Source organism: Pygoscelis adeliae, unplaced genomic scaffold (assembly GCF_000699105.1).
Source record: "Pygoscelis adeliae isolate BGI_AS28 unplaced genomic scaffold, ASM69910v1 Scaffold75, whole genome shotgun sequence".
NCBI lineage: Eukaryota > Metazoa > Chordata > Aves > Sphenisciformes > Spheniscidae > Pygoscelis > Pygoscelis adeliae.
In genome coordinates this window covers 2,075,166-2,128,446 of record NW_008824772.1, presented here as the reverse complement: position 1 = coordinate 2,128,446, position 53,281 = coordinate 2,075,166, and the positions used below count along the sequence as shown (strand labels likewise).

The 53,281-nt window shown below is 39.4% G+C and overlaps 1 protein-coding gene across 4 annotated transcripts; it reads right to left on the bottom strand.

Annotated features, from left to right (window-relative positions):
* Positions 1 to 10,998: 10,998 nt before the first annotated feature.
* PECAM1 (platelet/endothelial cell adhesion molecule 1) lies at positions 10,999 to 45,120 on the bottom strand. 4 transcript variants are annotated; one of them, XM_009323680.1, is made up of 16 exons: positions 44,858 to 45,120; positions 44,691 to 44,717; positions 42,553 to 42,846; positions 41,302 to 41,601; positions 40,946 to 41,215; positions 40,296 to 40,556; positions 39,033 to 39,314; positions 35,134 to 35,415; positions 34,614 to 34,721; positions 33,713 to 33,740; positions 33,175 to 33,245; positions 32,422 to 32,478; positions 30,003 to 30,071; positions 24,824 to 24,880; positions 17,517 to 17,539; positions 10,999 to 12,574 (listed from the first exon to the last, which is right to left on the bottom strand). In XM_009323680.1, exons 1-16 carry the CDS (start codon positions 44,889 to 44,891, stop codon positions 12,545 to 12,547), a joined length of 2,193 nt encoding a protein of 730 aa, XP_009321955.1. In that variant the 5' UTR covers positions 44,892 to 45,120; the 3' UTR covers positions 10,999 to 12,544. The 4 variants fall into 4 exon arrangements, with proteins under 4 accessions (XP_009321955.1, XP_009321956.1, XP_009321957.1 ...); XM_009323681.1 differs by lacking the exon at positions 24,824 to 24,880; XM_009323682.1 differs by lacking the exon at positions 30,003 to 30,071.
* Positions 45,121 to 53,281: the final 8,161 nt, after the last annotated feature.

Here is a 53,281-nt window from a genome sequence, read left to right as displayed (position 1 = left end):
TATGAGCTACACTTTGGACCTGAATTCTCTAAGTTGCAAATCTGCCCATCTTGGCCTCCAACCCGCCACTTCTCCCCACCACTGATCCCAGCCCCTGAGCAGCAGTGCTGCTGCCTGGTTTCTCACTGGCACAAAGGAGCACAGCCAGGTTGTGCCCTCCTCGGAGAGCCTCCCCAGCCAGCTCTCTGAGCCTAGCTCCGACTCTGCTTCTAAAATCCCCCTGGGACCTGCAGAAGCTCTGAGCTTGAGCTCTGAGCTCTTGTTGCTTCCTGTGCTAAAGCACATTATTCTGTGGGGGTTTTTTGTATTGCTGCTTCATTTTTAAAGCTGAGCTGAGGATAGATCCTCTCCTCCTCATTTTTATTTCTTTATCTTTTCCTGATTGGCACCTGTGATGTTCCCTCTCTCTCTTTTTTTTTTTTTTAATTTATTAAAGGCTTCTAGATTACCAAGTATCTGTGGAGAAACAGCTCTGTACTACTCCTCACATCAAGTCCTTGCACACGCTCAGAGAAGACACACAGCCTGAGCCAGGGGAGGTTCTAACTTCCACCTATCTCCCTGCAGCCGTGGGCTGATGTACTGGTAGAAGGGCAACAGCACAGCCTCTCTCATGGCTGCCAGGAGGTCAAGTCGATTCACAGAACAGCCTAAAACAAGGTCAGCAGGGCGTGCAGAGCTAGAACTGTGCTGCCAAGGTGACACCCAGAGACAGACCTGTTCCCAGGGGAGGTGCTTTGCAATGCAGCCTAGGTCAACAGTTTGAATGCTGTGAATGTGCACTGGTGTCTCTCAGGCCTGAAAAACCTTGATGCTTCTCGCATCACGGGCTAATCTCACCCGTGACACTGAATCCAGATAGGGAAAATGGCTGGCACATACCTACAGCAGTGGTGCCATCCATCTCTGGGGAAGAGGTGAGTCCATGTGCCATGCAGAATAGCCACGTGTATGCTGCCAAAGTCACATGAAGGTTGCAAGAGCTGGTATCTGTATTTCAGTGTACCTGGCAAATGCACAAAACTCTAAAAGCCTGAAATTTGATCTGCATATGATGGAGAAGTCAATACTCCCCCCTCCACAGAGACCTTTGTGAGTTAGAATATATGCTGGCTGAGTGCTGGAGCACTTCAGAGTGCAACTGTGACAAAATACAAAGCTGGGGGAAGGTATGTGGGATACAGCGGCACTATTCTACATTTTGTCTGCGCAGGCATTACACCAGAAATCCTTGACAATAACATCAGATGCTACAGACAATTTTCTATTAATCAGGAAAAGCAAAGCACAAAATAAACAGCAAGTGTCCTGACCTTTTAGCTGCCAAATCATTCACCTATTTTAAATCTACAAGTAAATTTAGTGCTCCTGAAACAGAACAGCTGAAGCTACATATTTAAACCAGGCACATACATTGCAACTTTTCCACATGCACAGCTCTACCACAGGAACATTAACACCAGCCATCAGTACTCTTCTCCCCTTGCCTGGAGAGATGCTAAGGTTCAACTCTCATGTGCTTAGTATAAATGGTTAGTAAAGAAAAAAAGCATTGACTATAGACTAGAAACGAACAGCAACCTTCAGATCCAGAACTCCAAACCAACTGTCCAATATTCAGGAGGAGTTAGGTCCATAGTGTTTCGGGGGGTGGGGGTAGGTGGGAAGCAGAATGTACGGTCATGTCATCTATGATGATTTTATTGTCCCTTGTCTTCACAGGGAAAGTCAGAAAAATTAATCCGAATTAATGACAAGTGTGACTTGAAAGTGGTTACTGAAGTTACAGTGGAGTCCTGCATGAGTGCTGCTACTCAGAATTAAAGTGGCCTTCATTTGATTTAGGTTTCTTCAGTTTCAGAGTGAAGGACACTAAATCAGATTAATGCTACTTAATGCTGAATATGAATATCTGCATAGGGTTTATTAGAATTTAACTAATCTACCTTAAAAGATAATTCAGGTAAGGTTTCCTGAGTGTCCCCTTTGAGGAAAGACTCAGGTCAACAGACTTAATGGGAATTGTTCCTGGATCATGCTGGAGTGAGGTCAAAACATCAACACCATCGTAAAAATAGCATCATCTTGCTCAGGGGTCTTTGTTCTGAGAGCATTAACATCTGATCTGGGGCTGAATGTATACCTAGTAAAATGGAATCAGAAATTGCAGCATGAAATGAATTCTTAGTTACCAAAGAGGAGTAAAACACTGAAGAGACTTTGGTTTCTCCAGCTGAGATGGAGAACTGGCGTAGACGGACCCCTGGGCAGGGAGGGCATTTCCCATGTTCTGAAGGTGTTAACAACATGCATTGTTTTCATAAGGCTGATATTGTTTAGGCTGTTGTGCATATCTAGACAGTGCAATTTCAAACCTGAATGTTGCTAGAACCTTTATTTACATGAACTTTGCCAAGGTGTCAGGAACTGCAATCTCTGCGGCAGTGATTAGTAACCTTTAACTGAGCAGTAGAATCATTGTGGCCCATATTCACATATCATAGAATAAACCCAAATGTCTATGCCAGTCAGTCCAGCATTTTGGAATAAAATAGGGGCAAGGTCTTCTTTTAAATGGGGCAAGTCAGACGCTGAGCTTTGCTGAGGAGGCTGGGCTTAAACAATGAGAACACAAAGGTGCAGTTACACCCCGGAACAAACAAGAGCACAGCTTTGAAAGCAAACACAGGACTGATATTTTCCCATGTTAAAGAACTGCCTCTGACAGAGCATTCAGTACTTGTCCATTCATAGAAAATAATCACAGCCAAGATTCAATCCTTCCCTTCTCTCCCTACAACCAGACACCAGTGACAGCTCCGTCCTGGCCCATTTCTCTAACAGATTTGGACCCAGCCTCTGAAGCCAAACGTTCCCAGTGCCTCCACAACTGAATTCTTGTTCTGGACTTCGCGTTCTCCTTCTCTCCAATAATATTAATGGTACACCGCTTTAGGATGAAGACCTCAGCAGAGAGACATATTAAATAACATCTCACTGTGCTCAGGTGGCTAAATAGGGAATCTGTGCTCCTTAGACTACCTATTATAGGCAATGAAAAGGGACAGGCACCTCCAAAGGGCAGTTCAGAACAGGACTCTCAGTGACTACTAGAGAGCAGAGTAGCCTCCTAGCTCAGACATCCAAGGCAGATGTCTAATGCGAGGCACTGAGAACACTCTGCTCAGCTTCACTTTGTAATTTTAGTGACCTGGTGCAAAATCCTGCCTCCAAACCTGCCCAGCTGCCCTGACCCTTCTGCTCAGCTTCCACAGCCATCTTACATTGCTTCCTACTGCAAATAGCATCACACTGTGCAGCAACATCTGGCTCCATATGACCTTGGTTTGGTTTTTTTTTCATATAGAGGAGCTGTTCCCTGTTTGCAAGAGTGAGCCATGTCTTGTTCAGAGTATCATTAAATCTTTCAATTAAACATTGGTCAGTAATCTATCCAACCAGAATCCCCAACTCAAAATTTCAAGTGCTGATAGATAATGTAATATATTTTTCACATTAATCCGGTGAGATATACTAAGGAATCTGTAAGTACATGCACAGTCTGCTCTGGGGAAAAAAGTAAACTAAACACAGTCAAATCTTAAGCTTTAGAACGTCAAATCCAGATTCCAGACAATATTAAAACCTTCCAGATTTGAGTGAAACTCACCAGTCAGTGCTGCCTTCTACTGCATTTAGACAGAGAATTAATCTTGATATTCAAAGCCTTCCAAAATTTACATGTTTTAAAAATAGCAAAATGTATTTCTTTTGAAGTATGGGCTTGTTACAGCTATTTAGGAACCTCTTACTGAACTCAGATGGATCTTGAACCTCCCCTGGAGATGGTTTAGATGTCGGTGTTCATTCAGTAACAGATTGGAAACTGTCCAGGACAATATTGCAAGAAAACACACATTGTGTGTTTTCCCAAATAAAAAAAAAAAATCCCAAAACCAGGATTTTCTGTGCAGTTCTCTACAAATAAATCCAAGGTTAAATATGATGAGTAGGGCAAGGAAGGCAGAGAAATTCAACCCAGTATTAGCAATGCATACTGCTCACTGGTCAACAGGGTATTTCTCTTTAGTGGCAAGGGGAGCATATAGTAAAAACTTCACTTGGGCAGTGAGAGTCTCATCTCGCCCCAATTCCATCACATATTCCTGTTTCTCGCCACTGACAGTAAGTGTGCGAAGGTCTTGCTCTTCATCAGCACAGACACACGCTGAATATCTAATGCCATCCAGACGCAGGGTTCAGGCAAAAGCTTATGACACCAACAGGTTTAATGTTGCCTTTCATTGGGTGTTCTTTTGTATAAGAAACAAACAAGCTCTTGTACAGAAGCAGGCAGCTGAAACTGGAACGGCCACCCTAAGAAAGAAGGCAAAAGGGCAAACCTGGAGGAGAAGCTAACGTATTCAAGGTTTCTCCCGACTGAAATGTTGGGCGTTGAAGATGCAGGGAGGAGGGCAGTGCTTGGAGCAGCTGTGTGCTCCTATGGTCTGACAGGAGCAGCCTTCTCTCAAAAGCAGACAGAACCAGATAAACTCCACAAGAACGACCTTGAGAAAAAAAGCTGGTGGAGTGCTTCTGGATGAAGTGCTGGCTGAAAGGATTGAAATTGGGTACAGAGAAAGTGTCTCCTATTGTCTGATTCCTCTTCTGTCCAAGGAAACAGAATTTTGTACTTTCTTTGTAAATAAAAGGGCTTCATCAAAGTACCTGAGTGATCAATTCTGCCTGCTATTAGAAACAATCTGCTGGGCCTAAAACCATCTAAGTGCTTTGGTCAAAGACAGGGAATGAAAGCTCCATTCATTTCCTCATGGGGAGGCAACAACTTCATCCCTTTGACTGCAGCTGCACAGAGCTTGGAAAGTCAAGGATGCATGAAGCGTGATTGCTCTGACTTACGAAGTGCAGAACAGGGGACGTGCTGCGGGTGTGATGACTGCTGACACTCCTTTGCCCTCAACCTTGTCTTTCACTGACACACGTACAAAGTGGGTGTAAAGCAGTTACCAAGTCAAACTAGTGATTTTGCCCCAGTGGAAACGACTCCGGAAGACACAGCAATTAGGAGAATCAGTTGGTGTGAGCACACAGCCCTGTCCATGTTTGTATGCAATGAAGAAAACACAGATGTGACCTTTGTCAGCCAGTCAGTGCACTAATTAGTGTGTCAGAGATAATAACTGCTAAACATGAAAATCTGACCTATGTATGCTACAAAAGAGGAAAAGGCAGCAATTTACTTAAGTCTCTATTATACTATTAATGATTATAAGCTGAAAAACTAGACCATAATGCAGGAAACTTGTAATTAAAAAGCATCAATTATCATTTTCTCCTTGTAGGGGACATTAGTCAGGTCCGCTTTCCACAGTCCCATTCGGTATACAGATAGACACGTAGGACTGTGTGATTCATCCTGGAACAGTCAGAAAGAAATCAAGTCAGTGGGAAAAGATCAGCTTCAGGGGGAAAAAAAAGAAAACGAAAGGAAAAGGAAATAAAGACAGTTAAAGAAAAGCCTTTCAGTGTTTCTTGTTTGACAAAGCACAGGTGTGTGTCAGAGTTGTTTTCTAATAGGGCAGCCCTGCCTCCCTCCAGCAATGACTAAACTGGATTTACGCAGCGTACACAATGTTCTGAGGTTTCAGGGCTGAGCCAGCTAATACTTTCAGTCATGCTGAACATACCATCCTTCTGTAGAGATCAACTAGTCCCTGAGATCCCGGGGGGGAACATGAATCTCTCTTCATAAGTCTGCATATTTCTCCTCTCTGCTCCCTTAAGGTCTCTGACATCCAAGGGGGGCGGGGGGGGGGGGGGGGGGGGGGGGGAACAGATTGTCTGGAAGCTGCTACAGGCTCAGCACCCACAGGTGGAACCAGTTTTTCAAGAGTGCCAACGCATGCTGTAAGTACATTCAAATTTGTTCTTCCAGCCCTGAGGAATACCCTGAGTCAGGGCTGAGCGCTGTTCACCAAATTTGTCTGGAAATTGCAGCCAGGGAGGTAGTTCACGCCTGTTCTCTTTGTCTATATGCAGGCACTTCCAGGAGTCCAGGGCAGTGCAAAATGCTGAATTCTTATCTGGAGGCCACAGCTCAAGTGGCAGTGGCCACATGTGGTGACAGTTTTGGGAGTATCAGGCACAGCAGGTCCAACTTGCTTGTGAGAAGTGTTGTCATTAATGGCCAAAGTAATTGAAGCAATACAGGCCATCTAGCCCTGATCACCTGACCGGGTGATCTGGGCACAATCAGTGGCTAGAAAATTTGTTCTGGCATTTTGCATGCAAGGGCTGCTTTTAGACATACTTGGCTTTACCTGATTTGAGCTCTGCCATGGATCACACTGCTGAATCACAGCTCATCTCCAGCCACCTCTGAGCTTTTACCTCATAACAGTTTTTACAGCTTTTGGCATTTCTAAATAAGAATGTCATGCTCTTTAAAGCTCCTGTTCCTTTAATGATCATGAAGTTGAAACAAAAAATATAAAAAACAACTCAAACAGTAATAAAATCGAAACTAAGTTTTGCATTATGGAGACTTTGTGAGATTTTCATTATTACTGTGCTTTAAATAATTTAAAATTATTCAAAAGCAATCTATATTTCATATTGACAATCTCATGTTAATTTAATAACCTGCGTGGCTGTAATTTTCATTAATTGACTTACACTCTGACCGCATCTTAATACACTTGACAATTTTTCTTCCATTAGGCTCTCACAGTCTATTATCAAGCAGGGATGCCAAGTTCACCCCTTCCAATAATACCATGACTCAGCCCACTTAAGACAAAGCCTTCATCTCTGTCCCATTGATGTCAACCTCTCTGTCCCCTCCACTCCTGAGGACAGACCAGCAGCTCCCATTTTCACTGCCTTGGAAGCACTTATCCTCAAACAGAGCAGAGACTTCCCTAAGGAAAAGCTGGGGCTGGAAAGTGGTGATTGCATTTGGGGGAGGACACATTTCTGCAACTTACTGCTGGTTGGAGCCCGAACTACCCCAGAAGGTCCCACTAGGAAACAGCCTGGGTGGATGGTGAGAGCCACGGGGGAGTTCAGACATTTGGCATGGATTAGTTCCACAGTAGTCAGCCAGGGACATCGGTTCGGCAGCTCTGAACAAGAGACGAAGTTCACAGGCGAGACTTTTCTGCCCTTGTAGCACTGTCTCATTGATTTGCAAAGGGAAACTGTGTCAGTTGCAGTGGAGACTTGGCTCTGCGTGTAGTTAAAAAATGAATAAACAATAAGCCAGTGCAGAGGATTTAAAGCCAAGCTCTCCCTATGCAAGTGTTGATAGGACTTGTGGAAACAGGCTATTCAGCAGTCACAGTTCCTCTGCAAGCACTGAACAGGGCTTGGATTATGCCAGCTAAATAACAGTGTAATACGATGTTTTCTTTTGAAGACGCACACTCCCGGTGTCAATATCATAGTCTGTTAGAGCAGCTGTGTGTCAGACAGGCTCCTCAGTGCCTCATGACTACATGTCCCCGTACAGTACTAACGCACTGACAGCAGCAGTTGAAATGAACCTATTGTCTTCTTGGATCAATGGTGCTGTTACTTGCAAAAGTGCTTTTTATTAACAGGTATATTTTCTACTTCTCCTAGCGGTCACAGGACTACTATAAACACATGAAAGTTTGGGACAAGCCACCTCCACAGCACTGATTCTGCTGCAGCACAATCCCCAGAGCATCGCCAACACCATGAAGTGTAGAGCCGTTAAGGTGACTGTACTTACGGGTTGTTTCTTCCCAAACCTTCCACAGTCTGGGGGAATTCTCTCCCCCAGTCCTGCTCACTCCCCTCTGTCTTTCCCTTAATCTTCTTTTCACTTTCTTTCTTCCCTGTAATAAGCCTTCATTCCAAGATCTGCTTTTATCTCCTGAGTAAAACATTAAAACAAAAAGACAACTCCAGAAAAATCAGGGCAGTAACCAGAGGACGGTGAACTGTCACACTGGTCACTCCTGGTTTTTGTTCAGTGAAAAAGTTGTCGCATTTTCATTGCCCAAAAGGAGGCCCTGATTTCATCTAGCACTCTTATACATTCAAGATTACACAGAAATACATTACTAATCTATTAATTTCAGAGCCAGATTCTATCATCTTTACCATAAGTAATAGTTTATTTGTGGAACTGCTCCTCAAACAATACCTTTTGGATCTGAATTCCTTGGGAATGTGGTCAGACCCAGGATGCTGTGTGAGGTCCATTTCTAGCAATCACCGTTACAGCTTCACACACAGTTCAATGCTACTGCAGATCCCAGGTTGATCGGGGCATATTCTTAGTGCCTTTGCAGTGGCTGCCTAGACCTTTGCTGATTTGTGCTAAATCTTTCATTTCAGTTTCATGCTGTTATTCTGTTTGTCTGTCATCAGACTTTGCAGGTGACTCCCTCCCTGAGGAAACCGTGATTTCTTTTGCTATTAAATTTAAAACTTTTAACTACAGGGATTATTTCCTGCAATGGTGAGAATTTTTTCAGCCTTCCCACTCAGCATGTCTGTGGCTGGTGAGAAAACAAATTACCTGTATAAATATAAATGCTCGCATTTAATTGAAGCTTCCCATGCAAGCCACATTCTTATGATTGCTAGACTCGCTGAGCTTTCTTTAATGGGAGCACCTGTGATTTAGAGTGGAGCGTTTCAAAGCATGAAGACAATAAGGCCCGTTCTTTGTGATTCTTCAGATGTGACAACTTGCTTATTACCTCCCAAATAACAGTAAAAGTGATGTTTATTCTGTTTTCACCAGTCTATTCAGAAAGGCCTTGAAATTCTAAATAACAAAATGTGCTAGCATTTTCAATCTGTACTGATACTTTATTACTTTCAGTTTGATTTCTAGTTTAATTGGTGGGGTTTTTTTTTCATTTGAAACCTCTGTTTTTCCTCAAAGTTTGTTTCCTTTCCCTGTTATCTCTCCTCTCTCTCACAACAGAACGGCTGTAGCCAGTCTGATAGCATTACTTCCCCTGCCCCCAAAAGCCCGGGGCTTATGATGCAAGACAGCTTAGTGATGAATTGCACCATTAAGAACTTGAACTGAACCAGGCTCACAAAGAAGCAGTTAGAACAAGCACATAACGCCCCAGAAAAGTAAATAAACTTTGGGGTTTATTCACCCACCGATGAACAGGATGTTTACTCTGCACAGAAGTAGTGCCCCAGCATTTACAAACAATTCACTAACCTATGCGAGAGAGAAAGAAGTCGTGGTTGGTAGGTTTACACTGCGTTTTGAAAGCTGTTCTTTAAGTGGCAGAGGTCCAGATGAAGAGATCATACCACTGCGGGAATAAAAGTGATAAGGCTCGGTTTACTCGATACATGTAGATGTAAAAAGGTTAGAACCTGGCCTAGAAACCAGGGCCGGACCTGCAGCCCTCCCCGCCCACTAGCACCCTGCTTATTCCGCCTGAGCCCCGCTCCAGCCCGAGCCAGGCAGCCCTCGGGCACCGCCGGCTGCCCTGTCCCGGGCAGGGACCACCCCGGGGGCAGGAGGGACCCGTCGCCACCCGGGTCGCCCTGCGGGTCGCTTGCCACCAGGGGTCAGCACCGGATCAACGCCGGAGGCTGTCGGGTGCTGCTGGACGGAGCAGCAAGGCGGCAGCGGAGGAGAGGGGGCTCAGCGCGGGCGCGGGGCGAGGTCCCTCTGGCCCGGGGCACAGGTGACCCTGAAGGAGTAACAGACAGACGGCTGTACTGCGCACTCCGTGGCCCTGCCAGGTAGTTTCCAGCACGAACCGGACAGCACATCATCATAGATTCTTCCATGAAAGGGAACACAGAAGTATACTTACATTAGACAAGAAAATAAGCAGCTGCTAGCTTGCTGGAAATGAAAAAAATTAACAGTGGCAAGGAAGAAGAGTCTGTTGATTTCAAGCATTTCTGTATCTCACCCCTAAAGCCTCTGTGCTGCAACTGTAAAAACACCACAACGTTAACCAAGGAAGGCAGCGGGGTGGGTAAGCCTCTTTCTGAACATGCTTAGTGCAAGCAGGATGCGGCGCCGTCAGTGGAACTGCTCAGACAAGGCATGCCACAAACGGCTTGAGGATGTTCCATCCCTTTTGCCTTCTCAAAAAGTAAATATTTAGCAACACACCTCATTTTATATTTGCTGAGCTCAACTTGGTGACAACGTAGAAACCTGAATTTTTTTTGGTTGTTTTTCAGTAACGTATTGTTTGAGCTCTAATCTGAGCTTTAATCTGTTTCAGTAACAGATTCAAGACTTATTTCCCAAATGTTTCCAATGGGACAATGAGGCTTGTTTGGCATCCAGAAGGCATGCTCATAACAGGACATTTGGACTCCTTGTGTAGCTGCTTATTTCATGGGCCCATTAACCTTGTCTTCACCGGACATGTATGCTGATCTAATGTCCCATATTTTAAAATATTTTTGGTATATCTGTAAGACAAAACAGAGGTGCTCAAAGCAGTGCGCAGCACTCTAAGAAGTGGACAGTTCAGATACGTTTGAGTAGGGCAAACAACTTTTATTACAGGCTAAATCCGAAATAGTTTAGGATTATTCCAGCCAAGAGACAAGCTGAAACAGATCAATGAATTGTCCCGCTGCTGCTCCATCATGCCCAGATGACATTCTGAAACTTCCCAGAAACCAGTGCCTTCCTGAGCTGTGCCAGGGACTGTGGAAAGGCATGTGGAGGAACTTTTACCTTCGTAATTTAGCAAAGGACTCATGTGAACGCAAGCACTCCCAAGCTCAACTCTTAAATCAATTTAATGCATTTGCCTGCTGCTAAACTGGCTCATGGCAACAGATCTAAGTGCCTGGAATCACTTGTTGCAGAGATGACATCTTCCATATGTAAATTGATACAATGTATCTATATGGTTCATCACTAATAAAAAATTTTACAGTTACAATTTTACATTTGCAAGTGGTCACTAATATGAACATGCAAGATCCAGTGTGAAGTTCAATTCAGAGTTTTCTTTATTAAAATACCTTTTCACATTCCTTATACTAATGCATTGTATGGACACTCATGGGATGCTAGAATGAACATTTCTCAACAGAAGAGTGCTATGAAGTCAGTCATTTGTGAAAGGCTTTTGATAACAAACAACGTTTGTATAGGGAACAATAAATTAGAGATATTAGCCAGTAACTGGAGCTTGAAAATTTAAATGTTTGGAATGAGGATATAAAATCCTTTTGTATTTCTTGCTGGTTTTGCACCTTTGATGCAATGCTTAAAGCAGTAACTATATATGTATATACAAATCCATGTCCTCTCTTTCACTGTTTTCTAATTAAAACAAGAACCTTCTTACCTGTGGCCCAGATCGTGTAGTACTTTAATCTGCAGTAAGAAAAGGAGAGCAATTGCAGTGTCAAAGACCAGCTGGTTAAGGGGTTGGGGACAGTACTTTTTCTGTTTTGCTTTGCGTTCTTTTTTTTAAATTAATGCAACTGAGATAAACATGGGCTGCAAAGATTAGATCCAGGTCCAAACTGGATCCATGTTAGTGGTTTATCATACTATAGAGAAAAAGGATAGGCATGGAGTTCCATACTGGACAAACTGGACACAAGTACAACTTCAGATCTCTCCTAAAATCAAAAGAATAAGGATTATACATAACAGAATTTTCAGGTACAAACTCACTGACCTGGGGGGTCAGTGGGTGTAGTATATCCACCCACTCAAGACCTATATTTTGCATCATCCAAAATAACTGTGATGGGCAATCATTCTTTGAAGAACCATCACACCAAATTAACCAACAAGCATCAAAACTTTTAAAGGGGAAAAGCAATTTAGCAAAGAATAAAGAATATTTGTGCCTCTACTGATAGAAGCACTTGGTAAAGTACTGAATCTCTGAACAGTTATTCAAGTTTTTAGAGAGCCCAGAGCTCGCTCTTCCATTAGGCCCTCTTTGCAGTGTAGTGTCCAAGTGAGCTATAAATTAGCTGGCCCCAAGACTGGTAGCAGTCCAGCTGCTGCGGCACAGCAAGTTCAGTACAAGCTGCAAGATCACGTCAAAGTACATAGCATGGCTGGCCAAGCTGTGCTGAGCTCTGATCTGCCACAGTAGAGTGTTACTGATAACCAAGTTAGCTAGTTTAAAGCAAGCTTAGATATTTCTACATCCTTCTAGCATCACAGTAGTTACTGCACTGTAGAAATGTACTTCCTCAGCTGTAGCTTCCCCTTTTATTTCCTCAGAGCATGATGAATTGGAGGCTAGAAAGGCAAAATTGCATTAGCAGGAGAAATTAAAGATGGGAACCTAGGTCAGTGGTTTCTAGAGCCACTTTCCTATGAGAATTTTTGTTCATAATTTTTTCCATTAAATGCTTTAGGAATATCTCTATCGTTCCCCCTGAGGAAACAAGCTTTGAAAAGAAGAGCCTGGCAAACTCATAAATAAGTGCTGCAGAGCTTTTGAAACATTTGCAACATCTTCCATCTTGGCTTGTTTTCTTCTCCCAGCTGATGTTTGAGATGACTGTTCTAAGTAGCATCAGGATGCCCTTGTATTCTCTGTTGGCAACAAGACCAAAAAAGAAAAAAAAAAAGGTATGAATATAAATGTCCCCCTGCCCTCTCCTGTCCTTTTTGATCAATACAAAAACTTTAAATATAGTAACATATTCCTTAGAGCACTGTACAATGAGCTAATAAATACTCACAGTTCCCTGGGGAGATATTAGTATTATCTTCATCAGATAAAAAAGCAAATAAGACAGTGGAAGATTTAGGTTAACAATTACAGGCTAGACTGCAATACTGTTAATCACCAACATCTGCAACTGGGCACTTACTGATAAAAGTTGGATTCTTATGGGAACTGGCACTCAACGAATCTGAAGGTCAGATCCCTTATTTACTGGTAGATGCCCAGTTGCCACAACTAGGCCCCCATCTTCAGTCCCACAAGAATGAAAACCTTTTCTTAAGAAGCGCTTGGGTATCTCAACAGTGACCAATGCAGCGTTCAATTTTTAGACAGCATGTTTCTACAAGAGTCTGCTCCTTTGAATAAGTTATCTTCAGCACACAGCAGGGACATCATAGAAACCTGGCACTGAGAACCACAAAAGGCAGCGTGCAGATAGAGGAGTCCTCTATGTTAGGGGAAAGGGAAAGGGCAAAGAGAGATCCCAAACTCCATTGTCTTTACATTATATGACAGAAATAATTCTGTCCACTGAGGATTCACAACTGTCAAGTCCTTCCTGACATCAGTTGCCAAAGCAAGTCTTCCTCCAACAAATACCTGCTAAGAGTACATGGTGGCCTCTAACCTAATAGTTTAGTCTGTCAGCACTGAGGCGCCTAATTCCTTCTGTGGACTTACCCCCAAAGGATTTGCCCCATGAGTCAGAGGCAGGAATTCCTGGTTTATAATTCAATGTTTATTTCAGAGTATCACCTTGTTTTTCATATCCTGACTGCCTGAAATCCCCCCCCCCATTTTAAATGGACACATCCTTCATCTTCATTTCCTGTCTGAAACTATTGTGCCATGTTACTGTGCACAGTTAAGCACATGCCAGCTCCCCCTTCGGAGCTGGCTATGTTGTGCTGGCGATGGGAAGCAATTCCCTTACCACTGAGAATTTACAAAATACTTTTGGGATCACTTGAGTAAGATGAGAAAATAGCTGAAAAAACCCCAGAAATTTCTCTGAATAGATTTAAATTGTACAGTTTTCTGTCTCAGAGGGTACATTCTGAGGTTGAACAAATAGGCAGCTAAAAGTACACTATGTCCTGACTGAGGCTGCCAGTCCTCATGTACCCCTAGGACAGAATCAAACAAACAAACAAACACACACATCTAAGAGGTAATAGGGGAGGAGGAGATATGAAGTCAGAATGTACTGCTGAGGTAAATTTGACACAATACCAATTAGTGTTTGGCGAAGTGGCTATCTCATTGTTAAGATATTTCCTTCAATATGTTTTCAGAAACTGGGACCATTAAATAACTTAGAAAGATTGCCAGCTCTGATTTCAGGAAGGAAACCTCCTCCCAGTTCCTCTCTAAGTAATTCATTTCTTTTGCAAATACTTCCTATGGATGGCATTTAAGATACAAATTTCTGAAAGAGGAGAAAGAGAGAAGCAACCCCCAACCCAAAACTTTAGGTTCATTTCTAAATGACCTAAAAGTCCAAGACATTCAGGTTCAAGGTACCCTGGACTGCAAATCAGTCAGAACCTGTACTGCAACTGGGCCTTTATGCAATTCGAATAATTCAAACTTTAACGTATTTTTTTTCTAACGCACCACCTTTCTTGACATAATACAAACACTTTCAATGCCTCTGTGTAACACAACACTTATTGTCAGTACACAGTGTTTACTAAAGCCCTGAGCTCAATTTTGCAATGGTCTCTCAGTGAAGATGAAGCCAAGTGCCTAAATATTCACGCTGGATTATATTTATTCTGACAGAAACTATGTAGGGGCAAATGCACAAGAGCAGGGCTAGCACTCATTAAAATTATTTGCTTCATCTTTCTTTTTCACAGTGCAGTACTCTGTTTTGCCTGTGGCTTCTGGAAGATCAATGCAGAACTGAATAAGTTAACAGAGTTTATCTGAGGTGGAACTCACGTTGTTATTTGAATTTAGAGAGTGAAAAGGACAGCAGGATCTGATGTCGAGTCTTCACCATCATTACTGAAACAAAAAGGTTGCATGTCCTCCTGTCTCTGAAAACATAGCTCTTAGCAAAACACTACTCTCTCTGCTGTGGTGCCCTTTGTCCCACACTTCTGGAATACCTATTACTTCCTGAACAGAGTCAAATTCTACAAGTTTTTTGACAGGTCACTACAGCTAAGTAATCCATCTGGCATTTCATGTGATTAAGATGCCAGCTGACCAGCCTAGCTCCTGAAGGCCTCCTTTCACTCACAAATTAAGGGAGTAGCAGATCGAAAGCAACTTCACCTCTGAGCCAAATACTTGATTTGGCTATAAAGAAGCAGAACAGCTGGGGAGGAAGTTTAAGCCACTTGATCACTTTATAAGGAGCATTTTCCTTTTCATGAGTAGGATCAACAACTCCTCATTTGGACCAAACCACTGAGGTATATCCCAGTTAAGCATTGTGTGAAAATGAGCTACAGAAAAAAAAACAGTTGCAAGAAAATAATGATAGAAAGCACCTTAGTAGCTCCCTGCCTCTCCTGTACTCATCTATGTTGCCTGAAAAGTGTTCAGAGGCAAATAGTGGGGATAGAAAATCTATAAAAAAATTTATCTGTCCAGTCCAACTTTAGGTCACTTATCTGGAGAGTTCAAAAGAGGGATGGTGCTGCTTTTTGTCACTGGCTTTATTGGGAATCGAAGTGGGAATTTAAGAAGCAGAATATGGGGATCTGGTTTTTTGCTATGTCCTTTAAAGCTAATAATTAAAAAAAGAATAGTTACTATGTTAAGTACATGAACAGTATCTAAGGAGGGGACAATGTCACAGACATGAACTGAGTAAGGCTACTTCTAGGAAAACTCAAGATGTGCAAGTGTTATAAAGCTGACTTCTCTTTGGGCTGTTTCTGAAGAGTTACAGAGTAACTAGTTTTATTACCCTCCTACTGTTAACAGGAGTTTGTACAGACAACACAAAGAAAACACTGCCCTCAGCTGACACTTTTCTCCTTGAATCTAACATTACTTCATAGATTGTCTGCTTTAGCAAGCTTTAACAGCCCAATTAATTATGATGAAAGTGATTTACATGGAGTAGTCAGTGTATTTTCACTAAAGTAGCCTCATTATACTTCCATGGAGAGATTTTTTACTCACTTTTGGCCACAGGCAGGAAAACAAAAAAACTTCATAAAATTTTAGTCTTTCATCCAATGTCCATTATAAATTATGTAGGGCTTGGAAAAAAAAGACAAAAACTCCCTGAGCTTACACCAGATGTCTATCACAGCCTCTCTCGACCATTTTTCCTTTTGTGTCGCACAGGGACAAACTTTCTTCTGCATGACTCTCCAAGGAATGCCTGGTATAACCCAGAGAAGGGTTCAACTCAATTTATTTTTAGAAAATTGAAAGCAAAGAATAAAAACAAACCTTTAAACTAAGAGAGACAATGATACTATAAACCCTACTGGCCTGTTAATATATGTCTGTTTATTGTAACACAATCTGTGACCTTCAGTGCACTGCCAGTGTCTGTAAATAATACAATGGGCTGCTTTTTTATCCCATGGGGATGTGAGTGCTGATGGAGCCTTTCAAAACTCAAATGGATGCCATAAGCTGACGTAGACTGTGCTATTGTGATTCTTATTTATGAGTCTCTCTCTCTCTCTCTCTCTTTTTCTCTTTAAGTACAAGTTCCAAAGTCACAAAGTGGATGGCAGAAAAGACACCCGGTCTGCATGGTTTGAGGTTGGATTAGATAGCTTATATAACATTCATAAAAGTACTTCTGAAATGTAAGTTCCCTGCCTCTTAAATCTCTTGAGAGCAGAGTAACAGCTCATTCAAGACATTTATTCTTTTTAAAAAAAAATCCATTTTTTTCCACTGGCTTCTTAGCCGTATAAAGCTGTTCACCACCTACAGAACCTTCACAAAGCTCCTAATTGTTTAGCTGAGATCCTCCGTATAGGGATAATACTATTCTCACCTCTTAGAGCAGCATAACTGTGACATAGCTATGTACTCTGAGATAAAAAATTGCTTGCCTTTAAAATTTCTTACAAGGTCTCCATTTTCACCACCAGCCCTTACAGCCATCCCACTTGCTATACCAGTGGATGAAAATGAACCCAGAAGGAAACAGTCATAGACAGCGAACAGAAGTGACTTCTGCGAGTTCAGGTGATCAGCCATTCCTCCTTACTTTAACTCTTCATTTCACACCTTAGGAAGGACTTCACTTCTCTGGATATTCCAATCACAGAATGTATGTGTGTGCATGTGAGCTGACACACCCCGAGGAGATTCACTGGCACTAGACACTCTATAGATTTTACAGATGGGACTGGAACAACAGCTCTGTCCCCAGTGATACATTAACCAGCTTAGCAGGTTTTCATATGCAAATCTTGAGTGCCTCAGGTCCATCAGGAACCTGAAGCAAGCAGCAACGATCCCCAACCTTGTGCCATTCTGTCAGCATGAATATTTGTGGCACATATCCAAAGCTGCGCAGGTGTTCAACACAAATTCTTGGAAGATCATTACTTGTCATCTACCTCCTGTACCAGCACTACCAAATACCAGTCAGTTCCATGGACTTTTAAAGCTGACCATTCTACAAACGTAGTACTGAAAGCCTGATTAGTAAGAATATATATGAAGGGATTGCCCAGTAGCTGTCCAGTAAAGGTCCTGCACAACAAATAAACAATTAAAACGTAGCAACACTTGAACACTATCTCACTAGATACACAACAATCTCAATCCAATTTCCCTATATTTAACTGCTTGCATAAAAAGTATACTTACAGAATGCCTGTTTTCCACAGAATCTGCAAAATAAAATACAATGTATAAATTATGAAATGGCACATTGCAGAGTGATCAGTTCTATGTTCCAGAAAATAGACTTTTACGTTTAATCTAACTTTTTTTGTTCATCTTGCAATGATGTAAAATTCCTACCTACAACTAAGGTTCAAGCTCTGGTCCTAAGAAGTATCCAAGAACTAGCTTAATTCAAGTACATGGGTGGGACCAGACATTTCAAAGACCATGTTGAACAGTACATGTTTGACAGCTTTCCTGATTATGGTTTAGAGCAGAAGTCTCTACTGAGAGCACAAGCTGTTACTGGACAAAAAAGAGTCTTCCTTTTAGAGGCAAGTTCTCATGAGCATTATACTTCCTCTCCCAATTCCTTGCCAGGAAAATAACGTACTGCAGAAATCCGGTATAGGATACAATTTTCAGAGCCAAATAAGATCCTGCAAAGACACCTGAAATTTTATTAATAAAAAGATGCTTGTTCCCAATGAAAGCCTGAAAATCAGCAGGCTCCTTCCATTTAGGATCAGTGAACTTTAAGATTAGATCTTAGTTGTTTTTCTTTTTAAAAAAGAGGATTTAGCTATTCAGAAGTTTCACAGAATACCTTGAAATACTAAAACATAAATATTTCTTTGCCCTCTGAAAATAAGACAATCTAGAGACATGAGGAAAGTAACCCCGCTTTTAGAAGAGGACTTCAAGTCTTGTTAAAAGTGCTCTTTTGTATGGTCTGTTAAAAGATATTTCACGTGACAAAAGTAAGTGCTGAATCTTGAAGGGTATTTTTTGGAAAGTATATAAAATCCAGTGGATAGAGGTTGTGTCAAGGAAATTCATCTAATGCTCAAAGCAGAGGGTTTGGACTAGGGCTCTGGGTTAATCTTGCCAGTATTTTTTCTATAAATGTGGGATAGTCTCTGAATCTATGTTTTTTCTAAGTATGTATCTTTTAAATAGCAAATAATAACATCAGTCCTCCCATAGGCAGAACACTTATGTAAATTTTGAGAAGTTCTCTGAAATCATTAAATGAAGGATACTATGAAAAGTACTACTACCATAAATAGACTTTAATAAAGGTCTTTTAGAAACTCCCTTGCCAGCCAGCAGTAGTAATGAGGAAACTGAACACAGGTGAATCTAACTTTGCAGATAACAATGCCAAGGTCTCTTTTCCTCTGTCCTTTATGATTACATCCATGTACATTTGTGGTGCAGTTAAGCTCATACAGTTTCTACCATCCACATTTTTATTACATTAGGATTGTGATTCTGCTTCACTGAAAGCAGCACCATGAACACAGTGTACAATCAGACTACAATTTCTGAAACACAGAGAGACTACATGAGTGTCACTGGCACTGTACACTGTAAGTTTTCTCCAAGTCAGTTCTACCTAGAACTTTTAGCCTAGGAAAAGGATTAAAAACTGCGGTGACTACAGCACCTTATATGAGTGCATAAACTTAATTTCAGTATAAAATTGATCTCAATGTTTGGCAAGATTGATCCCTATATGTTTAGCCAGTTTGATAAGAAACAAAATAAAAAGTTACATGGGAAACACGTAAAAGCTTTTTGTGTCCTGAAAGCTGACAGAAGAAAAACACTGCTGAGCCAGTGCTACATCAAAGCTTGACTTTAAGTGGACAAAACTATATGCAAGGTTTATGAAGTGAGGTATTAACAACCTGTAGTTTAGTCCTCTGTCACAATGTATTGTGCTTACAGGAAGGAGGAAATGAGAAATTTTGTATAAATTCCAAGCTTCAAACAACGGGATGTTTGCTACCCCAAAAGCTACTAGGTCACAATAACAGATATCCCGCCTCCTTGTTATCTGTCACCCAGATTCAAAATAGTGTCGCTTTGTAGCTAAGTATCATATCTCTACCAGGAGAATGTCTTAATCTGTGCTCTTTGAAAGTACTGCTGGAAGGCTGTATGATTTCTAAAGGTACCAGTGAGGTAAGACAGCATGTAGCCTCTAATGAAAGCACAATGATACGGTGCTTTTGCTGATTCTTTGCTACATCAATCTTTTCACAACATTTTTATTTCATTCCTGTTAAAATTATGAAGTGTTTTTTACTTGAAACACACCAATTTTACTGTGATGAAAGAGAACAGAGAGATTTTCAAATGACACCTGGCTTTCCCTTACTAACAAAAACAGGGAAATGAGATATGCTGGATTCTAGTCATATACAGAAAAATTGGTCAAGCTTCCTCAGCAGGGCAAACAAGAAGCTGCATATTTCCTGAAAGGAATCAGAGCTGAAGGTCTGGTGCTGGTGATTTCTAAAAGATTCCCAAGTCTAATAAAGGTAAGTGTTTTTATGGATTTCTGGTCAATTTAAACTCTTGCTATTGTTTTTAATTGATGGGGTTTTTAATTCAAAGAACACATTTTTACAAAGGAGTACATTAATGGCAGGAATTTAAGACACTGTCATCTCCACCTGCTCTGCTCTTTCTCATTGCTAGAGGTTATGGAGAAGAGAATATATGCCTAAACAGTTGCAATTCATAATCCATCTCAAACCCATCTCCAACACTGGTGAAAGCTAAGATGCTAGATTATCAACTGGAGATGCTGAACTGCAGACACATACTACATTCTGCCAAGCCTTTTATTGGAGCAGTAGCTTCTAACAGAGAATCTTGGCAGGCGGCTTGGGAACAGATCTCACACAGGGGCATGCACGCAATTCAGCTTTGCATTTTAGGTTCAAGCAAGGTCAGAAGCTCCCTGCATATTTGTGTCTTACTGAAAGCATCTGGCTTTGCCTAATTTTTGGCTGAAGCTATTGTAAGCATTTGGCTCTGGAATCAATGTCTCACAAATCCAGGCTTTGGTCTAGAACATGTCTTGAAACCTAAAGATCCAAAGAGGTTTTATTTTGGAGAAGGGACAGGTTATTTGCATGATTTCAGACTGCATGCAACTAGCATGTGCTTGTAAGGCCTGAGTTTCGAATCACACAATTAATCCCCAGACCCTGTGAGTTTTCTCTATGCTGGAAAAGGCGTTCAGTGGGAAATTCTGGCTAAGTACAGAGGTGTTAAGCCTGAGGCTCAGTATCAGGAAAGTATTTGAGCAGATTTCCTGATTGCTAGAACTGATTTCTAATAGTTTGTTCCAAACCACTGAATGCAATGGGGATTTCTCATGCCTCTTTCCACTGGGATGTATTTATTTTTCCATAGTACATTGTTGGTTGCAATAGGATCCTTAGAATTTCCTGTCTCACCACTGCAGTTGCTTCCAAGTGACCAATTCATTTTTCCAGACTTAGCAGCACAAAGGCTGGCTCTGCATTTTGTTCACTAGATTTCCATTTTCCTAATAAGAAATTAGGAATAGTTATCTTGCAATAAGCCACTATGAGTTCAATTCAGCGCACATCAAGATCAGTGCAAAGCCTGCCACTGGCTTCTGTGAGCTTTGGATCTGATACAGAGCAAAGGCAGAGCTCACGGAAGGAGCAAGAATGTACTAATACATTGTCTTCCACAAGAAGTGCCCTGAAAAAATGTAAGGAAATCTGTGAACTGGAGTTGGCTCTAGTCTTCTCAGCAATATGAACAGAACTGTGCTACCCCAAGAACTGGAATCCATGTCAAGGTAAGGGGTGGAGCTGAGATAAAGAACCAGTACAGAGATGCTTGGACTTCCTGGCCCTACTGCCTCCTGGGAGGATGAAAGGTGTGATGGAAGTAAATCATGCATCTAAAAGAGCCTCCACCCACCCAGCTGAACTTAGTATCTGACATATCCTGACCCCTTCCTCAGGAAGAGCATCAGCTGCCAGCCTAGCCTGTTGGGACTCCAGTACAGGCGCAGTAGGCAGCAGGGCCACAGTCATTTTATCATTCTTGGCAGTCTGTTGATTTAGACAATTGCCTGTTTTGCTTAAGTTTCGGACTGTCTCAGTTCTTTCTGAACAAAAAGCAACAGCTCTGGGACTGGGCTGGATATTCCTGACTCCCAACATACTTTGGCCTTTTCATACAGCAACCAGAGAAAGCAGTATTTTAAGGAAATTAGTTCATCCTGATAGGTGTGAAGGACTTTTAGACAAAGCTGTTATTGACCTGACTGGTACTAATTGTGACCATTCCCCAAATTGCCATTTGGATGTAAGGTTTGATTTAAAGGTGAGGCTTGAAGCTTTAGGTATTTTATGTAAAATACTAAAGAAACAGCCTATTGCTCTAGAAAAGGTTTTAAATCAATACCTCAGTGAACTTCCTGAACACTAAGTCTTCTTTCTCTGAATTAAACTAACCTTTCAGTAACAATGCAAGGACAACTTCATCTCTTTCAGTTGCTTCCAGAGACAATGCTAGTGATCAGCATCCTCCTTAAACCTCTCATTATATCAGAGGAAATCTAGCATCCAACTAAAGAGACGGACATTCTCTATCTATAGTACTATTATTTGACTTTCAATCAAAATACACCTGACTAGACTTGAATTTCGTAATTGACCTGGTTCTCCTACTGTTAACGGGTTAACTGTAGTTAACCACATGCAGGTCTTCTGGGATTTGAAATGTGCATTTGACAGTTTGTTTCTGTCTATCTTTAACGTAACACCTCTTTAGGCCTGCTACTCAGAATAAGGAAAGCAGCACAGCAGATAGGATGGGAAGTCTTACCATAGTGTGATGGAGACACTAAAATGATAGTGACAGGAGATAACATAGCCAATACCAGGAAAATAAAAAGAAAAGAAATAATGGCAGATGCTCCACACATTGCCAAAGGCCTGGGGCTTGGGAAAGGTCAGAGCGTTATCTGCACTATGGATTCATGATTTGGGATAAGGACAAGCAACAGCTGTAGAACTCAAAATACACGGGAAGTTGGTTACTGACATGGCATCTGCCTTACTGGGGACAGCAGTGAGAGCCATCAGAAAAATGAAGAGGAAAAATATTTTAGCTCAGTCACAAAGAATTGCATCAGACGTAACAACTACTGACGGCTCCTCAGCTTCCTCTCTAGCGAACACAATTTCTGGAATGCACAGACAACTCCTTGAAAAGACAAAATTGCTTATGAAGCACTCAATTCTAATTAAACAAACCCAAACCACAATAGTTACCTACAAACAAATAATAACAAAATATTACACAGGTCTTAGATGTTAAATCTGTCAAACTATGTAGCTGACACCAATTCCCAAATTAATGTAATTTCCCCAGAGGACACGTTTGTCTGAACCATTAACTTCCTGAAGTAGATTGTACCCTTGGGCATTTGCTCAAAAATCTCAAAGAATATTCAAACATAGTGAAGATCATAATGGTAAACCAACTTTGCACCCACTAGTAATGTTCAACATCTTTCACAATTGGCCTTTAATATACTTATATGAATATATATTAAAGTACTTAAGAAGATAGATCTATTTCATAGGGATCCTCCACTGCATTTATACTTTGCCACCTTGCAATCAAACAGCCTATCAAAAATCAAAGCAAATGTTACATTTAAATAGACTGTAATGTAGCTATCCAACTAACTGCATAGCTATGTGATGCACTGCTTATCTAATTGAAACACTTTTCCTGTGTATCAGTCAGGAAAAACAGACGTGATTAAAACAATAAACTGTCACTATGTTTCCAAGAATAACTGAAATTGTAGAATGTTATGCATAAAAGAGCAGGTGGACTGCAAGATTAAGGGACGTTTGCGTATCATCTGGCTAATTCAGCTCAGTCTTTCAATCATATCTCATTTTATTGCAGTTTCCACTTTATGGCAAATACAGTCTTATAAGTGCTTTGAATTATAGCTCTGCTGTACCAACCCTGAGTTTACAACTCACAAAACATCCTTCTAGTATATAACACTTTCCGTCATGTCAAAAATAGGAATGGTGAAAGGCGTAATAATCAGCATCACACCTTGGCAGAAAGCAAGCGAGGGGTTATACAACCAGCTTCTGCAGCTTGTTACAGGTCCAATTCACACTCACTGGAAAACGTTTCAGAACATTAGTGGCCTTTGGGTTCAGCCCTAAAATGAGCTGTTTTTTTCTCATCATGCTGCCAGGTGATCCTACATGAAGTGCCTAGCCCTGTTCTTTAGTGTAAAGGATATTCTGCTTTTCACTGCAAGGCTGTGAAAAATGAGTACAACATACAGGCTCAGCACCAAGGCAGGAATCAGGATTCTGAAATTCTGTTTGCAGTGTTGTCACTCTCTAAACACATTGCCTTAAACAAATGACCTAATCTCTCTGTTTATTCAGCTGTAAAATGGAGATAAAAATTGCCTTATAAGTCCTCACAAGGGAAAATTAAGTAATGTTTTCTAAAGTACTTGGAGACCCTCACATGAAAGATTCCCTAGAAACAGAATACTGTGTCAGAGCAGGTGGGAAATCCCTTATAAAACAGAAAAATAGCAAATTAAAATACAATGATCAAAAATTAAAAATGGCACACAACAAAGCCACTTGGTAACACGGATGGGGACAAAACCTGAACAGTTTACAGCCCTAATATTTGCAAATCTAGACTTCCTAACACAAAGAGAGGAAAGGAAATCCTTTCTGATTTAGTCTTTGACAAACTATGAAGCAACGCTTTTAACCTACTGTCTCTGAACTCATTACTGCCAGAACATTTACAGACAGTAATTGCCAGTAAGCTGCTAATGCCCGCATACAAAAGTCTGTGTTACAGGAGGCGGAAGGGTAGAGTGGCTGGCACATAAAATCCGAGACAATTTTTTATGGTTCTTAAAACAAACAACCCATCCTACTGAAGTGATCATATTGCTTTAGAGGTTTTTAGAGTTTGTTGTTGGAGGCTTTATAGATATTTGCTGGGGTTATATCCAAAACCAGTGTAATATTTTATAACACATGGCAAACATGCTCAACTAAGATGAAAAGTGTTGTTCATGAGCAGTTTGAGATAACACAACATAACATCCTAATCCCTAACAGGGCATGTTCAGCTCCAAATTCAGATACAGATGTATGGCCCAACTACTTAGCAGATACAGTACAAATGGGCTGATGAAGTAGATGATACAAATATTAATCTCACTGCATTAAATATAATTGGTTGATGAGAAACCATGAAGGTGTTACACAACTTATCAACACCTGTGATTTCGTAGCTGCCCTTCAGTATGTTCCTATGTGACTTGGATCTCTTTTTTATGGCATTTATCTTCTAAACTATTCAGTCACAAATTTATCCCTAATCTCTATACAAATGCTTCCTTTATGTGTTTAATTTTTCACTAGCTTACTTACCATTATTAGCTTTTCTGATTTCACTATAAACTGTTTCAGTCCCCTTCTGTACAGGAGCTGGAAAATGTATTGGCACAGAATCAATTTCTTTTCTTTCTTTTTTTTTTGTTTGCCTTATGAAAAGCTCCTTAAACAAACAGAAGACACTGTTTTACTTTCAGAGGAAGTAGTTAACATAAGCAGCAACGAGCCTGTGGAGTCTGTATGAAAAAGCCATTACACCCCCTCCCCCAAACCCAGACTGTAAGGTTCTGAGAGGGAGATGTCTCTCCCTCTATATAAAAATGATGATGAAAATAAGCTTCCCTTTCTAAATTTGACTTTAACATTCTAATAATCTTCTCAAATTGATACTGCTTTAATTTTACAGAGACATCTACCACTAGAGAATAGTTTCTCTGGATCACTTTGAAGAGCTGCTTCAATTTGTTCTAAGGATTTAGAGATCCTAGACCCGAGGAGATCTATCATTTGGAAGACTAACTACACCCCCTTTTGGCAACTAGCCTGATTAAATCTTATGGGCACAAAAATAATCTAATTTGCTGTTGTTTGTGAAATGTCTCAGAAGAATATTTGCAGATTTCACCCTGCACAGCTTCTATTTAGGTGCTACCTGGGAAAGGTCTCCTCTCAGTTCCTCAGCGTGGCGGACTATTCCATTAGTGCACTAAGATCAGGTGGACATAGCAGGAGTGAAGGCTAAGAAGGCTTGTGGAAAGATAGAAAGTAAGGAGAAAAAGCAGACAGAGAAGATTTGTGCCTACAAGGACACAGCTGGGATACGAATAAAATGTTAGTCTTAGACACATACTTTTCAGACCTTCAGGTTTACAAATAAGACCCTGTAAACCTTTACTCTTGTATGAGATGGAAAGCAAAAAGCTCTTCCTTTTTTGCTGTCTGACATCTGTCAAAACCTATTTGCAGAGTTTTGATACCAAACTACAGGCACTTACCCCAGTAAGGAAGGGGCAGAGCCTTGTCTAAAGGCCTGAAAATAGCAAGAACTCAGTTTCTCTATGGTCAGCGTAAACACAGCTCTGGCTACTAGGAGATTAGAACAATTTCCTTGATTTCTTGCATGGTTGTAAATTAAGAATCCCTGGGCAACCATAGTAAAGCAAAGTGCTCCAGAACTCTGCATTTAAAACCACTTTCTTCATTTGGTATAAAGGCCTATGCAGGCAGGGTCTAGGAGCTTGCTGTTCAAGGATCTCAAAGCGTTTTAGAAACATTCATTCATTTCAGTTAAACTGAGTCTCTTAGAAAACCTCAGAATTCTATCAATATCACCTCTGATTTCTCTGGATCTTCAATAAACCAAGAAGTTAGATTTTTCTAGTTAAAAAAAAAAAAGAAAAGAAAATGGTTGTTCCCTCTCTGCAAGAAACTGGAAAGAAAATTCACATTTCTGGATACAGAGTCCTGTACTTTAGCTTTAAAAAAAACATTTAAAGAATTCAGACATACTGATCTGCAGCCAGACTCAGAATCTGGACTGTTACTGTTCTGCTTCGCTCTGAAGAGCCTAAGTGTCTCTGGCACCACATTTTAATTTCCCAAAGCTAATTTCATTTTTTTAAATTCTGTTAAGCATCCTTTAAATGTTGGGAGCTAACACATCAGAATTGAGTTGCAAAACTGCTATTAATTTCAACGACAGTAGGAGTTACACTTCACCGAGTGCCTAATCACAGCTTTCAAACTTGCAGTTTTGGCATGAACTTTCTTTACAAAATAGTCTGAAGATCTTGAAGTGCATTTCATATGCTTATGGACTATTGCTTAAATGATCAATTCAATTTCCAGTGAAGTAAGGAGTAATCTTCTCAGAATTTTAATGAGAGGTAGCTCATTTCATTTGGAACACTTTTTTTTAGCAAATTACAGTCCTTAATCTACTCCTGTTGACTCTGTGGAAAGACTTGGTGGGAGGCATTTCCTTACCTTGCTTTTTTTTTTTCAGACCCATTTCATTAAATTGTGATATAATGCCACTGCCCATGTTATTTTCTTTGTTAATCTTCCAAAAGTCATCTCAGCACTGAAAAAATGTGCTAGGAGAAATTACTTGGATGATTTGACATTTTGTTCCCACTAACTTTATAATGTTGCCACCCTGCAGATAAGTAACCAGCTATAAAAGTAAAAGAAGGAGCATGTTCTTACTCAGCCATGATTAGCAGTTTCTCCCTTCTCACTTTAGGGATATTTCCTGATCTTACTTTAGCACCGGCCTTTGTTTTTGCTTGGATTAACAACAAAGGGTCTAAATCACTATGCCACCTTTTTGCACAACTAAGCTTTAGAAAAGATAAGCACTATATTTTTGTCAAACATATAATCTCCGTAAGTATTCAATTTAATCATTCTCTAGAATTACCACCTCTTTAAATATCAAATTAACATTCCACTGTGACTACCCCAAATAAGAGCTGGACTGTGTAGCCCCAGCTCTACCTCGTATTTGTCTAGCCTCTTCACCCCTGCTTCAAAAAGTAGGTATCAAGTTATTCCCACGTGGAAGTTTTAAAATAAAGCAGTGAAACTTTGCTTCCAGCAAGCTTACCACTCACTATCAGTAACACTGTAATGAACCCTGGTTTTTGCTCCTTGTACAGAAGCATAGTACATATAAAGCTCGTGATGCACTAGCCTATTCGCCATTATAGTGTTAAAAAGTATTTCAGAAATGACCAGCTAGTGCAGACATGGGTGAAACCACTGTTTTCAAATGTAAGTAGTTCTTTACTGTCAAAGACAAGATGTACATCCTTCTACAATTATGTAAACTTGTTTTGAGGTGGCATTCAATTATTCCTGATTCCCAAAAGTGACATAAAGGCTACTGTTATAGCTTCAGTACTGCAGCATTTATTGCAGTAGTCTTTCACAATACACAAAATATGATTCTCCTGCTCCTGAGATGAACATTAGTATTGACATTGACAACAGTGGCAGGAGGAACAAATGATTGGGAAGATAAATTAATTTGAAGTTAGTCCTGAGAGATCAAAGAAATCTGGAGTTCCTCAAAAGGCAGAAGGAATCAGAATCTACGTGCAGCCTGCTGGATGAGATATGCATGCCCAGAGAAAAGGTAAGCGTGATATACTTTGTCTTCATTCAGAAAACAGGTGGAATCAAAAGAGGCGCGATAGGGATTTGGAGCTAGGTGATAACCTGAAAGGTCTGTTCCCTAAGAAGGACTGGTCATAATCCACAGACAGACATGAAAGAATATTATGATTTGAAACAAAACTTGTACAATAACATCAGTGTGGCAGAAGTATCGGTGTCAGTCCTATGGCTGAATTATTTTTGTGGGTGTACATGATTATTACAAGGGTATATAAAGAAACTTGGCTTTGCTTCTCTTTTCCCAAGAATAAATCTCATCTTGTTCTCATTGTGATAGGCAGTGCAGAGCTGAAAGAATTAATCTTGCAACTTGGTTTCATACAACTCCTTCCATTTAAGCAGCACCCTCAAGATGCTCTGAAAGATTAACACCTTAAATACTTGCAGTGCAGTTCCCATTTACATAACCAAAGCATGCATTTGTTGAGCATTCACTTGTGTCCTGGGTGCAACGAAAGAAATAGATTAGGGAGCTATCATATCTCAATATACTTAAAGCACAGTTCAGTCTTGCAGAATCAATTAATGTTCTGTATGTCATACATAGGTCTGTAACATGAGACAGCATTCAGTTAAAATAATCTGATCTCATTTACACACCATCTTTTAAACATTATTTTGCAGTTTGCAGTTTAATGGGGTTCAGTCTACATAGCATGGATACTATCTTATTACTCAGTCTGGTATACTGGAATAGTGTTATATATCAGGAATGGGATGAAAAGGCTATTTTTAGAGATGCTGCTCTTGCATTTAATAGGGCTTTTAATTTAAATAATCATGCACTAGCATATCTTTACCATTCTACACCATTCTATTGTATAGTGCACACTCAGAAACAGTTGGAACAATTAAGTATTAGCCCTATTGTGAAAAAGAGTACAACTACTATGGTATCTCAGTGCAGAATTTAGCAGAGGTAGATAAATTGCATGCTTAGAACACAGGGAAAACTCTGTGATGAATGATACCAGCAAGTGAAAACAGAGAAAGAATAGGAGGACTGGCTTTTCCGGGAGAGCTTTGCTGCCAAGCTTGAAGAGTGAGCACTTTTGCCCAAACATCTGTATTACTAATTAAACAATCATGTCTTTGGTCTCTGAAATAAGTGAGTGGTCCTTCCTACCAGGAAAAAGCAAATTTATCCATTTCTTCCTCAGTCTGCTTCTTATTCAGCTAAAGCAAAGAAGCTAGAGCATAGCATAAACGTCTCTTGTGGGTTTTATTCACTCTGAGCTACTTGAAACTTTTTGCAAATTTCTGAAAGATTTAACAGCTTTCAACACAAGGGCATAATGATATCCCAGTTCTCCAGATGACACAGAATGATTGAAGTGTGCATTTGGGTGTTGAGAATAAATTTCAGTGGATATTTCTCCTTCAAGGTTGCAGAGACATGTACCTTAGCCTCATGCTATGAGGTCTGGTTACTATTACTATAGAACTACAGGCAGGAGGCCAAAGTTACCCGGGCATCAATATTCTCATTTCTCTGTTTAATGTGCCACAAAATCCAGGATGGTCGCCAGGCCTCTCCAGACTGAGAGACTAAATCTACGCTGGTCTCTCTTCCTTCTCTATCACAAGTGGATTACAGCTTTGACCCTTCAACTAGTTCCTTTATAAAGGAAGAAATTCCACTGCTTTCTGTTCTCTCCATTATCCTACACTGTGGCTAACCTCAAATGGCTCTCAGTGAATTTGGACTCTATAACATGAAGATTCACAGCAGGCTGCCTTCTGCTCAGAGCCACAGCTCCAGCTGGGAGCCCTCCTCTGCACAAACCTCATGTGGATGGGAAGGGCAAGTGCACGAGAGGACCCCAGGGGAAGAAGGGCTGCAATGAACAACAAACAGCGTGGTTGCCACAGCATCATCTAGATTAAGGAGCGCTACTGGCATGAAACTGTCATGCACACAAAACACAACCTGCTCTTACATTCACAGGTGCCAAAATCAGACCAGTGTCAGGGAGTAGTAACATGCCCAGAGTTGCTCCCAAAACATAACCATAGAGGCCAGACAGTTTATTACCTCTGTGAGGATCAAGCGTTGATACTTCAACTTCAGTGTACTCCACCTCAGCACTCTCAAGGTCAGGTCCTGCCCCAAAAATATCAAGAAGATGTTTCTTTGTAGGACTGCATGCTTCATTTGAGCTGTGGGCCTGATCCTGCTGCCACTGAAATTAATGGACAAGTCCTCATTGACTTTGATAGGTGCAGGATCAGGCCCTACTTATGGCAGATGTGAGTTACTCTGCTAAGAGTTGTAAGGCCAACCCATTCCTAAGGGTCATCCCAATCTGAAAGGAGTAGACCAACTCAAGTCAGATTTCTGAAACTGTGGGACGTGCAAATTGTGCCTAAAACTCTTACTTTCAATTTAACACCTTCAAAAGTGGCACAACACAAATGGAGCAGGGAATTATCTGAGATTCTCCCATATTTCTGCTCCAGCTCCTCTCTCTTCTATCTCTCTCTCTGCCATTACTTTCTCCTCCTTTTCTATGGCTGCTATGGCAGGACACTTCCCATTCTCCACTTTCCTCACATTTAAAGCCTTCTCTAAGTCTTTCATGGCCTCCCTTATCACCTCTCATACTCTCAATTTCTGCTTTGCCAATAAGCAATTTCAACACTTTTCTCTTATGTTGCCCTTCAAGCTCTCCATAGAACATCCACCATGGCAACCCATCTTCCTCCTCAAAATGCTTCTCTGCCACAGTGTCCAGAGAAAGCCTGACAATGATTAGACACCTGATTTACTAAGACTACTGACTGACAAGTACTGGCTACCTGGATACAACAGACACAAGAAACAGCCGTTGCTTTCTACTCTGTCTTTTCCTTAGGGTGGAGATGGTTTTCTACTAGATTTCTGTAAAAGTTGGAAGGAACCACCACAGTCATCCAGACTGGAATCCTGCAGAACTGCTTGTGGATTTTTTAGAACAGAAATTAGAGAAAGATCTAATGATTAGAACAGCAAAGTTTTGGAGCAGCCTTCTGATAGCATTGGTGAAAGAAGGAAAAAAAAAAAGCTGAACAAAACAAAAACAGTGTTTAAGGTGGTATATTAGTTAATAACAAAGTTTAAATGACATGCTTCCTACAATAGCAGTGATTCTGAATGAACAATACAGCCTTATGTTCCTATGTTTCTGCTGTCTGTCTGTTTTGCATGAGAATGTTTCTCTAGTTTTAATTTGACTTATTCAGACCACAATGAAATAACTTCCATGCACAGACTATAAGCTCCTTCCTTTTGTTTGCTGAAGTAAAAGCTATTGCCACACAAATGCAGAACAGATACTGTTATTTTTAGCAGTATGTGAATAATAGACTTGTTTTTCACATCTGGTAGAGAGATCTGCAATAGTCTAGTTGGTTTTAATGAAGCTGCCCAATCCACAGTAGGAAAGGATTGAACCCATTTATTTCCAGCACACATGCAGATCATTAGACCAGCACCCATTTCATCTGAAAGATCAATGAGAAAAACAAGAGCCACTGAGCTAGAGTTTCCAAAGGTTGTTTCCAAGTTTTCCTGTGAAATTAACATAGAGCAGCACCTTTCTCTTAGTTTTGTGGTACAATGCTGCCTTGCACACTCAGAATTGCATCAAAGAATCATCAATTAGAAATTCCTGCCACCTACATTGCATACAGGCTTATGCAGGAGTCTAGTTCCATGCTCTGGATTAATTTTAGCTTAACTTTGATCTTTAATTACACTATATGCCTTTCCAACTATCTTTCAACCCATGGTCTAATAGACAACCAAGTCAAAATGTACTATAAGCCATCAGAAATTGCATCTAACCCATGAGAATAGTTTCACATCAATATAAAAAAAAATACATGGGACAAAGTATTTCACATATTTAAGTACTATTCTTTGACTAAATATCTTAAAAACACCAGTCTTGAAGAATACAATATGCTAGATGATGCAGTACTTGATGACACGTTTTAATGAATATATATATATATCTCCCACATGGTGTCTCAAGGTATTTGGCAGGTTATTTTATTCAGATTTCATAGCAGATTATGTTTAGGTTTAATGCTTAAATATTTCAAGATCTGCAGAAATGAAGAAAGGACAGAGAAGTAAAAGAAGCAGAAGTCTGCAGAAAAGATTAAAAAAAAAATTCTGAATATTTTTGTATAGAACTTAAAATTTTGAGTCTAGGTTGTATTTTTATACCATCCTTCACTACATGGCCAGGAATCCAGCACAACTTCATAATGCAGTTGATAAATGGGTCCTATCATTGTCATTTTGCACGTAAGGAAAAAGAACTAAGCTCAGCAAAGGAAAGAGTCTTCCCCACTATCAAAGAGAAAAAGGAAAGGACTGGACCTATCAAATCCTGACGGCTACCATTAGAAAACATCACAACTTTCAATCATAAAATAATTTTTAAATCTATTAAGTATGAAATTACCTTTACTCTCATCTGCTGATTTCATGTGATTTTCACTATCTTCAATGTAACCTGATCCTAAAATATTAAAGCAAAAGTTGAGCTGACAAAATATTTATTATAGCCAATCAAATAAATGAGTTACACAGCTGCAACTCCTATTGTCATTATGTTTATTTACATATGAAAGATTCTACTTTTAGATTCACACCTAAGACATTCATATAACACAGGTGGGAAGAATGTGGCTTTTTACATGGTCAGCTAAAAAACACCCAAGGGGTAACTTTGTTTATATCAGGTACTCTAAACAACATGTCCACCTATCTTTGTAAAGTGCATTGAGATCCTGGAATGAAAGGTGTCCAGTCACGGCAAGTGCACATCGCTATACTGTGGTCACATCACAGGACCATGAGCCACAACTCAAACTTCCTCTCTGAAATAATTTTCTTGCAGCTGTGTCAAAACTGTCAAAAACAGAAAGTAATTTTCTTTTACCATGATTTCTCCACCTGTAATATTGTTAACTGATTGCCTGGTAGAAGTGTCTGAGCAGACGTATAAACCCATCTTTGTATAAGAAGTTTTGTATAAGACGTGCTCATAAAAAAATGTACAAAGACAAAACGATAGAAGATACTTGGGAGAACGTTATTGGTATTCCTCTGTATTCCAAAAACACTGGGCCCTATCCAAACATGTAAGTCCAAAACTTTAAATAAATGTTTAATTAAGCCAACTCACTAATAGTCTTACAGCAAAATATCCTACCTGAATAGTAGTCTCCATCATTGTGTTGTCTTGTCAGTTTTTCACTTGTCAAGTTTGTAGCCAAGGCAGAACTGAAAAGCAAACCAATAAAAGTTGATGTAATTATCCAAAACCAGTCAATAAAAACAACATGATGATATGCAAAGATCAGTCATTGACTATGCTGACTACCACACATTCTTAACTATTGAAGCTAATGAAAATTTTGCCTTTGTCTTTAAGAGAAGCACAAACAAACTTTAAGGTAAAAAATGTTCTCTCTTGCATTACTCTTCTTTAAGACCTCTGTATTTTTAATTCTATATCTAAATGCATTCAAATGCAGGCCTGACATTCTTCTATTTCTCTTAGGTGGCCTTTTTTTTTTCTATTTTTAGAGTATTTCCTCATCCTGTTGTTCTGTAAGCAGGTGCTACATGAAGCACAACCATCTATTGTCTGCAGGTGTGTGCCATAATAAACTATATTCATATGGAGGAAGGCCCCCAGCCCTTTAAACAGAAATACTTCACTGTTACCATAAAGCAAGCCATCTTACCCAGACATCTCCATGGATGGTCCTTTAGCTTGACAGAGAAAAATAAAAGCTTCTATTAATAGATTGCACAAGTAAAAGAATTTAAAAGTAAAAATCAAAACAAAAATATTGTGATTATCTACTCAAGTCAGAATGATTTCTCTTGGCTATCACAAAATTAATTACCTAGTGTCTTACATCCTGTTTATCACCCAGGTCCCTTAAATGTCTCTTTCACAGAGAACCTAAGATCCCAAACCCCAGACTTTAGCCTGACCAATTTAAGCAGTCTGGGACATCCAGATACTCCAAATTTTCCCAAATATTTTGCAATGTACTGCATATCACAGGATAAACCACATTTACTTATTTTCTGAAAGAACAAGATCGGAAAGAATACCTTAATGATAAAAGACAAACCCTTAAATGAAATTGTATTACAGTGTGGGGAGAAAAAAAACAACCCCACAACCTAATAATCTTAAATTTGTTTCATGAGGAGTAGAGAAGTACCTCAATTACACCTGAATTGGGACCCCAGATCAAATTGTCATAGTTCTATAAGGGATCAAAAAACTCCTCAGGCCCTGTCTGCCTCTACATTGCACGGGACTGGATTCCAGACCTAGGACTGCATCAGAACAGTGCAATTCTGGCCTATCTCCAATAACCTTTGCTTCACTAGTGCCTTCCCAGCACCATTAGTTAGATGCTCCCATTCTGCCCAATACACTTGGAGAGCTTCAGCACACTTGCAGCTTAAATTGGGCCACCCAACATTTTTAAGTAGATTTTTAGTTTTTTAAAATTGTATTTAGTCGTGTCCTGAAGCCTCACCCCACAAGCCTTTGCTCCTGAAATAAATGCAAATTTAACTGTAATACATTTGTCACCAAACAAATAGAAGGGAACCATTCATTACCCTTTTTCTTCTTACACAAAAACCACCATAAAGTGAGAGTTACTGCTCCTGCGATAGGTATTAGGACAAATGCAGCAATGACTCCTTTCTGCCAAGCCGCTAAGATGACTGGAAATAAGACAGACATGTTTAAGAGAGTATGCACAGTGATGGGTCATCATTACCAACTTCTGCAGTTCCTGACCTTTCATTTTACTACAAATTGGCCTTCTTACACACTGGGGAAGAACTTTAAGGAGACTTGCATGTAAAGTTCACTAGTGAGCCTCTCCTTTGTGACTGAAAACTCAGTACAACAACGGGTTGCTTTTAACTTGCATCTGGCTCCTTTGGCTTTTGAGCATCCCTTAAACTTAGAAAAGTTAGACAATCTCTGTTTATAAACGGATCTCTCTGTTTAATTTCTGACAATGGTGGAACAAAAAACAAGTAAGGGAGTTATACTTAGTAACATCCCAGATAACATGATCTCACCTGTCCTGATGACATAGTATGCAGCTTATCATAAAAGTTAGCTTACCACTGATAGTTATTGGATGGCTTTTCACATCCACATTAGCTTTATTAGAAGCCATGCAGTAATATGTGCCCGTGTCCTGCCTGTTCATTGTTTTCTTGCGCCATATGACTTTGTCTGCATTTTCACTTTTTTCAAACACAAGAACTTCACGATCAGTTTTTCTAAAAATCCTGAAGTGGATTGGCCAAGATCCTTCTTTCACAGAGCAGAGAAAAGCAGTCTCACTGCCATCTTCCACTTCTCCATATGGAATACTGCCCAAGCTGGCATTCCCGATTGGTACTACAGAGGAAGGCACAAAGAAAACAAATATTAGCACTATTAGAAATAACTTTGATGATAAAATATGGTATTGTAGAAATACTTGCTTTAATGCTTAGTTAAACAGAGACTGAATGCACAGTATTAATCTTTCTGAACAGCCTCTGCTGGACAGCATCCTCTAGTAAATATGTTTATACACCCAGAAATAGAGAGGGCACTATAAAGAAACAAAGCAGACACAGAATAAAACTACATCCATTCCACAGAAGTCAGCCAGCCTCTTTTCTTAAACTCCTTTGGATGCCCCTCAGGCCCCAACCTACAAATTATTTAATTTTCAGAAATAATACACTCAGCAGTTTGATAACGTAAATAATTATAGTTCAGTTTATGTAGCTATGCTTTCATAGTTATGTAGAGTTATGCTATTTTATGCTAACTGTATTACATCTTTCTTGTAACATTTAACGTACAAGAGTGAATATCAGCAGATAATGGATCAAGTTCTTCAAAGGCATAAGCAAGTCCCAAATTCTAATGGTTACAGAATATAGCAAACACAATGAGAGAAGTTAGTTTGCATTCGAACAGGTTGTAAGAATATGTATAGCCAAAATATAGTCTTTAAGTTTGCTGTTTTACAAATTAAGTATATTAGCATATACAGAGCTAGTGTAGGAGCAGATAAGCATCAGCGCTTATAATTACATGGGGGAAAAATGTACATACATTCTGTGATGCAAGTCTGTGTTAGTAGCTTCACAAAATGTTTGGCATATGAAGCATCTGTTTTGCTAAAATCGCTAAACAAAATTTCTCTGGAAATATTATAGATGTGTTTGGGGTAGGGTCATGGATAACAAAAGGCAGATGCAAACGAGGAGTCATTAAGGCAACACTGGCACAGAAGCAGAAGGAGGAAACCAAAGCCGATATGAAACGATGCTAGTCATGAAAGCTGTATTTGTATTAGATAGGAAGCAGGAAGCAGATTTAGATATAAGATGTGGGTTACTATGACTGATCCCATGATAGAGAGGATTGCTCTATAAAACATAAGTCTTTTTTCAGATCTGGTACAGACAGAAAGGACACAATACAGAGAATTCGAAGCCACCACCTCAGGAGTGGTGGATTGCAGAAGATTGGCTCACCAGGCTCCAAAACGTGACTTTCTATTCAGAACTTCCAAACAATGTCACAATATATCCTGAACCACTGCTCTAACAGCTGGGATACACTAGTTCCAGCAAAAAAATACCCACTTGTTAATAGACTAAGATTATGCTTTGTATTTGTTTATTTGTTACTTGTTATTTCAAATTACCTTGACTTTAAATCTCACTGGATAAATCTCTTCAGAGTTTTATCATTCAGCTTCTCTCTACTGTTAGCAAAGCATATCCTGGTGGAACAGATGAACTTAAGGTGCAGTCCTACTTCTATAGTCTAGGCAAATGCAAATACCGTATTAAAAGACCTGTTTGGGGGCTCAGAGAGTGAACATGTCCTTCAACTGTGCAATAATCCAGCTGACTCAGAAGAAATGCAACAATTCCGGATGTATCTGTTCTAGTCATATACAACTCGATATCAAAACTCAGAGAGAAACAAGTCCATTAACCACAAGTTTATCTTAATAAAACCAACACAATTTGGGTTCAAGCCAGGACACAAAACTGAAAACTCCCTGGTAGAGAGAGGTTCTCTCTTCTTTTCAATAGGTCAGGAATAGACTTCTGCTCTGGTACTGGACTACTTTTCCATAACCAGGTTAAGTAAATCTAAAATACTGCTGGTACATTCAAGAAAAATAGCAAGGAGCCAAGGATATGGGTTAAAATGGCTCTACAAGTGGATCCGCCATCACCAATTCCCTTACTTACAGTCCCAAAGAACTCTATTTTTTCCCAATAGCTGTTTGCGGTTACTATCTGGTCAAATGACATCAACATAGGTGCCAATAACATGCATAGGATACGCAGCTCTACTTATCTTTCACCACATATTGCCAAACTACTACCAAAATAGTCAATTTTTTTGACAACATCAGACTGATGAAACTGACCAATTCTGAACCAAGTAAGGTAGAGGTGACACCACTGAGCAGACAAACTTTTTGAAGATGTTACAGGCAAATTATTATTTCCTTTAGTAAAAGGTCAATACCTACAATTAGTTAGTTCCTTCTGTAGATTAAGAATATTCTCAGGTCCGCCAGGAGCAGCAGCCACAATCAATGCTTTATTTCCACTTGGATAGGAGACTATTATTTCTGCTTGCCTCATTCACTATTAAAGATGAACCCCAACAAGACAGTATCTTGTCAACATGAAGCCTGCAACTGTTAGGGACCTTCATCTAGTACAGAAGGCTTCAGTATGCCTCCTCAAACAGCTACTCTGTTCTCTACAATTATTTATGTCAGATTTTCAAATTAAATTCAAGGTGCAATCCATATCTTGGGTACATGATATCCAAGAAGCTTCCTTAAGGCCTATAGCAAAACCTACTGTTAACAAATAAGTTCTCTGGGCACGCAGGGAACTGCTTGTGATGGGGACAGAACATATCTAAATCAGTGACAGAATTTTCTTGAGCCAAACCTTTGAACCACTAGGACCTAAACCAGGAACTGTCACATGAAACCTCACTACCATCTGCTCCCGAGTGCACCAAACAAATCTACAGAAACATGGTATACTGGTTAAAAAATCCTACCAAGCTCCCTTACACGCGTAATGATGGAAAACCACATGCACATGTTTTAAGAGTTATCAGTCCTGACACCCATCTTATGTGGCCTACTACAGAATTATTATTTGCTTCCGTTTCTCTTCATATCTGCCAATAGCACACTTGCAAATCACAGCTTTTTCACTTGCATCCCCCCTCTTGGAGTACTGCTAAGATTCTCAGCATATATCAGACATCATGCTGTCTTCTGTGGACTTCCAATTCATCTTCTTTTTAAAGCTTCGACTACCAACTTCCCTCATGGGCAGAGGAATTTTCCCTTTCTGCTTCACACATATTTGTAGATCAGAGACTTTGCTCATATACAGTAACTCCTAGTTGCTAATAAGGCATAAGAAAAGACTGACTCTCAGAGCTGCTTAGCAACTGCAGCTTCTGGTGTTGAACATATGCTCAGTGCCTCTGAAAACTGCAACTAATAACAGAGGTATTTAGAGGGATTATTAAAAGTGCGGATTTACATCTTTTACCAGGAATCTAGTCAGCTCAATTATTTTAGTGAGTAAAATCATAGACTAATTCCAAAATCATTATGTATACATTTAATCCAGTCCTATGAAAATCAAACATGAAGAAAATGGATCTGGTCCTGAAATTTTTAATCATTAATTTTACTAAAACAGCTTCTATAAATTTCAAGTCAGATCTGGTTTTAACATTAAAATAAACTCAATTGTAGTTAACTTGATTCAGACTACTATCAGAATTTTTACTTTAGGGACAAATAGTCTGTGATATGGATCTCCAACTATTTTTAATTCAAGTGAACAAAAATTTGTAAACATTTCACATCCATTTTGCTTAGTCCATCATTTGCTGCTACAGTTTCAAAAATCAAAATATGACATTAGACAAGAAGAAGAATTAAACAGACTTACCTATTACTGTGATGTTTAGAATATTGCTAGTTTTCATACCACTGGAATGATTATTTCTAGCATCACATTTGTATCCTCTTTTGTCATTTTGTCTAATATTTTCATCCAAGAACGTAGCATATGTATCATTAGTTACTCTTTTCTTAACTTCATTTCCTTTGTAGAATGTGAATGTTATTGGCGGTGTTCCCATCACCGAATGACAGATTAACCGTAGAGGCTTCCCTAACACCACCTCTGGTAAACCACTGACAACGGAAAGAGTTGGCTTGGAGACTGGAGCTAAAAGGGGAATAAAAGAAAAAAATGTTGCAAATTACACTGTATAAGGCCAAAAGATATAATATTATTTTATAGAAAACATATAAATATACAATATTTAGCTAGTTTGCACACACATCCTATATTGGGAAGCTCTTCCTCATTGATAGAATGGAAGCAGGGGGTGACTTGAACAAAACAAAAACATAGATAATAGAACATACGTGACTTAGAATAAAATAGCATACAAGGAGAATGTAAAGGAAAACAAAAAAAGGATCAGTGACACAGCTGTGGATCATCCAAACTCCAGAACTAGCTCTGACCCAAGGACTAAGTCCGTAGAGCAAAAATATATGCAAGTACCATTGCATGTATTACCTGAGATGGATCCTGCAGCACCTAATCAAGGACCTCTGTTTCTGCAGCACAGTGAGTCACAACCCAGTTAATCCCCCTTATCAGACTTGAAAACCGACTGTGCTTGTTCCATGAGAGGGAAGGAAACTAGGGTGTTTATAATTAGTGTACTGGTGAGGGGGTTGTATTGATAGCAAAAAACTTGGCTTTTCTGGAGTAGAGCTATCCAGATGACCTCCGGCTCACATGGCTTTCTGCCTGGAGGGTCAGGGGGAGGGATTCAAGGCAGACACTGACAGAGTTTCAGATCAAACTGATGAGTGAAAGGTTTGCAGAACATTCCCAGCTCCTGCAAATGGCAATGAATGAGAGTTTATTTGGCACCTAGCAGAATCAAGGGAACACAAGGAAGACATGCTAACTTCCTTCTTCTAGGGCCAGCCCTGGAAAAGTCTGACTTGATTAGATCACAATAGGCCAAATCCTCTACAGCTAAAGATTACAAGCACATCTTACAGAAATTAATTATGCATGAACTAATAGACAGCCTGCTAGTTCATGGACTAGACACTGATTCTGTAAACAGATGTGCTTTTGATTTCCCCCCCCACCATTGGGTTCTAAGCCTGTGTATCAACTCACCATAAACATTTATTCTTACAGGTTTGCTCTCCTTGACTATTCCTTTTACTTCAGCTTTACAGATATAGGATCCAGTATCATTCACATTAACTCTCATTGTTAAGTTTCTAGAATTTGTCAACCAGATGTCTCCATTTGAATTTTTCCGTAATATAGAGAAGTTAGCTTTCCGAAAAACACTAATGCTGCAATTCAAAGTTAACTCTTTATTTTCATCCAGCTTACTCATAGAAGCAGCCAATATTGGCTTGGGGAATAACTCTGCAAGATAAAAAGAGAACGAATTCATTCAAATTGAGCCTAAAAGAATATGACTACCTACCTCAAAGTATACAGAATGAAGGACATACTGAAAGTTTACAATGAGGGAAAAAAGCAATCATGTTATTTTAATATAATAATATTTTCAGGGAAAACAGAAACTTAGCAATCATTTGAAACCACTTCTCATATGTGTTATTTGAAAGTATTATTTTAGTTGGAAAGTATTGGCAGGCAAAAATCAGAAACTGAAATCTAAATCTAAATAGCCTTTAACTTAAGGAAAATTTACACTTGGATCTGGAGGTGACACTTGGATCTTGTGTCTACCAAATTTAAATTTAAATATTAATCCACTGAGTAAAATCTAAGATGAACAGACGTGTTACCTGACACAACAACATTCAGTTTGGTGGTTTTAGATGCTCTCCCTTGCTCCACCTTACACAGGTATTCACCACTGTCCTCTAGAGTAGCTACTGCAGAGTATTTCAAAAGTCTCTCATCTCGTACACTGTTCAGTATTGTTTTGTTTTTCTGGAGTATGATTTCAATGCCACGCATTCGGGCTACCACAGTTGAGCATTCAAACTGTATTCTGTCTCCTTCTGTAATATTGCTTGATGGCTTGGCATTCAGAGTAGGCTTTATAAATGGTTCTGCAAGAGAATACATATAAACTCATGACCCAAGATTTTAATTATAGCAAGCAAAGAAATGTGGAAAGAAAAGCTAGGCAACTTACCCCTGACTGTAACAAGTGTTTTGTTACTGTGTACTGAGCTTTCAAATTCAAGTTTTACATTTCTTCTACCAAAGCAATCAAATTGTAAAATATTATCTCCCTCTTCAACAGAAAATTCCACTACAGAAAAATTTCTGTATGGTTCAAATACATGTTTTTCTTTAGGTGTTGAATTCATCTTTATCTTCCGGAAAAAGAAATGCAAAGGAGGTACTTCTTCTGGCAGCTCACAACGTAATTTCACAACTTCACCCTCTAAAACTTCCTTTTTCTCAGCAGTCAGGATTGGCTTGGTCATTCCTTAGAACAGAAAACAAGAAAAGAAATAGAACATTGCATAATCCTGAAATAAACACTATCTCTGATGATTACGGTACTGATATACGCTAATGAAGAGATGCAAATAATTTGCAAGAACTGAGCTTTTGAAAACAGTTCCTTTGATGTGTGGGTACATGCCAAGGCACCTTCAGAAGAACAAAATGTCCCTCAAGAGGGTAATACAGTCTTGATGCAATGTGTGAAGTATGAAACTCACTGTTTTGAAGATAAGACCGCTTCCTCCTCAGTGCTTCCTATTGCCACTCAAAAAATGAGCAAGGGAAGAAACTAAATGCCATCTCAGCTTCTGTACCTAGAGGTGCAGGCCTCTGAAGAAAAATTACAGGCCCCACACAATCCTCTAACTATTTAATGCTGAACGAATTCTTTCCAAGTTGCTTTTCCAAGGGGAAAAAATGTCACTTGCAGTCAAGAACACATGGCTAGAAAGGGTATAGATGGAGGTCGCCCCTGTTCTCATAAGAGATGAAGGAACAAGACTGATACAACATTGTCTACAAAAGTAGTCCACAGTTGATACTAGCTTTGGCAACGGCTATCACAAGGTGAGAATCTCTATACTCCATTTCCAGCTTTTCCAGTAATCCCACACCATCATGTTTATGATCTATAGGCACAACCTTTCACAACTAATACTTTCTCTAGTCTAGGGAACAGAGGCTCAGGACAGAGGGGATGGTGGCACAGGAGGCACAAATTGCATTCCTGACTATCACTGACCTGCCATCTAGCCTTGGGATAATGATTTCATTTCTGTGCCTAAACTCTTGTAAAGCACTGTGATGTCTATGGATAAAAAACACTTTGCAAGATATCTTATTTAGCAGTGATATCTTATTATTACTTCCCCTGGAAGGTTGTTCTCTTTTTGTATTTTGGAAAACTGCCGTGTTTGAAGGAAATACTCACCTGTTACCCAAACATGTAAGGAGTTACTAGATTTTGTCTTTCCGCCTGCTTCCACAGTACATTCATACTCTCCTGTATCTGAGGATCTGGCCATAGATATTTGATACTGTGCATCTCGTTTGTCTGATACAGTCATGAACACAAGCTTGCCATCCTTAAAAATTGTAAAATTATGCTTCAGCTGGAAATTGGTACTTTTGCTAATGTCAGCATGGCAGACAATTGACATAGGAGCTCCATTCTTTACTTTGACAGATGGCTGAACCTTGATTTCAACTGTGTTGAAAGTAAAAACTTGATGGAAAAAATAAAAAAAGAGTTATATTTATTTGCAATTAGTCCAACACAATACTGTTATCTCAAGCTGCTACATGTTAATCACAAAAATTAATTCACTGTACCCTAGTAGCAGGTGTTACAATTTTTGTGGTCAGATCTCACGGATGTTGACAGTGGCAGCAGCTTTACCTTCCACTGCACAGTTACACTAGAGGCAACTACTGATTGTCACAGCACACACTGTCCATCTGCTCAGTCTTTGCCTCGGGGGACTGAGAGAATCATTGATTTGGCCATGCTTATGGCCAAATCTACTAAATTCCCTAGAAGACACAGAGGACACTAGAAGAGGTTTGCAACTACTTCTTGGTTTTCCTTATTTCTCATGGTTTGTGGTCTTCAACTCTAATTGGCAGGAGATCTGAGAGGTGAACAAAATTTTGTATTTATGCTTATCTGAATAAACTGAAAAATGACAGTAAAACCCTGCTTAGAGTTGAATTAAACTCCAAGCCAATTCATCCCCAATTAGCAGAAATCCCTGGAGTTATCCCAGTTATTTATCTGAAAGTAAGGTTATGTCATTCAGCAAATTCCATTTAAACATGTAACTCACAAGCTTGGGATAATCTTAAATCTCTAGTTTAGGATAACTAGAGCATAACAGAAGATAAATTTGGGTTCAAGTTCTGCAAGCAAACATGTACATGCCTAACTTTGCATTGTTGGCAGTCCAGCAATCATACTCTCAAGAGTCCTTAGCAATCGTATCCTGATTAATTCAAATACAGAATCATCTGCTGAAGCAACACTTTCAATTAATTTAGAATTTAGATATGTTAGTCCCTGAAAAATATACTGAATACAATATTCCTATTAAAAAGAAGAGCCCTTTAAGCAATAAAGTTTATAATAGCATTTTTTATATATATATATATAGTGCTTCTGTGTTTATAACCACAGCAATGATAAATAATTTGTAGCTCAAAATTTTATAATTATTAGAATCCTGGTATAATTAATATTTTTATTCACACAGCTAGATGAACAAGTATAGAGAAAGATTTATGAGTTCATTCACTTTCCCTTCCTTTAGAACTTACAGCTTTTGGGTATGCCCATTTTGGCCAGGATTTGTATTAGAAATTTGCTACTAGAACAGGAAAACTTTCCTGCATCTAAAGAAGTCCCTTGCCATGTACACTTACCAGCTATTTATAAATTGTCCTTGCTAGAGAGAGTTTTGGGCATAAAACCAATGCAAAAATTGTAAATTTTTTCATGTGAATAGACTACATGACAACAAGAAGCACACATTTCTCCCTAGTGATGGAAAAAAGTAAGTATGCAGCGTGTACGTGCTGGAAGTCAGCAAGATGATAACATAAAAAGTAAGCGCATTCCTTTCAGAATGCAAGTTGTGTACTCTGTTCAGACACGATCTTTTCTTTTGCAAGAAAAAGAGCAAGAGAGAGTGCCCTTAACTTATATTCTATAATTTTATCATACCTCCTTGCTTGTGGGCATGAGAGGGTTTTTTAAAGACCAAAACAAAATGCTAGTAATTAAATTTCCTTCCTATCTCTTCTCTTGTATGCCTCAGTAAAGTGAATTACACTAGGAAAGATTTCACCAGAACATTTATTAAAGTATGAGCAGCACATCTCTCATTTAAACACTATACCAGGAAACACCACCAAGTAATACCTTTTTTTTTTTTTTTACATGGTCAAATTTTGTATTGAGATATAGTACAGCAAATCCAGATAAACTCTGTTATGGATGCACACCAACAACTGAGGAATTAGTTAAATTACTTATTTTAAATTTGTATGTGAAAAAACCCTATTATTACCTACCTCTCTCCTGAGTGTAAAGTTCTGAACCTGGAAAAAAATAAAAAGAAATGTTATTTTCAAAGCTTACAGATTGAGAGACAGTGATGGGAAACAGTAAAAAGCCCCAACAAACCCCAAACAAACCAGAAACACATGTGCCCACCCAGATATTTAGTTATCAAACTTACACTGCAAGAAAATCACCAGAAGAGCAAGATACATCTCGTTCCTGAAGAACAGATACTTAATTCCAAAATAAAACAATATTCATCATCAGAGGTGATGCCTCCAGCTACTAAAAACAGGTTATGGTTTTTTCTGTTGTTGTTTTATGGAAATGGATAAAATTTTGCCATTAAAATTCTAAGTTTTCCCAGATCTTCAATAGAAACTGGCTAGATCAAGTAATAGTTCCCATTACTGGAAACTGGAAATGGCAAACAATGAGAATCTATCTGCTGCTCACAGGCAGATTACTGTTCAGGAAGTGACTGGACTTTTCCTGAGGGCGCTACCAAATGCATTTGCTTTGTTTAATTTCTTAAGGTGTATTAAAAAAACAAGAAGTTCCAATGACATTTATCCTGCAGTTCCTGTCAATACGGGTATTTTTAAGTCAAAATTAACCATTTACGAACACAAATTACCTTCACTATTTGACCTCAGCAGATCCTTGAGCAAATATTTCCCTTCATCCTGGCATGGAGAACTCTTTCAGAGAATACATGTACATAATTACTCATTTTTCCCATTTACCTCCATTTCTAGGTCTCTCATCTTTGCTGTGGCAAAGAACAGCTTTACTGTTATTATAAATAAATAACAGCTTTATTTATGCAAAATAAATTTGAATTATCTCAGAAACCATAGCTACTGTTGTGTTAGACTAGAATATTGACAGGCGGACCTCTCATACTACCATCACATATCAAAAACACAGAACTGTGCAAGATTTTATTTTATATAGTCAGGACAGTGCAAAACATACACAATCGTAAAATTTAAACCCCACAAGAAAAGAACCGGTTGGAGTTTCATTTTTCAGCAGAAATCTGAAGCAGCACTGGCACAATCTGAAATAGAGAATAGTCTGGAGCAAGAGTTAAATCTGCTAGTAGCTTGACACTGTTTGAATTCAGGCATCCCTGAGAGATCTTCTGACCTTTTCCGTGTTGTTTAATTTTTTGCAATGGTATAAGTAGCCTGACAATATGACAGCCAGCCTGAAATCAGGGGTGATTAATTCTGCTCCCAAAACACTGAAAGCAGAAATCGAGCAAATGTGATCAGAGGAGGAGGAAAAGTTGCAAAACATTCCACTACAGCATTTTGCCCTCAATTTCCACTGGTGTAAATGTCTGCCTGAGACACAGTAAGGAACTGATGTAACATTCAGAACACCTGAATTACTCAACCTCCTTTAACAAAATGGAGGGTTTTTTTCTGATTATGGACAAAATCCTGAAGAAAGTAAAAAGCCTAAAGAAAGCCTAAACACAAGTAAATCAGTAGCCATCAGCTTTGATTTAGGTGGATTGTTCTGAAGAACACTAGTTGTGAAGAAAAGTAAAATGTAATCATTATCCAAAATTTCATTACCATGACCAGTCTCTGGATATTCAAATGGAGAAGGGATGGGAGAGATGGGCGGAACAAGAAAAGCGAGAGGATTACATAGATGCTGTCCTGTCCCGTCCCCCTCTCTCCTCTTCTACTTTTCTTACTTTGCTACTGTCATTTTTTTGTATGAATGTGCTTTTAATCTTAAATAATCTGACAATGCAGAAGTGGCAGATTGAAGCACCAATTTCATTTTTCCAGAAAAAGTTTACTCTGTAACTTTTAGGAATTCAATGTTTAGTACCTTTCAGCTGTTCGAGATATCCCTTTCTCGGTTTATCAGTCCACTTTTAAGTCAGACTTAAGTCATTCCACTTGAGCCCTAACACTGACTCAATCTATAGGCTTGATAAAGTGAGTTGAAATCATGCCCTTCAAAAAGTGTTTCTCAAGTTGTGTGTCCCAGAACTCCCTAAGTAGTGATTTAGTTATTCTTGAAAATCGAGTGCTCAACTCTTAATCCCTTAGTTTCTTTCCTTTGTAGACAGAGTCAATGCTTTCCTTTACTTCCAGCGACATTTTCCAGGCTTGTTAAAACACTGCTTAAAACAATACTAAATACATTCGCAGAAGTCTATAAATGAGACATAACAGTTCTCATAAGCTTCACTGTTTACATGAACCCCCTTTTTTTTTCTCCTGGGGTCAATGAAAACTGTATTTTTTCCCAAAAAACAATAGTTTAAAGCTATAAGTGTACTTTAATGCTTGTATTACACACATAAGCATGGTATTTTGCAAAAGGAAACAGGAGGGAAACACTCATCTGTTTAACAATGTATCGGCAATACAAACAAGCATCTATCTAGCTGTTTTGCAGGGAGGGAGCACAGAATGGCACAATAGTCATAGCAATTAATGACTAAGAAGTAAGCTGGTTAACTAGCAATAGTATTTGTTCTGCTTAACCCAGTCTGTTTGAAATACACCACCAACAAAAGACTGATGGTTTGGCTGGTTGCCAACAATGGTCTCCAGAGCCAGGTAAAGGAAAAGAGGAGGAGGAGACATGGCAGGTTGAGAACAAAGGTAGATCAACTTTTGCTATTGATAACAAAAAATAGGAAGGAAGGAGATTTCCCCCTTTCCCCATAAAAGAATTCAGCGGGACATACAAAGCTCAGCAAAACCACAGCAGTCTTTCCCACGAGGGACAAAGGCTCTCCTCGTAGCCACAGTGAGGGAAGGAGAAAGTGAGCGTGGGCCAATATCCTTCAGAGTGAGCCAATATGGTTGAGCTCAGAACCAGGCTAGTTTCAGACTGAGGTGGAAAGGCCAGCTTTTAGGATGAACTAGGTCAGGAATAAGGTTTAATGGTGCCAAAACCTGAGGCTGTTGTGAGATGTCACTCCCAAGTGAAGGAACGTTCCATAAGATCTCACAGGCCGATTAGATGGTCATATTCTTGATAAGCCCTCAGCATTGCCCTGGAGAGGAAAATCTAGCTGGTATTGACCAAAATCCAAGAAGCAAATTCAACCGCAGGAATTTAAGCGGTTGAAACTTGGGAGAAAAGCATTTAAAACACAAAAGAATGGCTTGAGACCATCTTCCATTGTTAAACTGGAAATCAGACTGACTTAAAGAATTTAAACTTAAAAGTACCTGTGCCAGTAATACAGCTGCATATTTTCCTAACGGTCATCTCATTGTAATCTCTCAAGATACACTTTCCTGAAATACATAAGATCAGACAAAGTTATTCTAACATACATCATATAAAGAACTCTATTCAGTCCCTAATATACTTCTGAGAAAAGCAGGATTGACCTAAAAAATGCAACACACCTTCTGAAGCAGACAGAATAGTCATTATAATCTGACGCAATGCCCTTTGAAACCTATGGGAATCATTACATTTAATCTACTGCTCAATGGATCAGACCCTTAAACATTAAAGCTGTGCTCATGTGGGAATTCATGATCCCTGTTTCTGCTGGCTGGGTCCCCCGCTACCTGCTTACATATGACGTTTCCTAAAAACCATCAGCTCTGTCATCTGAACAGCGCTTTGCCTAAAATCAGAGGCGAAGCCTATTTTCCTAACTAAGGGCAAAATGCTGAATAAGATTTTCAAATTTTTCCCTCTGCAAATACAATGTTTTCAGCCAGTCCCTTATGACAGGAAAGGAACCTAGGAGTTCACACCACACTTCAGCTGTTTGTTTTCATTTGCTCTCCAGCTGGCTGGCATGACAGTAAAGAGCACACCGCAGTGTCGGTCTGTAGGACTAACATCTTACTTCCTCACAGAGCACATGTTGATTCCAGAGAATCTTCTGGGGCCCCTAAACTTTGAGACTCCTGGTCTCAAATGCCCATTACTGATGGAAGTTTCACTTTCTTCAGAAAAGATGAAGTCTCAACATGTGTTGCCTTCAAGTTCTATCTCACCGATTTACTGACAAAACATTTCTCTTAACGCAACATTCTGGGGTCATCAAATCTTGTCCCTGATAATGGAGGCTCCACATAACTTCTTGTATAAGTTCAGTGATTTTAAAAACAGCTAATTGCTATAGAGGTGTATCTACAGATGTTTGGGATTTTCAAATTTTATTTAAAAAATTATAAAAATTCAGAGATCTGTGTCCACCTATACTGAAGTCAACACAAGCTTTCCAGTAACTAAATCAAGATTCGAAATCAGAGCTGCTTTTCTATTCCCCCAATCCCTGACGTGTATAATTGTTTAATCCCTTTGGTTCCTTACAGCTGTGAACTATTTTGCTTAGTTATCACTTCCTCTTTCAGTATACTCATAGATAATGAAATTATAACAAACATTGCTGTTTGCACAAGTCTAGACAAATCCCTGGTGAACTGGGAATGAACCGAGTTTTTTCTATGTATATTTTCAGAGTATATTGTCTTCTCTTGAATGTGGGACATTTGCAACACTTGTCTTCATTTTAAAAGTGTCTCCTTGAACCTCCCTAGAGAAGAATAAAAAAATAATTTTATCCCTAGATTTGAATATTTACAAAGAACATGAAAGAAATGAACTTTTTTTTTTCAGAAGTCTGAAAGTTCTACGATTTACAGAAACTCTAGATTGCTGAAAGTTTGTGCTTCTCAGAATAAATTGCATTTCACAATGGCACCATCTACTGGGAGATGACCACTACAGCAAAGCACACTGTGGTTCCCTCACCTCTCTTTCGCAATTAAACCTATGATTACTGACATTCAACACCTCCTCCAAATGACAATATAGATTAGATCTGGAAAAGTAACTGAAGGGACCAGGAAGCTGATAATGAGAGAATATCACTGAGGCTTTCACACTGAATTTTTTAATTTTATTTTTATTAATTTTATTACTATTTGGCTTTACGTTTCCTTACTGATATGGTGTCATACTGAAAAGAAAACTAGGAATCTGAAGTCTTGACTTGTATTTCATGTAGCACGCACTTCCATGTATCTTACAAATTCATTCAGACAAAAGGAGAGAAATTCCTTCTTTCAGAGGCGTGAAATCTATTTGTTGGTTTAAATGATGATCGTGGTCTCTGATACCGCCTCTCAAACTTCCTCTGTTCCAGTAGTGTGCATAAGTGACTGATTCTACACCTTGAGGACATTTTTAACTGCTCTCTTCTACTGGGTTAAGAAGTTCCTCAGTTTAGAAACAGACATCACAGTCTGTGTTGCTATCACACAGTGTGCTTATCTGGCAACATACATACCAGAATTTGCACTTGTTTTGCTTAACATCCAGCATTTCTGGATGCAGCAGAAAAACAGCCTCGAGCTCCGCAGTAATATTCATCTCAGAGTATGGACAGTGCCAGAGAAAAGATCAGAACCTTCTGGCTGGAGAGGGAATTAGTTCTGGAAATATTTTTCCTGCTCTGTACATTCCCATTGTTTTTGTATTGCTTGATGATTCTCCAAGCGTTATTCCACATCAGTTTCATAAGTAAAGTTCAGTAGGTAGTCACTCAACAAACTGATCCAAGTTGACAGAAAATCTTTCAGCAGACTTTACAAAAAGCAAGAGGAAGAATTTATCTGCTTCCTGATCTGCAGCAGGTGTCCACACACAGCCATTGCTGCTACTCGTATAACTTCTGGTTAGGATGCACAAAGGGGCAGATACTCCTCAGAGTACACAAACAGAAGTTTGAAAAGGGCTAAAATACAGACATAGTCCTGACAGGTGTATTTTTTTTTAACACTTTTTTCATTCAGTATGTTAAGTATTCAAATTAAAAAAAAAAAAAGTTAATTTTTATCAGAGGTTAGGAAGCAGAACAAAGTTAAAATTACATCTATGAGTTTGTAAAGAAGGCTGATTAAGAGAGTATTCTATATTTTTCAACCTATAGTATTCTTATAGCAATTCCTGAACACATTTGTCTGGAACACTTCTCAGACAGCGATGTCAGAATTTATCCCAAAAGAAATACATTGGTAACCCCAGTTTTTGGTGTCGCATCAAATTTTTTTCTTTCTTTCTCCTTTTTTTGGGAGGAGGGGAAGAGGAGTCAGAGGGAAGACATACCATTTTAAAATATTTCATCTTTGGGGGATTTGGGAGCTGCTAGGTTAATCAAATTGGGTACCAAAAGTTCCTTTCACCTGCTGACATGTTCCTTGCAATTTGCAGTTCATTGAAAACCACTCACTACATTAAAATTCTGATTCAGAACCTGATGAACACTGCAAGAAATTTAGAGATATCTTAAGTATGCATATAGAAGAGATCCTTTCCTCTTCTACTCTTGCTCGTCCTCTAGAAAAACAACCTTCTCACAATCAAATACCAAGTAGTTAAAATAAACAGCAGACTTGCCACCACAGTAATTTTGAGTAGGAGTGTAAAAATACGGTATTCCATGGTGATCTAGCTGTATCAGTAAAACCTTTTTGCAGACAAAACAGAAGCACTTAATTTAATTCATCACCAGACATAACTGTCAGTATATGGTGATTTCTAGCAAACCTTCTGCAGACATCTACTGCTCTTCCAGAATGGAGGATGTCTCAGGATGAGAAACTGGGACTGGGAATAACTTTTATAATTCTACTGAAACGTGCAACTGTCCCTGGAAGCCTACGATAGGACAGATACAGTGTGAAGCCTTCACAGCCTTACTACAGAATGCTATCTCACACTATTGTCATTCTCAAGTCAAAGAACTGACCTCGTGAATGAAAGCTCAGTTTGGCTTTTATTCTCTTCCACCTGCTTGCCTGAGGCAGAATACTGTCACAGCACCAAGTGATACACATCTCCCTTTCAGACTTTTTCACTTACTTGTTTTGGCTGGATGATTTCTGTCCATTACTCTCTGTTAAATTTATTCAGTTCTTCTTACATGTACAACCATATTAATTCCAGGCAGGAAATTTCTAAATCTAATAAAAAGGGAAATCCAAGCTTACACAATATCTTACTGATGCTATAAAACTCTACGTATACATGCTGAGCAAATCAACATCATATTAGTCCAAAGTCAACAGCCAACTCTGCCAGAAAAACAATCAACATGGAAGTAAACTTCACTTACTACTATCCAGGACACTTTTCAAGAGACTAACAAGCTAGTTAAACTAGTCAAAGTTAAAGTCAGTATTCAAAACCTCACAGAAAGATAATGCCAAGGGCTAATTTTGCCTTTTTTCCCTGTTTCACATTGACAATATGGCCAACTGGATGCCATATGGACCATATGGATGCTGTTCTCCTTGCTGAAGGCCAAAATAAGACAGTAACATTTTGTCTCAGAGTAATACTACAAGATTTAATGAAGCTCATTCTCTTAATTTTGGGACCCTTCCAGCACATGTTGTAGAAGAATACTGCCTTAAAGCCTTTTACAAAGCTGCCATGAAGATGCTATCCACCTTCAGATGTGTTGAATACTTATCATAATTATATCCACATAAACCAGCAGACATTAAAAGCATTATTCCAAGAGTAGTGCCTGAGAATAATAGTGCATCATTTGCATGCACAACTCCCATGAGTACACACAGTCTCTTGGATTATGCTTTAACAAAATTCTAGTATATCCAGCCCTTCCTTGCCCTATAGGACTGAGTAGTCAAGTAAATTTTTCTGGAAACTTCTTTATATCAACCTAACTTAATCATTTACGTTATGAACTTCATCTGAAGTCTCATTTTCTAACCAGCACGTTATTACTCCCCTAGTGGTGATTTGAAAATTGCAGTCTGGCTTTTATATGAACTTCATCAGTAAGCCTCAGCTACCAAACCCTATCATAATGGTTCAAAAATCTTTTTACATAGGAAGTGTCTCTAGCAATGCTCTGCAAAGCAATTATAAAAGTTTAAAAGTAAATTGGTATTTGAGCAGATGAAACAGCTAGGGCCAAGTATTGGACAGTTAAATGAAATGCAATTCTTCCCCATAATCCTACATGTATAGTTGAGATGGATGGGATCTGTTAAAGAAAACATGTTCCCTCCTATTTCAGACCCTAAACTCAGATTTCAAGGAAAACAAAACAAAAACAAACAAAAACCAAAACAAACACTGAGGACATAGATGCACTGAACTACAGGACCTCCACCCAAGGGAAGAGAGAGAGCAGGGTTGCTTGGCAGAGCCCAAACAAGCCAAGAAAGGCACAAACAGTTCTGGAAGAGCTCTCCTCACCTCCCGAATAGAAACCAGCGCTTTGGGCCAGCACTTGTCTTCCCTAGATACCCAGGCCTCACATCCTGAGGGAACCAAGCAAGGTCTCTGCACACATTTAAAGCTGCTGTACATGAGAGATCCTAGTGACAACTAAACTTTTCTTTTTTAAAAGGTATGGACAAATTCACAGCTCACAATAACTCTTCACCGTTACCCACACACAAAATCAATCAGCTTCTTAGAAGCGTTCGGTTCCGGGTGAGCAACGCCAGCCAGCCCCTCAGTGGCTTTACAGAGCAGGAGTGAGAGACCGCTGGCGGCTTAACGGCTCTATGTACTTCCCACAGACCGCCGTCAGCTGTGTGTGAGGCAGCAG

Bases quoted from the DNA above. Each gene is read 5' to 3' on its own strand.
- PECAM1 (XM_009323680.1), bottom strand. From the start codon at position 44,891: ATGTATCTTGCTCTTCTGGTGATTTTCTTGCAGT. The intron at 34,722-35,133 runs GTAAGCTAACTT...TCTTATTTCCAG, and splicing joins CCATCCAATAACTATCAGTG to TCATCTTAGCGGCTTGGCAG. The intron at 33,246-33,712 runs GTAAGATGGCTT...TTTGCTTTTCAG, and splicing joins CCATCCATGGAGATGTCTGG to TTCTGCCTTGGCTACAAACT.